This window comes from Lissotriton helveticus, chromosome 5_1 (assembly GCF_964261635.1).
Source record: "Lissotriton helveticus chromosome 5_1, aLisHel1.1, whole genome shotgun sequence".
Classification (NCBI taxonomy): Eukaryota; Metazoa; Chordata; class Amphibia; order Caudata; family Salamandridae; genus Lissotriton; species Lissotriton helveticus.
The window spans coordinates 1,854,707,469-1,854,779,557 of NC_136065.1; positions in this window are offsets into that span (position 1 = coordinate 1,854,707,469).

Sequence of the window (72,089 nt, forward strand, 5' to 3'; positions counted from 1 at the left end):
TTGTGTTGCGGGTCTTGCAGCTGCTGGGATTGCTGATCCCATTGGCTTGGGTCTCACTGCTGACGATGGTGGTGCGCCTGTTGTAGCTGGCCTTGCAGGTGGTGGTACGCCTGCTGGCACTGGTGCTTGGGCAGATGGAGCTGGTTGTGTGGATGTATCTTCCTCACCCTCAGGATCCTCTTGTGTGTCATAAATTTGCAGCCCCTCACTTTCGCTGCTGGTGTTATCAGCGCCACCTGTGATGTAAAGTGGACGTTGATTAATTACATGTATCTTTGACATGTGAGGTTGCTACATGCATGCTGGCTACAATTCCCTGACTGGCTGTTGAGTACATTAGGACATGTCTGGCTGCATGGGAATTTTAGAACATTGTGGTCAGACTACATGTCCCACAATGCTATAGGGATATTCTGGTATGCATGGCTGCATGACTGGGGTTTATTATGAGTAGCTATAGGGTCATGGCCATAGTTAGGGGACAGGGTCGCAGTCGCATGGCACTTACCTTGGCTGTCTTGGGTGGGTCGGGATGAGTCCAGGTGGGTTACCCCCACGCATGCCTCAGGTTGCAATGTGTCCCCAACACGATCCTCCAATGGGGTGTTGGGAGGGACTGTAGGCTCTCCCCCTCCTGTTGCAAGGAGCTCACCCAGCCTCTCAGCCACCCTCTCCTTGGCACGACCTCGGAGGTCGTACCACCTCTTCTTGAGTTCGTCTATTGATCTCTGTGTTACTCCAACATAGTTCACTTTCGCGCGGATGCGCAACCACAGTCGCCGTTTCTCGGCCTCTGGCACCCTCCTGGAGTCCGTGCCGAAAAGTTTATCATGGTCTATACAGACTCCATCGATGAGATATTCCAGCTCCTGTTCGGAGAATTTTGCGCTTTCTCCCTGTGTCACTGGGCCCTGGTGCTTCCTGTGACATAGCTGCAGCCTGCAGGATCCAAATGCAAAAACTGGTGGTGGTTGGAGTGGAGCTCTGAGCTGTGCTGCTTCCAATTCTGCCTCAGTATTCTGAATGAGGGAGGGAACAGCCTGCTTCCTGGTTGTGATGTCATCACAGTGCTCGAAATGCGACTTCCCGTTTTTGCGATCTCGCTATTAGCGAGATCGCAATTTGCGATCTCGGTAATCGCGAGATCGCAATTTCAACACGGAATTTGACCGTTTTTGCGAATGTTCAGCGATTTCTGGATAATCGCTATCGGCTTTTGCGGCCGAATGCGATTCGCTATATTTTATCGCAGATTTACATGAATCCCATTATGCAAATTCTAAATTGCGATTCGGTATTAATCGCAATTTGGAATTCACAGAATAGGGTTTTCATGAATCTGGCAGTTGATCTTCCCAATTTAACTTGGGTCCAGGCACCATCATGCATCAGCTTTGGTAAACACAGGGGTATATTCCAGTTCATCAGTTTTTCCCAAAGTGTCCCTCTATTGATCGTATCAAATGCGGTAGATACATTTATATGTAATACATATATCGCTTTGTTTCTTTATATGAAATAATCTACTTCCACTAACTGATTTAATGCAAAACACCCGTCTACAGTTGAATGCTTATTCATATTTGATAGTAATTAACTGGTTATGCCTGAACACCGAAAAGATGTAAATGTTTTTGCCAGTCTGAGAAGCTACATTCACTGTTATTGAACGGACTATGCTCATACTCGAGTCGGACTGGCCATTCTGCCACTCTAACATGTGCACATCAGTGAGCTTCAGACTATGGGGTGCTGCTTTCAGAGAGGGTGGGTTCCCCATGCCCTCTTCATTAAAACCTCTCTAGCACCATTCAGGTAGCAACTTACAGCAGTGTGGATTTGGTTTGAGCATTTTTTTGCCTGGGCTGATTTTTGTTTCCATTCTGGCCTTGGACATCCACAGTCCTCACCAAGAAGGCTCAGAGTTTAGCAGTCGTTCTTTTAGATGTCAAGTATAACTTATTATCAAATTACACAAAGCACATATCTGTACTATTACGGTATTACTATTAACTACATTGGATAACACACATTCACCGTAAGGCTGTCTTGCACTGTAAGACACACACTGACACACTAGCATTCCAGTTTTCTCCAAGGCAGGTAAACTACCTAGCTCCATGTGTTTTTCCTGTATAGTCTGCCCACTTACATCTACACTGACCTATGCAGACTCCCATCACCTAAACCACCAGTATCATAGCAGCCATAATAGCTTCCTCACAAAAGATCATGGATGGAAAGCTAAAATTAATCGCAGCCAATGGTAATTCGCCTTTGTTGTTCACTAAGAACTGGAAACATGGACTGACCAAGTGAAAACCAGTGTTGGGACAGTTCCAAAAGGGGAGTACAGGCATAACTGCTATGAAAGGCCTTCTTTCTACAAGCCACCTCACACATCGCTTAACTTGGTTGGGTCTCATCAGCAGGATGCAGCTTGTATCCAATGTCACAGTGTGCTGGGCATATCCTTTGCATCACTTAGAACAATACAAAATGGAAGCACAGGAGCTTCATGTTAATCTCGACCACTGACCTTATTTGGAGTGGGCATGATTGCTTTGCTGCATGAAGTTCTACCTAACTCTAGTGGCACAGTGAAAAGTAAAGGCAGGACTGACCTGCAGGTCAGAATAACTACCAATGGCTGATATGAATATAATCATTCAATCAATTTCTCTGACAATAACCGCTTTCTAATTTACTGTGCATAAATGCCAAGGACCGCACGGGGTGAAGGCCTTTCAAGTTCATCTCTCTCGAGTGCCCGAAGGAAGGGGGGCTCTTCACAGTAGCCTGAGTGTCATGCCTTTTAAGGTACACATTAAAGGTGTCAAGTGAATCTTTAGCAGGATATAAATTAGGAGGCGAAGCCACAAAGGGCAAACCACGATGCAGAAGTAGGCACCAAATTCTTCTTGACATCAGTGAAGCAGACAGAGTCTTGTCAAGACATCCAATACAATATCCAAAGGAATTCAGGCTGCATGGAGCAGAAATCAGTGTAAAAACATTTTGAAGCAAGTGGGCGATGAATGCAACAAAAAATAAGGGAATGAAGTGATGTGAAGTGATGTGACACATCACTCGTAAATGCCTCCTTTGTGTATGTGCAAAGAGGAACTGAGAAGAGGCATAGGAAAAGACTAGACTTCATCTTTGATTGGGAGTCTCAGAAAGAAATATCTGGACCTACCATCATATTGGAAAGTGTAACTCATAAGGGTTGACCATGTCTCTCTCTTCTAACACATGGGAAAGACTAGGCACTTGAGAAAGAAACTCAAGCTTGACATCTTTTATTGAATGCATAGCTCACAGTCTCACTGCCAGTCTCCCTGACACACTTCCCGCCCGATGCCTGTCCATCAATTGTTCTTTTTGCATTTGTCACCCCGAGTGGGATGGGTATGCCCAGACTGGAGTGAAGCTATTCTGGCTGATGAGGGCTGAAAGCCCGAAACCGGTCCTAGAATGCTTGTTTCCAGTCCAGGGAGGACCTGGCCTGGCAGTTCGGGTTGGACTGTTCCCATTGGGCGCAGGGTCAAGACTGATTTGCATATGGCTGAGTCCAAACTGGAATGGCATGGTGAGCAAAAAAACGATGGATTTAGGCCCGGATCTCTATACTGGGGTGAATGTATGACATTGTTCTGCATTCTGTCTATCAATTGTTCTTTTTGCATGTTGCAGGTTGCACAGCACCCCTATGGATGATTGGGACGGAAATGCTGGCATGGTCTAGGCTGCAAGTATGCGCAGCCATGCACTGAGCGTGGCATTCTACAACATACTGCCTGAGTGCATAACTGCACCTTCTTCCTCTGAAGGCTCACTGCCTCTGGTAAGCTCTCGCGTGGATGTAGCAATATAACAACATTGCTATGCACTCATACTGCATGTAATGAGACATTTCCACGCCAGTTTCCAAATAGCTGAGATAAATAATGCACTATTAACATGCATGTACTTATTGCAGCCTCTAATTATTATACTAAAGTCATGACTTTGATTTAGGTGTAGAAACTGCAGTAGCTTTAGAACAAGGCATCCAATTTGCCTTGAAACTCAAGTTCAGCCCTAAGGTTGTTCCATTCAAGATTCTGTTACTGAGTTCTGTAGTCACAGCCCTTGGTCAGGCTAACCTCGATGAGCTAAGAGGTTGACCCATACCCTGGCACAGACAATTAACTTAGCCTACTGAGTATTATTTTGTGTATACAAGTAGTGCCCTAACTATATGTAACGCTATCTTCACCACCAATCTATGTTGTACACCTTTAGCTGCCTATGTTGTAACAGACAAAGTTATACTATGTAAGCGTTTCTAGTAGAAATGGTTACTTAAAATGAATACAACTGAATACAAATATGTAATGCATGCTTAACCCCTTCAGCGCTAATGACAAGGGTAACTCGTCATGGACTTTCCATTGATTTCAATGGAAAGTCAATGGAGCTCAACCAACACCCTTAGCAGCCAAGTGGTTAAAGAGGTCCAGCTAGTAGTATCTAAGTAGTACAAAAATACAACAGTGCTGTCACTGCTCACTGATACTCATGTAACCGAATAGTATTTATCAACCTTGGAAGGATAAAAAGCTTTGTCCTCTTGGTCTGTAAACCTGTGACTTTCAGGTTAAACAAAGACCCACTGAGCTTACCCAATCAACCAAGGTGCGGATGCTTTGCTTATCATAACACATGCACAGATAAGGGCAGTTTTGCATCATCAGTGGCAAACAAACCAGTGAAGTCGTGCGCTGATCCTCTTGAGTCGCTATCACAATATAGAACACGACAATGCAAATGATTCCCATTTATAGTCATTGAATGGAAGTGCATCTCAATGTGGATATCCGGAAGCTAGGGCATGGTTTTGGGCATGATCCCTTAAGGTCAACACTGGAGACCCACGTTCAAAACTGAGGATCCTTTACTTAAATCCCTTGTTACCTGGCCTGGCATTTTATTAATAATAATACACTTCAGGATCTTTAGCGAGGTAGACCTCAGAATTACAGGTATTTTGGTGGTTTCAGACATCTGATGTGTGCATTCTCTGACCACTGAACGAGGATAAAATAAAATATCATGACACAAATATAGATATTTATCAGTCAGAGTTTCATGTAAGGAAAACATATTCATCATGCATTTAACCTCATCAAAAGTACAGAAAAATAAATGGATTTGACCTTAACTAAATTCCATGTTGAAATGGTCAGTCCTCTCCCCACGCCAAAGATAGCGTCGGTGACTTCAAATGAAAGGAAGGGGTGGGGGAGAACATTAAAATGGTGGGAAACCGGAGGGAATTGGCAAGAGAAATGAGCAAGGACTGGAGGAAAGGTCACTGCCCAGAGCACCATAATTATTCATAGTACACAACATTCTGATATTTAATTCGTGACACAAAGAACGCATTGAGACAAGAATGTGGAAATATTGTATTCATTTCCTAGACAAAGAAGTATCAATTGTGAGAAAGAGCTTAAATCTAACCACTTGTACTATCCCCCTTCAGATGAGAAAAAGATTGCTGTGACACGGAAGTACAATTTGTCCCCACTCCCATCTTCAATCAAGCGAACTAAGCATCCTTCCTGCAGGAACCAGCAAAGGCACTGGAAGTAGGGGTGCGTGGGGTGCTGCAGCACCCCAAAAATAATGCTGGAATTCAGACGGTTAAGGAGCAATAACGATCCCTGTACATTTAGTTTTTATCTTGTCACATTAGCTGTGACGCTCAAATAGACTAGTGGTCAAATCTCAGACTATGTCTGCTGACAAGCTGCCTGATATAATAGCCTGGAGATTGAGGTTTACTTTTCTTTGATTGTAAAGTGAGAGATTTTTTTTAAGCCAACTTCAAGACTTGTCAATTGTTTTGGAACACACAACACTACTTAAATATTTGTAAATGATCTGTACTAATATTTGAAACTATATCATTAGCTAGTAAACCACAAATGAAGTACATTTTGAATTCTATAGGGAGATGGAAACAAAGATTTTAATAGAATCAAAATAAACCATATCATTTTACTCTGTGATGTGCAAATGATAAATATTGGCTGAAACCTATGTTCCACACATTATCATTTGTGTGCTATTTGGTTTTACCAGTAAATCTGTGTCTGTGAAAATGTAGTGGGCATTACAATTAAATGAAAATTGGATATTTGCAAATGGCAATCTGCTACAACATAGGGGCCTCATTACGATGTCGAACACCTTCTTGGTGTGTGAACTGCCCGACCATAGGTCGACAGTTTCGCACACTGAATTAGGATGTGACTGCACATGGTGTGGTCGTAAACTCCCATTTCTCTATAGGAGTTTGTGTGGTGGGCGGAAACCACCTGCAGCACAAGCCCCCATTGAGAAATGGGAGCTTGGGAAAATCCCTGCACTGTGTGGCAGGCACCTCATGGTGCCTGCCACATGGTACTGGGATTCTCAGGGGGGCACCATAGGTGCCACCCAGGGGCACAACCAGAGGGCCAGGGGAGAAGGGGGCACTGCTAGGGGCCCCCAAAGTCGCTTTCAGACAGCATTTCCATGTCAGAAAGGCCGACATGGAAATGCTGCAGGAAACAGACATCATAATCCCGACAGTGGAAACGCCGTCCTTAGGGGTTATGAGCTTATTCCGACTGGCCGACGGGCTCTTTGAGCTCGTTGGAACCGACTTGGTTTACCCAGCTGGTTTTCACTAAGACTGCCGACATTGCAATTAGGCTGTCGGAGTGTAAACCTAACATGTCAGTTGGAAAGCTCGCGACTGACATCGTAATAAGGCCCATAATGTTTTAGAAATATATTGGGGACACTGATCTCCAAAATGCATCATCTGCTACATACTACACCCTTATTACTGTATTGCTGAATGAGTGAGGCTCCATTGCTACATTTGTCTATGTGTGATGCGCTTGGATTTTTCACAATCCCTATGACTTCAGTGATGTACTATTGATGGCAGCACCCCAACTCTGAAAAATGTTCCTGCACCACTGGGAATAAGGATGCTGTGCGAGGCTTCAGGATTTAACATTGGTAGTGCGAAATTGCAAAACTTGACTGACCTCAAAATTACATATTTTAGCACAATAAAACATCAGGTTTTAAAAAAAAGTGCAATTTTACCTTAGTGTGCCCAGTTCGTCAACTCTGCAGTTGTAAACAAACATACGAACCTCCTATATTTCTCCATTGCAAATGTTGTGCAATTCTATAGAAACGTTTATTAAGGCCACAATATTTCGAGGTTCGCAGTCTGAGATAAGCATATGCTATGTTAGGTAAACAGTTAGTGACAGACTTTACAAAATACAGTCACGAGCTATGTCTAATAGTTCAAAGTGGGGGAAAGCATGCACTTTGTACACTGCACACGTTAATTTACAAAATGGATTTTCACACATACAAAATGCACAGCGTGTGTACAAAGTGCATCACAGACATGCAGCTGACTCCAGCACACACTCTTTTTTCATTGTATTCCACAGTTTGCGCTAGGCGCATATATCAGAGAGATGCAGACATCTGTGTTTTGCACCTCCTCGTTTTGCTCCAGGGCAGTAGAACTGAGCTAGAGCAGAACTACCATCGTGGAGGGCGCAATGTAGGCAGAGGACATAAAAGGCCAATTTCGGGCATTGCATTTCCAATACTCCAATACCCATAAACTTCACGAAATTTGCCAACGGTTGCTTGTGAAAAATTCTGCCTTCCTTTGGTGTTTCCTCAGGCATCAGATTGTTTGACTTTTTTTTCCTGCTGTGGTCTTTAGTATGTTGACCGGGATTCAGTCGCTGCAAGAACTAAAATGTCATTCTCTTCCATATAATTGGAGTCACTGATACCATGGACCTGGAACAATATTGTGACACGTCACTAAGCTGACATTGGGGATGAAAGATATTAATAATAATAATTCCTTTTTGTAAAGCATAAACATATCACCCCTTAAGGTTGCAAGGCACTGTGGGCCGTCTGGGAGATTAAGTGAGCTACTGCCCAGAGTCATATGATGCTGAGCTGAGCTGCCGCTGGAACCGTGAGCCCTGCACTCCAGAGTGCACTCTGGCCACTGTGCAACACCACTCCACTTTATTAACTACAGCATCATAAAATGACTATAGTAGTATTAGCAGTGCATGGCCACCCCAGTCCATTTACATGTGTGTTATGCCATGTAAGAGGTGTGGCGCCGCGGCCAGGGCGACTGACGCTGGAATCTGGGGACCACGGTTCGATCCCCGGCTCCGGCGGCAGATCAGCCCAGCACCATGTGGCTCTGGGCAATAGCTCGCTTAATCTTCCAGACGGCCCCCCAGCGCCTAGAGACCCTTACGGGTGATTGTGCGCTTTAATGTGGACTTTACTTTACTTTTAATTGCGGAGGAGCAGAGTATTCTTTTCCCCACCGTCAAATTTGTTCAGTGGCTTTTTAAAAACCCTCTTAAAAATACCTCCTGTGGTTGGATCTGAGTCTCCTATAGAACAGGACATTAGGCCTTAAATTACTAATTCAAGGTTGGTGGCATCTATAGGCTTAAATAATACATGGGGTACGTATCACAGCGCTAATATGTTAATTGACTGCATTATAAGTATTATTTTATTTTCATAATTTATTTTTTTCTGACAATGGGCCAGAATGCCCAAATCGAACAGGCAATTTCAATTGTCTCATTAATATAACTGTGTCTGGTGGCTAAGTGCACTAATGCGTCCACTGTAGGGGCCTCTGTTCTACCTCATGGTCATAGGTTCAAATTCCAGCAAGTCAACTCAACCCTTTGAGGTCAATACAATGAGTACCATTGGGATGGTAAACAATAAACATCAGTTATTCAGCTCCAAGAAACCCTTGAGTGGACGTGCGCTTTACAAATAGACATGGTATGTTATAAAAGATGTAAAAATGAACAGTGAAAAGGCCACACAGGGCATTTATCTGATTGGGCATATCCCATAGGGCAGGGGCCATTGGAGAGCAGTTTTTGAATGGCCAAAGCCGGCTGCCAATGGCTGTTGTGTTATTCTCCCCAATTCCCTGAGGTTTATTGGGGGTGACACAGAAAGGCACCAGTGGCTTGAGAGAGGCTACTATTGTCGGCACTGATACAACATGCAGCATTTTGGAAAACCTGGGGCCCTTGTGATTGATCAAAATATGGGAGCAGGTGAACCGGTTTTTTATACCAAAGTGGAAGGGGTACATAAAATGAAGTGGCCAAATGGTGACTATATTCAACAAGAGAAGTGGTTTTATTCGACTGATAACTGGTTCGCTTGTTGGATCTTTCCAGGTATTCCAAGCCATGAATGCAACTAATACAACTTTTTGTGATTTAAACTTTGTGTCAATGTATTGAAGTAGAATTCTTAAAAGCGTTTACAACAACGTTTAAAATAAATAAACTTACAATTCCCAAAAATATTTTCACATTTAAGAAGATAAAATGTGAAATTTAATTTTCAAGATACAAAGGTATAAGTGTAACTTTTAAACCTAATAGCCATGTGGTCAGATAGCATAGACCAACCTGGGCAGCAAAAGAACACATATGGTCTGATTTGGAATTTGGTGGCGAGGGTACTCAGTCTCAGTAGTTTCTCTGCCAAACGAAAGCTACACCTGCAGACTTTCAGTTTGTAGATAGTGGAGATTTCTCTGTCTCCACCTCCTACATATCCATCCGACAGCCCGACAGAGTAAGAGCTGTCGGAGGATTGGCCATGTGTCTGCCAGCCCGATTTAATATGGGCAGGCACATGGCCAATTTTTACTTTTACAAACCGTCACCAGTTGCAGCTGGCACAGATCGGTGGTGGTGGAGCGGGGGTGGCGGGTCAGGTGAGGGGGTTTGAGTAGAATAGAAAAAAACCGCTTACTTCTTTGGCCGGTCGCGTCTCTCCTCGGCTTCCCTTCCGATGAGCCGGGAATGGAAGCAGGAATCACACAAGCTTCCCCTAGTCAATCACGATGCTGCTAATAGCAGCGTCGTGATTGCTCTGTGTGCCATAGTTCGGTGCCCAGAATGGGGCAATGAGCCTGTGCATGTTCTTCACTCAGGCTGTAACTTAGCCTGGGCGGAGGAAATGCAAAGTGCCCATGACGGTTTGGCGGCCCAAACTTTCATGCGCACTTAAGTGCTCACCACTCCTCCCCAGTGAGATGAGCAGCCTAGGCCTGCCCCGCCGTGCAAAACTGCCACAGTAGGGACAAAAAAATATTAACAAATGTGTGCTGTTATCATTTAATTTTTCCTTTCTTGCAAGCAGTGAGGCAACGCTCCTCCGCCTTAGCGGAGGAGCCGCCACTGACCGCAGCCCACAACAATGTGGCAGTATGTAAAAGTAAAAACTTTTAAATTACCTTCATGCATTGGAAAAAAACTCCTATGGCGAGGAGGTCATTGCTTTTTTATTTTCAGAAACAAAATCCCAGTTTGGGAAACTAAATTCTCAGGACTTTGAAATTAAAAAAAGAAAATGAAGGTGTGCAATGCAGCGCCATCATGTTGACGCAACAGTGTGCCTTTGTTAAGCTCGCAAGCTTTTTTCTTTGAATGGTCGATGGTCACTGCCAGAGAGGGGTCAGGCTGGGGGGGAAGTGGGCATGGAGTCCATCTGTGCCTTGCCTTGCTGGAGAGACGAGTGTCTGCTCCCCCGTAGTGCTGAAGGGGGAAAGCAGGGGCAGGACTGTTCATCTTGCCATGTTTCTTGCCCTGTCCAGCCATGGTTTTACTGGGTGCTGATCCACACCTGCTACAACCGAGTCCAGTGTTACCAGTCCCAGTAATTTCAGGTCCAGAAACATTGGACCCTTTGTAGTTGTCTTGACAACTTTTTAATGGGGCCCTTAATATTATTTATTCAGAACAATTTACTGCTTTCTTTATAACAGCGAGATAATAGAAACAGAATGTATTTCTCTAGACAGAGATTTCATAATGAAACCTCACAAAATCTTCTTTGTCGCTAGGGTCTGAGCAAATATCCCCATGACAGCCTTATACATGCCAAAAGAACCGATTCAGGCTAGACTCACAATTTCTTTAAGCCAAAATCACTTTATTCTGAGTATCTCCCGCCTAAAATTGCCTCTCCTTCAATGTAAGTCAATGTGGAAAATACACTCCTCCAAGCTTGTTTCCTAAATCTCCCACTTTCCACATTTAATATGTTGGCATGTATGCACTCTAGACTGTCTTGTCTAACATTTGGAGCTGAAGCAAGGGTCCACTTACCCTCTGTCATACACGTGGCACCTTATTCTATTCCAACCATAACTCAGTTAACCCCGTCTTATAACTGTACTATAGTCATACTGACCGTGCCTCTGCCGTAAGATCGAGGTGACGCAACCACTTTGGGCTATCAATATAGGAGCGTTGACCACACCATGAGTAGCTTGGATTCAGACCTGATGGAGGCTTTAAGTAAGAGCTACCCAGGGAAGTTCACAGATGTGGAATCTTCACAGGATTCCTGATGGGACTGAGGAGCCCTGCACCTCCTGCTGGGGTCCAAGTTTAGTTGTTTCTGCAAAGTTACAGTTGCATAGAGAAAGCTTCATTAAACATTGGAATGCAGTATCATAGGAACCTGCCTGGAAATGCCTCCATTTAATATGCCTGGAATAGAAATATTTGGTGGATTGCACATAACTACACCTCCTCCAGGTGCACTGGTAGCCCATTTTTACAAATGTTTTCTCTGCACATTTAGGGGCCGTTACGATGTCGGTTGGAAAGCCTCCGGCCGCTAGTTGGAGGCTTTCTGACCGACACAGTCAGTTTGCGATCCGACCGACCGATTATGATGTGGCTGTTGGAACGTAAACCGGACGGTCATTCCAACTCGGTTCCAACCGGCTCTCGGAGTCTTCCAGCCTGTTGGAACCTTACCGTAATCCCCTATGAACAGCGTTTCCACAGTCGGGATTAAGATGTCAGTTTCCCACAGCCTTTCGGTGCCGGCCTTTATGACACGGTAAGGCTGTCGGTCAGGAACTTTGGGGGTCCCTAGCAGTGCCCCCTTGCCTCTGTGGTCTACGGTTGGTGGTCAAGGGGGTACCTAAGGTACCCCTCTGTGAACCCCTGTACTGTGTGGCAGGCACTATGTGGTGCCTGCCACAGGGTGCAGGGTTTTACACACACAACTGTTTCTCTCTAGCAGCCTGTATTACGGCCAGTTTACGGCAGTGACACAAGCTCCCATAGAGAACAGTGAGAATCTGACCAAACAGTGTTTGGTCGCATTGTAATCAGGAGGTTGGAACTGATGACCTCAGGTTGGTCGGTCCCGAGTCTGAGATGGCGTTGGTAGAAGGCAACTTCAACTACATCGTAATCGGCCCCTCAGTGTTTACTGACTTATTGATTTTCGAGGATCGCCTAAAGACATAGGAAAAATGTAGTGACAGAGACTGTATTGTAAAACCCTAACTTGGTTTGTAGATCTTTCAAGAACAGTTGTATCACCACAGAACCATAGTTTAAAAAACTAACAGGGAGGGTGCTTGAAGAGAATAAATAATTGAATATTTTAGTAAATCAGACGCAATGTACATTTAAGAGCTGCTCAGTGGTGTATTTCACTGCTTGAACTAGCTGTACTGCCCTGTATAGAAATCCGCATCTGGTAAGAACGACCAGGTCCACTTAGTTGGTCCACTTTACTGCCAACATTAGCAATTCAGGCATCAATTTGTTTATGTATTTGCTCTCATATTGTGATCACACCTCTATATTTCACTCCAACCTTTCTTCAATCTTCTCCTGATTCTGATTTAGCACTCCTACTATGAGACATCCACTGCACATGATGCCCTTTGAGTGTAGAACTTATTTATGTAACTACGAACCAACCTGTGGCAAGTTTTATCTCACAACTCCTGGTTCTGGAGGCACAGCTCTTCTACAACAGGTTGCACTCACCCTCGGCATTCATTTCCTTGAGGCACATCCCCTGCCATTTTCAACTGCTCTCTTTTAGCTCGCTGGATAAGACTTATTGCAATAAATATAGTTAAAAATATAGTTTTGCTGTGAAAGTAGGCCCACGGTTTTCAAGTCAAATTGGGTTACCAGCCATCTTTCAAACTTTAGTCCCTCACCATAAACTACAATTTCAAACACAAAATAACTAATTCAAACCACATTCTCTTGACTTCAGTCTCGCCAACTGTGTATTTGTAGTGCCTGTGACAGAATGTTTTGTTATCTGGCAATTGGATTGGCTGATTTTGTGTGGTCAGTTACAAACACTTTGTGATATGCAAATGTAAGTTTAAAAAGAAGTCGGCTCATCTACATAGTAGCCACTGCAAATTGACGTGACTCTTGGTGTTGTCTATTGTGCCTATTTTTTAAATGATTCATAAAGGGGGTGGTGATGGACAGAGCATCTGAATTAAGCAGAACACTCCTACCCAGTCAAGAGATCAGGGCTTGATCCATCACCGTTTTTTAGCTCACTGCACCATCCCAGTTCAGAACCTGGCTACATGCAAATTAGTCTGTCCCTGGCCCAGTGCATCATGGGAACAGGGCAGACCAAACTACCAAGCCAATTCTTTACTGGAAAGGAAACAAGCTTCCGGGGACCGGTTTCTGGCATTACAGCCGTCTTCGGCCCGGCTTGCTTGAATCCTGATGGTGCAGTGAGCAAGGGACTCATGTCTGAGCATACCCTTCCACTCCTATAGTGGCCAAAACGATTCATAAAGGGGGTGGTGATGGACAGAGCATCTGAATTAAGCAGAACACTCCTATCCAGTCAAGAGATCAGGGCTTGATCCATCACCGTTTTTTAGCTCACTGCACCATCCCAGTTCAGAACCTGGCTACATGCAAATTAGTCTGTCCCTGGCCCAGTGCATCATGGGAACAGGGCAGACCAAACTACCAAGCCAATTCTTTACTGGAAAGGAAACAAGCTTCCGGGGACCGGTTTCTGGCATTACAGCAGTCTTCGGCCCGGCTTGCTTGAATCCTGATGGTGCAGTGAGCAAGGGACTCATGTCTGAGCATACCGTTCCACTCCTATAGTGGCCAAAACGATTCATAAAGGGGGTGGTGATGGACAGAGCATCTGAATTAAGCAGAACACTCCTACCCAGTCAAGAGATCAGGGCTTGATCCATCACCGTTTTTTAGCTCACTGCACCATCCCAGTTCAGAACCTGGCTACATGCAAATTAGTCTGTCCCTGGCCCAGTGCATCATGGGAACAGGGCAGACCAAACTACCAAGCCAATTCTTTACTGGAAAGGAAACAAGCTTCCGGGGACCGGTTTCTGGCATTACAGCCGTCTTCGGCCCGGCTTGCTTGAATCCTGATGGTGCAGTGAGCAAGGGACTCATGTCTGAGCATACCCTTCCACTCCTATAGTGGCTAAAACGATTCATAAAGGGGGTGGTGATGGACAGAGCATCTGAATTAAGCAGAACACTCCTACCCAGTCAAGAGATCAGGGCGTGATCCATCACCGTTTTTTAGCTCACTGCACCATCCCAGTTCAGAACCTGGCTACATGCAAATTAGTCTGTCCCTGGCCCAGTGCATCATGGGAACAGGGCAGACCAAACTACCAAGCCAATTCTTTACTGGAAAGGAAACAAGCTTCCGGGGACCGGTTTCTGGCATTACAGCCGTCTTCGGCCCGGCTTGCTTGAATCCTGATGGTGCAGTGAGCAAGGGACTCATGTCTGAGCATACCCTTCCACTCCTATAGTGGCCAAAACGATTCATAAAGGGGGTGGTGATGGACAGAGCATCTGAATTAAGCAGAACACTCCTACCCAGTCAAGAGATCAGGGCATGATCCATCACCGTTTTTTAGCTCACTGCACCATCCCAGTTCAGAACCTGGCTACATGCAAATTAGTCTGTCCCTGGCCCAGTGCATCATGGGAACAGGGCAGACCAAACTACCAAGCCAATTCTTTACTGGAAAGGAAACAAGCTTCCGGGGACCGGTTTCTGGCATTACAGCCGTCTTCGGCCCGGCTTGCTTGAATCCTGATGGTGCAGTGAGCAAGGGACTCATGTCTGAGCATACCCTTCCACTCCTATAGTGGCCAAAACGATTCATAAAGGGGGTGGTGATGGACAGAGCATCTGAATTAAGCAGAACACTCCTACCCAGTCAAGAGATCAGGGCTTGATCCATCACCGTTTTTTAGCTCACTGCACCATCCCAGTTCAGAACCTGGCTACATGCAAATTAGTCTGTCCCTGGCCCAGTGCATCATGGGAACAGGGCAGACCAAACTACCAAGCCAATTCTTTACTGGAAAGGAAACAAGCTTCTGGGGACTGGTTTCTGGCATTACAGCCGTCTTCGGCCCGGCTTGCTTGAATCCTGATGGTGCAGTGAGCAAGGGACTCATGTCTGAGCATACCCTTCCACTCCTATAGTGGCCAAAACGATTCATAAAGGGGGTGGTGATGGACAGAGCATCTGAATTAAGCAGAACACTCCTACCCAGTCAAGAGATCAGAGCTTGATCCATCACCGTTTTTTAGCTCACTGCACCATCCCAGTTCAGAACCTGGCTACATGCAAATTAGTCTGTCCCTGGCCCAGTGCATCATGGAAACAGGGCAGACCAAACTATCAAGCCAATTCTTTACTGGAAAGGAAACAAGCTTCCGGGGACCGGTTTCTGGCATTACAGCCGTCTTCGGCCCGGCTTGCTTGAATCCTGATGGTGCAGTGAGCAAGGGACTCATGTCTGAGCATACCCTTTCACTCCTATAGTGGCCAAAACGATTCATAAAGGGGGTGGTGATGGACAGAGCATCTGAATTAAGCAGAACACTCCTACCCAGTCAAGAGATCAGGGCTTGATCCATCACCGTTTTTTAGCTCACTGCACCATCCCAGTTCAGAACCTGGCTACATGCAAATTAGTCTGTCCCTGGCCCAGTGCATCATGGGAACAGGGCAGACCAAACTACCAAGCCAATTCTTTACTGGAAAGGAAACAAGCTTCCGGGGACCTGTTTCTGGCAATACAGCCGTCTTCGGCCCGGCTTGCTTGAATCCTGATGGTGCAGTGAGCAAGGGACTCATGTCTGAGCATACCCTTCCACTCCTATAGTGGCCAAAACGATTCATAAAGGGGGTAGTGATGGACAGAGCATCTGAATTAAGCAGAACACTCCTACCCAGTCAAGAGATTAGCGTGGAAGGGTATACTCAGATGTGAGTCCCTTGCTCATTGCACCATCAGGATTCAAGCAAGCCGGGCCGACGACGCCTGAAATGGCAGAAACCGGTCCCCGGAAGCTTGTTTCCTTCCCAGTATAAGAATTGGCTTGGTAGTTTGGTTTGCCCTGTTCCCATCATGCACTGGGACAGGAACAGACTAATGTGCATATAGCAAAGTTCTGAGCTGGGATGGTGCAGTGAGCTAAAAAACGGTGATGGATCAAGCCCTGATCTTTGGACTGGGTAAGAGTGGTATGCTTAATTCAGGCACTCTGTTCATCACCACCCCCTTTTCTGAATCATTTTGTCCACCATTAGCGTGGAAGGGTATACTCAGATGTGAGTCCCTTGCTCATTGCACCATCAGGATTCAAGCAAGCCGGGCCGACGACGCCTGAAATGGCAGAAACCGGTCCCCGGAAGCTTGTTTCCTTCCCAGTATAAGAATTGGCTTGGTAGTTTGGTTTGCCCTGTTCCCATCATGCACTGGGACAGGAACAGACTAATTTGCATATAGCCAAGTTCTGAGCTGGGATGGTGCAGTGAGCTAAAAAACGGTGATGGATCAAGCCCTGATCTTTGGACTGGGTAAGAGTGGTCTGCTTAATTCAGGCACTCTGTTCATCACCACCCCCTTTTCTGAATTATTTTGTCCACCATTAGCGTGGAAGGGTATACTCAGATGTGAGTCCCTTGCTCATTGCACCATCAGGATTCAAGCAAGCCGGGCCGACGACGCCTGAAATGGCAGAAACCGGTCCCCGGAAGCTTGTTTCCTTCCCAGTATAAGAATTGGCTTGGTAGTTTGGTTTGCCCTGTTCCCATCATGCACTGGGACAGGAACAGACTAATTTGCATATAGCCAATTTCTGAGCTGGGATGGTGCAGTGAGCTAAAAAAAGGTGATGGATCAAGCCCTGATCTTTGGACTGGGTAAGAGTGGTCTGCTTAATTCAGGCACTCTGTTCATCACCACCCCCTTTTCTGAATCATTTTGTCCACCATTAGCGTGGAAGGGTATACTCAGATGTGAGTCCCTTGCTCATTGCACCATCAGGATTCAAGCAAGCCGGGCCGACGACGCCTGAAATGGCAGAAACCGGTCCCCGGAAGCTTGTTTCCTTCCCAGTATAAGAATTGGCTTGGTAGTTTGGTTTGCCCTGTTCCCATCATGCACTGGGACAGGAACAGACTAATTTGCATATAGCCAAGTTCTGAGCTGGGATGGTGCAGTGAGCTTAAAAACGGTGATGGATCAAGCCCTGATCTTTGGACTGGGTAAGAGTGGTCTGCTTAATTCAGGCACTCTGTTCATCACCACCCCCTTTTCTGAATCATTTTGTCCACCATTAGCGTGGAAGGGTATACTCAGATGTGAGTCCCTTGCTCATTGCACCATCAGGATTCAAGCAAGCCGGGCCGACGACGCCTGAAATGGCAGAAACCGGTCCCCGGAAGCTTGTTTCCTTCCCAGTATAAGAATTGGCTTGGTAGTTTGGTTTGCCCTGTTCCCATCATGCACTGGGACAGGAACAGACTAATTTGCATATAGCCAAGTTCTGAGCTGGGATGGTGCAGTGAGCTAAAAAACGGTGATGGATCAAGCCCTGATCTTTGGACTGGGTAAGAGTGGTCTGCTTAATTCAGGCACTCTGTTCATCACCACCCCCTTTTCTGAATCATTTTGTCCACCATTAGCGTGGAAGGGTATACTCAGATGTGAGTCCCTTGCTCATTGCACCATCAGGATTCAAGCAAGCCGGGCTGACGACGCCTGAAATGGCAGAAACCGGTCCCCGGAAGCTTGTTTCCTTCCCAGTATAAGAATTGGCTTGGTAGTTTGGTTTGCCCTGTTCCCATCATGCACTGGGACAGGAACAGACTAATTTGCATATAGCCAAGTTCTGAGCTGGGATGGTGCAGTGAGCTAAAAAACGGTGATGGATCAAGCCCTGATCTTTGGACTGGGTAAGAGTGGTCTGCTTAATTCAGGCACTCTGTTCATCACCACCCCCTTTTCTGAATCATTTTGTCCACCATTAGCGTGGAAGGGTATACTCAGATGTAAGTCCCTTGCTCATTGCACCATCAGGATTCAAGCAAGCCGGGCCGACGACGCCTGAAATGGCAGAAACCGGTCCCCGGAAGCTTGTTTCCTTCCCAGTATAAGAATTGGCTTGGTAGTTTGGTTTGCCCTGTTCCCATCATGCACTGGGACAGGAACAGACTAATTTGCATATAGCCAAGTTCTGAGCTGGGATGGTGCAGTGAGCTAAAAAACGGTGATGGATCAAGCCCTGATCTTTGGACTGGGTAAGAGTGGTCTGCTTAATTCAGGCACTCTGTTCATCACCACCCCCTTTTCTGAATCATTTTGTCCACCATTAGCGTGGAAGGGTATACTCAGATGTGAGTCCCTTGCTCATTGCACCATCAGGATTCAAGCAAGCCGGGCCGACGACGCCTGAAATGGCAGAAACCGGTCCCCGGAAGCTTGTTTCCTTCCCAGTATAAGAATTGGCTTGGTAGTTTGCTTTGCCCTGTTCCCATCATGCACTGGGACAGGAACAGACTAATTTGCATATAGCCAAGTTCTGAGCTGGGATGGTGCAGTGAGCTAAAAAACGGTGATGGATCAAGCCCTGATCTTTGGACTGGGTAAGAGTGGTCTGCTTAATTCAGGCACTCTGTTCATCACCACCCCCTTTTCTGAATCATTTTGTCCACCATTAGCGTGGAAGGGTATACTCAGATGTGAGTCCCTTGCTCATTGCACCATCAGGATTCAAGCAAGCCGGGCCGACGACGCCTGAAATGGCAGAAACCGGTCCCCGGAAGCTTGTTTCCTTCCCAGTATAAGAATTGGCTTGGTAGTTTGCTTTGCCCTGTTCCCATCATGCACTGGAACAGGAACAGACTAATTTGCATATAGCCAAGTTCTGAGCTGGGATGGTGCAGTGAGCTAAAAAACGGTGATGGATCAAGCCCTGATCTTTGGACTGGGTAAGAGTGGTCTGCTTAATTCAGGCACTCTGTTCATCACCACCCCCTTTTCTGAATCATTTTGTCCACCATTAGCGTGGAAGGGTATACTCAGATGTGAGTCCCTTGCTCATTGCACCATCAGGATTCAAGCAAGCCGGGCCGACGACGCCTGAAATGGCAGAAACCGGTCCCCGGAAGCTTGTTTCCTTCCCAGTATAAGAATTGGCTTGGTAGTTTGGTTTGCCCTGTTCCCATCATGCACTGGGACAGGAACAGACTAATTTGCATATAGCCAAGTTCTGAGCTGGGATGGTGCAGTGAGCTAAAAAACGGTGATGGATCAAGCCCTGATCTTTGGACTGGGTAAGAGTGGTCTGCTTAATTCAGGCACTCTGTTCATCACCACCCCCTTTTCTGAACCATTTTGTCCACCATTAGCGTGGAAGGGTATACTCAGATGTGAGTCCCTTGCTCATTGCACCATCAGGATTCAAGCAAGCCGGGCCGACGACGCCTGAAATGGCAGAACCCGGTCCCCGGAAGCTTGTTTCCTTCCCAGTATAAGAATTGGCTTGGTAGTTTGGTTTGCCCTGTTCCCATCATGCACTGGGACAGGAACAGACTAATTTGCATATAGCCAAGTTCTGAGCTGGGATGGTGCAGTGAGCTAAAAAACGGTGATGGATCAAGCCCTGATCTTTGGACTGGGTAAGAGTGGTCTGCTTAATTCAGGCACTCTGTTCATCACCACCCCCTTTTCTGAATCATTTTGTCCACCATTAGCGTGGAAGGGTATACTCAGATGTGAGTCCCTTGCTCATTGCACCATCAGGATTCAAGCAAGCCGGGCCGACGACGCCTGAAATGGCAGAAACCGGTCCCCGGAAGCTTGTTTCCTTCCCAGTATAAGAATTGGCTTGGTAGTTTGGTTTGCCCTGTTCCCATCATGCACTGGGACAGGAACAGACTAATTTGCATATAGCCAAGTTCTGAGCTGGGATGGTGCAGTGAGCTAAAAAATGGTGATGGATCAAGCCCTGATCTTTGGACTGGGTAAGAGTGGTCTGCTTAATTCAGGCACTCTGTTCATCACCACCCCCTTTTCTGAATCATTTTGTCCACCATTAGCGTGGAAGGGTATACTCAGATGTGAGTCCCTTGCTCATTGCACCATCAGGATTCAAGCAAGCCGGGCCGACGACGCCTGAAATGGCAGAAACCGGTCCCCGGAAGCTTGTTTCCTTCCCAGTATAAGAATTGGCTTGGTAGTTTGGTTTGCCCTGTTCCCATCATGCACTGGGACAGGAACAGACTAATTTGCATATAGCCAAGTTCTGAGCTGGGATGGTGCAGTGAGCTAAAAAACGGTGATGGATCAAGCCCTGATCTTTGGACTGGGTAAGAGTGGTCTGCTTAATTCAGGCACTCTGTTCATCACCACCCCCTTTTCTGAAATATTTTTGAAATGAGTCAAAAAGTACAGGTTACAGATCTAATTGTAGTGAAAATAAGGGATTGTATTCTCTGATATGGATAGCTCTGAAATCTAAACCACTTCACTAATTTTCCAACTGATAGGAATTTTGCACTCATCACAAAATATAATTTATTTTCAAATATGTAGATCAACTGCTTTTCTACCATTCTGGAATTTATTTTAGTTTTTCTGAAGTTACAGTTTTGGATCACCAATGTTCACAACACCATCAAAGACCACTCATGGTTTAGATGGAGAAACTTGCTCTGTACTGACTTTATGTTAATCAACAAACTACTACAAGGTGATGCAATTATGTCAGGTTAATCTGAGAGGAGAGCAAACAAAAGAGTTCTGAGCCTGAACTGAGTCAGGATCAATCTAGAGATCTGGATTCGTTTCAAGAGTCAAAGCAAAAGCCAATTTCTGAATGACTTGCAGTAATCCTCATTACGCGTAATCTTCTCTTCCTCTGAACATCTTGACTGGCCATCCTTCCACCTTGATTGTGACATGCCCTTAGTTTGGATGTTAGAAATTCCCTTGTATTTCCAGGATGTAAAGGGGTGCAATGAGATGGAGCAATGTCTAGGGACGGGAGCCAGAATAACAAAATGGAAGTTAGAAGAAATAGAAGACTTCTAGGTCCAAAACCAGGGCCTTCAAAAGGGCTCTTGGGAGGCAGCATGGCTCACATTCTCACAAATGAACGATGAAGAGGAGTTAATAGTAACTTTAGTTTAATTATGTAATGGAAGCCCTTATAAAATAAAAAATGTGTAAGGAACCAAACAGTAATTGATATAAACGTGTAAACATTAATATATCCAATTGGGCATTCGAATTTGAGCTGGACTTATCACATCACCTCTAGCAGAAAATATTACTCAACTGTGGCTCTTTCTACAGAAAAAGAGTTGAGCCTATCATTTGGCTTCAGCTTTCATTGGCTATCCACCTTAATCACGAGATATGTGTTTTAGTGTCAATTAAGCATAATTGAGGTAAAACATGGGGACAGTTTAGAGTTTAGTGGATAGGATACTCTGTCACCAACGTGAAGGAATACTTTATCCACCAAACCCTCAGTCTGCCTGCCCAACTTTTTTTTTTTTTTTTTGAAAACCTTTATTGACATCAAAAGGAAAGACAAGTCGAGGCCTACAACCAAGCCGGCCGGCCGCAATGTGCAAGATAATCAGGAGTCACCAGGCAAATATTACATAATCAATCAATACAAAGCAGAGGCCGTACAATCGCAGAAGGGGAGAAGAGATACAGAAACCAAAGGGCTAAAGCACAGGAGTAAATAAGGCTTAATTTTATAATATGGGGAGAAGACCTATGACAGGCTCACTTTCAATACGGAGGCATCCGATATCCCAAACCAACCTCAACATTAATAAGGGAGCATGGGGGCAAAATATTGGGGGGACAATACAATGCATTCAAGAAAAGCAGGATACGTGAAACATAATCAGCCCCTGAGCATTATCCTCGTAACATGCCCACCACCCAAGACACTACCAAGCCAGAACAGAGGGATCGGAAAAACAATGCATCAAAACCAGCCCGTCATAGTAACCTCTGGGACACAGGAAGGAAAAAAAAGGGGGGGGGACGAAGTGGGGAAGGGGAAGAGGAAGGGAAAGGAAAATGGAGGGAAGACAAAATAAAACAATAAAAAGAAAATAAGAAAATATGAAGAACGAAAGGAAGAGGACACGCCGACACAGGCCCCCCGTGGCGGGAAGACAGGAGACAAAAGGAGTAGCGGCCCAAGTGGGGGTATGGCGATCGGGGAGAAAGACAGCCGAAACATAGCAGGAGGATTAACGACGCCACACCCCCACCCGAAACACACCATAGGAGGACGGGACAGACGCGGCCTCACGAAAAAGAGATACAAAAGGGCCATAGAACCAGAAGACAAACAAAAAGTAGAGCCCAACCCACCCGTCCCACCCTGCACCCCTGTAGAAGGCTATGGCCCACCCTTCAAACAGCGTGCCTGTCGCCCTAAACCAGAACCCGAAATATATAGCGAGAAGTAAGAAAGAAGAAAGAGACAAAAAGGCAACAAAAGCGGAGAAAAAAAGACAGGAGGGAGGAGCAGAATAAACATAATCCGAACGGGCGGCCGCAGCCCTCCGCCCAACCAGACAAGCACAGTCAAAAACAGACCAGGACGACACCCCATCACGCGCCACAAAACATTAGGAGAAGGGGACCTCCCATCTTTCTACGATTAAAAACAATTATGCTACTAAATCGTATACCGGGAATCAAACGGAAGTCGTACATTTCACCCCCAACCCTTTCGAGCGACAAACCCCACCCACCACATGGCCATGTAAAACCACATACTAAATAATAAATCAGCATATAATCGAGTGGAATGGTGACTAGCATAGTTACGTGGGGGGTAGATAGATCCACAAGGGAGCAATAGTCCAAACAGAAAGTATCGATGCATCAAATATCGCAGCACGAGCAATGAAAAACAGGAGTTCAGTTGCGCCACTGGAGCGGGCGAGGTGGCCCCAATTATAGACACAGGCAAAGTCATCGAAGCAGGCACAGGAGGCAGTCCACCAATAGTTTCAGGCAACAATGTCGAACAGGGTCGCAGTACAGCATCCAAGTCCCCGGGTTCCGAACCTTGAAAAGCAGGGCGCCCCAAAGTCACCGACACACTACACGATCTTCGATCAGTGGCGGAGACACTCAAGTCAATCGAGGGGGGCGAGGCAATGAAGTCTTCGAAACAAGAGGGCGACAAGAAGAAATGGCCACCCAAAATGGTGGCAGATCGTGGCGTACCCACCGAGACGCCCAGGGCCAGGGAAGCGTGTAGGGATCTCAGGGCTTCCAGGATATCTCTGACCGTCGGCTCACATCCACCAGATCCGCTCCCCACACCAATAGGCAACACGGGCCTGCCGCCACAGGGTGATTCTCGTTTCAGAGGGTCGGCCGCCATTTCGTGAATCAGCCCAATCGCCGCTCACCAAGACCCCCGGAAAGAACAGTTCTCAAATGTAGGACTTTACAAGCTCTGGGGGTCCCAGCAAGGGCGGCCTCGATGCCAAAAGGATGTCCGCTCAAGACGGGTCTCCGCCAGCACCAGCACCGGTGCCCCAATCAAGCGGAGTCCGGGCCCCGAGGACCAGGGCCGCCGGACAAAGCAGCGGCGGGTAGAGACCCCTTCACAGACTCAGGTCCCCGGGCCTCTCACCCACGTCGGCCGCGCGGTCACCAGGGCAGGCCCGGGTCAGGATGCCGGGATCTTCGCACATCGGCTCCCAACACTGGTTCTCGCTCTCGGCCGGGGCCGAGAGCCGTCGGATCCCACCGGCCAGGTCCCGGTCCAAGTCTCGCAGAGGCCCCGATCTCTCAGAGGCCACAACTCCGGAGCCACTGCACACCGAGACCCCGGGGTCGGATGGTAAGTACAAACAAGCCGTTATGTTTCCAATGCCCCAAAAATGTGTCGTCCCCGGACAGGATAGAAGACAGGATAGGCAATCAGGACGGAGGGCTGCGGGAGCCAAGCTAAAGGGCGACCATTACGGCCGCGAGCTAGGCTCCTCCCCCCTGCCTGCCCAACTTTAAGTCGAGGGGACCGTCAGTTTTCCAGTGGTTGTGTCCCAATGGGCACTGTTGTAGACAGAGTAGGGGCCATTGGATTAAAGCCATGAGACCTACCACCCTATTTAGGTCTGATCGCATTATGACTCTTTATTCTGTCCATCACTCCCAGGAAAATAAACAAAAATTCCCTCGAGATGGGGGTTATCTGGTTTTACGAAACAAAGTCCCACTTTTAAAATGAAACATTTTATTGACCACCATCAAAACTGTCAGTGGTCGCCCACCAAACTTTTTGTACTTTCAGAGGCACGGAGATATCTGGTGTTCATTAAGTTTAGCAAGTCGTGTTCTATCAGGGTGGAAGACGTAATGTCTTCCGCCATCCTGACTGATGAAAAACCACCCTCAAAACTCTAAATCTGGCCTATGATTTTGTGCAACTTTGTCCTTTTTACAGCCTTAAAGTTCCAAAATCAATGCCACCATACAGCGGAGAGAGGGGTCTTTCTTAAAAGTGATGATATATACAAGGCTATTGTTCAATCTCGGTAAAATGTACCACAGATGACATTACCATAAAGAGCGCCTTGTATGACAGCCCTGTAGAAAAGATCAGAGAAGTCGAAAAGGCATTAAATTAAATATAATTTACAATGGTATTGGCATTAAAATATAAGTAACATTAAGAAATAATGGAGCATGTGTACTTGTAAAGCAAACGTTCACAGTCTAGGGTATCTCGGTACTTATATTTACTGAACCCCCCCCCCATTATACTCATTTTATCAACCTCAGAGTGATGAAACGCTGAGTGGACCAACAGGTATTCCAGTCTGTATCTGTGAGGTCAGAAACGGATACATGTAATGAATGCATTAGTCCATGAACACACCAGACCCGGCCTACACACTGGTTACCTGGGAAGTTCAGTTAAAAATGCATTTTGACCTGTGCTTTTTTTCCAAGTCAAAACATTTTGAGATTGATGTTCTGTTTTGGGAAAAATCACACAGAGAAAGTTCTGTCACCAGCCTTACAAATGAGGCCCTTGGTGGAAAGGTGACTTTTAGATTAATACAGCTTGACCCTGCCTCTGAGTGCCTATCTCCTCTCAGACGCTGGAATGCCTTCCTGGGAACTCCATTGAATAGCTCTGACTGGCAGTGTGATGGCCACCTACTGAGGCCCTCGCCCCCAGGTCCCTGCTGGGATTGCCAAATTCATTGATGGATCCAATTCAGCAAACATGGCAGACGGCATTCACGGCCCGCATTCCCCCGTCTGAAGTGGAGAGCTATTGGTATGCGGCTGAAAAAGAATAACGTTTCCCAAGACAGGTTTCCGTCGTCAATAAGAGAAAATAGAACGAGGTGGTTTGTTAATTAGCAAAACAGCCTAATTCGAGGGACTTAATAGTCAGGTGTTCTGATAAAACTAACGAGGAAGAAGGGGAAAATACCTTCACAGACCCCGGGTTTGTTCGGCAGAGCTACGCTTTTCTACAAACCCCTGCACTACCTCTTATATTTTCTGTGCGATTCTGAAGGTTAATTTATTCTGATTCTGCCCAATGTATGTCCAGAACGTTTAAGAGGAATAGAGAATGATTCGCAGTTAAGTGTATGAGATCATGTTCTATCGTGCAACTGATATACACCATGACATCACCGTTGGATCTCAGTGATGCCCCTGAAATGATTTACAGCATTGGTCCTTATCTTGGGGTCCAAGGATGTCTGGAGGTCCGCAAAGCCTACTTCAGAAGGTTTGCATTTGCCTAGAAAAATGAATAATATGAACAGATTCATAGATTGTAGATAAATAAAGAACAAACATTGAACATTGAAAACTTATGGATATTCTGTAAATGTGAAGGATTTGAAATTATAGACTACAAATTAAGTTAGTATCCTTAGATTGATTAGTGGTAACTGTGCAATTGTTTGAAACAGAATATAGTATGAACGATGAGTGACGTCATTTGAATTTAGAAATACCAATTTTGATTTTTTTAAACATTTGTTTGTGAATTAAATAAAGTATTTGAATTGGTTTTGTACTGTTTTGTGGTTCAAATAATCAAAAATATGGGGCCGAGATCCCTGGCTTCCAGTAATGGATATGTATGGGTCAGCAGATTTCACTAATTAATCAGTGGGGGTGTCCTTGGATTCCAGTAAATGATTAAGTGAGGGAGCAAAGAAGTCAGAAGTTAAGAACCACTGATATAGAGCAAGTTGCAGACAAGGGGTCAGGTTTACTGTACATGTGGGAAACAAAGACTGAGCATGGCGTAGGTTCACTTCTTAAAGCCGTGCAAACAACAGTGCATATTAACCTTTCAGCGCAAAGAAATGTGTGCCAAAAATTAATGGAAGTGCAACACTCAAATCTGTTTGCCTTGTGGAGCGCCTAGCCCTTTGATCTATGCAAATGGATCATGATTGGTTTGAACTGACGCAAACACCCATATGTTGTCATGCAGAGTCAGATTAGTCCATAGAAAAGCCAGGGCTTGAGCCTTCTCCTATACTTCAGATGGTCTGACTTTCCTTTGTGGATATCAGGGAACAAATTCTCCTTTTGAGCTGCAATTACCAAGAAGGCTCTACCACCAACTGTCTTACGTTTCACCTTCAGGACAACCAGGTTAATCATGGAAGCTGATCTCAGTACATGTGTTTGACTGTATTGTTTAGAGCAGGATCTGGGAGGTGGAAGACTTGGGGCCTCATTCTGATGTCGGTCGGAAAGCATTCTGACCGAATTGGTCTTGGAATGGTTTCCGACCAAATCGGATTTCGGGGAATCTTACCGACTGATTACGATGGTTCCGCTTACCATTCGGTTGTACTCCCATTGACTTCAATGGGAGCCTGTGTTCCGACCGAATACACTGGCTCCCATTGAAGATAGGGGTTGGTGGGGAAAATTGTGCACCCTGTGGCAGGCACCCCATGGAGCCTGCCACACTGTGCATGGTTAGAAGGAGGGGACCCATGGGTACCCCCACAGGCCCCATTTGGAAGTCTCATGGTGTAGGGGGGCCTGCCACGGCCCCCTAAAGTCAGATTCTGACAGTCGATCCTTGTCAGAACAACCAAGTCGGAAAGGCGGGCCGAATCCGACATCATAATACGTCGGTCGGAAACATGGTCCATAGACCCGCACGCGTCAGCTCTTAATGAATCGGTTACTCCGAATGCCATTCGAAACGTGTTGGAAAGTCGTAATCGGTTGGCCGGACAGATTTGCTTTCCGAATCAGTCGGAAAGACATGTTGCGAATCGGATTCGGCCGAGTTAAATTACATTTGGAGCCTTTCTAACCGACATTGTATTCGGTATATCACTTCATGTGCTAAGCAGAGGGCTTCAAACAAGACTATCTCCTTTACTGGCTGAAAATGAATTCTAGCAGTGGGGAAATCTGAACGCAACATTGCACTCTAGCAGCCATTCTTGCTACAAAAGTTTGAATTAACTGTCTTTTTTTAGCTGCAAGTAGATAGAATTACCATAATCCAGGCGGGATGACACAAATACATTTGGCATAGTGATAATTTAAGCATGAGTAAACAAACGTCACAATCGTTTAAGTGAGTGCACTAGGAATAGGCAGGTTCTGGTCACTGTAGATCCTTGTTCTTATAGAGTCAGTGTCAAAATCTTTGTTTTGGCCCGTTGAGCTTTAGATGGTGCGAACTCATCCAACTTTGCACTTTCTCTAGACAGAGAAGCAGATAATGATGCTTCAGGATCACCCTTCCTAAAGCTAGCTATTGCCTGCTTGTCATCCACATAAATGAAACACTTTAGACGGAAAGATTCAACTAGCTGGGCTTATGGAGATAGATATAAATTAAAGAGCAACAATGACAAAATGGCGCCCTAGAGGACCCTGCATTTATATTTTCTTAATAAAGATTCGTGGGATGTTAATTTAACATTAGACATTTCTTTATTCTTTGCCATTGTATTCCAATACCGGTTGCTAAATGGTCAAACTAAGTCTTTGGGTTTGATGAGATGACAAGATGGTGAACCCAGAGCTTCTTTTGATTCAATGTGGGTGGTTTTATTTACTTGTACCGCCTGGCTATCACTATGATGCATACACCAAGGACTATTCTGCCTTTCTAAGCCCCGTCCTCCCCTTGGTCTCAATCCCATTAATACCACCTTTGAGTCCACTTGTACTGAAAAGGCCAATATTTTTTTAATTGCAGTCAGTTCTTCTGTCCAACAAATCCATAATTTGGGGCAATCCCACTATACATGGAGTACGATCCATATAAATCCACCTTTCCTCCAACATTTGTCAATGATACAATCACTTTTCTTTTTGCTGAATCTTTCGGACATCATATAGCAATTAACCACTACTTTAAGAAAGGACAGCCTTTATAGGACATATTTATAATTTGAGAATATGTTTCTCCAGAGATACCCCCACTTTGTTTCTGCTATGCCTGCTTCAATCATTTTTCCCATTTCTGGATGTACCTCGATTTTAATAGACTCTTCAGGCTAGATAATAGGGTGTATATTTTAGACACCTCCTCCTTTGTCCAATCCTTTGTCAACTCTAATTGCAGCCAATTTGTTAAGAGTTTGTGTTACCCAGTGTCTCAGCTGCTGATGTCTAAAGCTCCCTCTCTCCGATGGCCCCAGACTCGTGCTTACTGGCTTTAAATGTCTTTAGCTGACCATTGTCATGCATGTCTGCGAGGGTTCTGCACTACCCTTCTCGCCATGTCTCAAAGACAGTTCGCACACTAGAAGGAACAAGTCCTGATTTGTAGTGTAAGAGTGTTAGCAGAGATGAGAGGTAGTGAGATCATGTGATTCATATTATTCCATATTCGCAGTGGTGAGTTTCTGATGTAACTTTAACATGGCCACTTTGGCTGAGTCTCCGTAGGAAGCCCGGTCGACATGGACCCGGGTTTAGCTTGATTCCCTCAGGGACTACTGTCCTGTTATATGAAGTTGGAAAGCTTTATAGCATTTTCCTCCATTTGGGATGCTCATGTCCCTTTTGTTCCTGAAAGGTTTAAGGGTTTTGCCCTATACCTGTTGCAATTTACCCTTCCAGAAAAAGTTGAGCAAGTCTTTTTGTATACAACCCAGAGTCGCTCTGTATGTTTTAATTGTGAGTGCCTGAAAGCCGTAGAAGAACTTCGGTATCGCTACCATCTTAATTGCATTTATCCTTCTCACCCATGGTCAATGCACGTTTTTATCACTAGTGTCAATGGAATGTAATAATGTAAGTTTGGTCTTTAGGAGCATCTTGCATGTGCACCGTGAGGTGTAGCTCAGGCACTTCAAAGATCTCTCGCTAATTTTAAAAGTCACCACCTCCTTAAGTTTGTCTCTTATCCCAGCTGGCATATGGATTAGTGTTAGATTTGGGGGTCTCTAGTTGGCACAGGTAGGTACTTGTGACAAATAGGGACCCTCTCCTCTAGTCAAGACAAGGGGATTACACTCCTAAAATAACCCCTGCTCACCCTCTAGGCTGCGTGGCGCGAGCAGTCAAAGCCTATTTCAGAGGCGATGTAAGTTAAGAAGTTGTGACCACATTCAGTAACCCAGTGACAACACTACAAATGGACACCACACAGGTTTTATATAAAAAATAAGTGAAGCTTCCGCTCGATGCGGCAACTACAGCATCGACATCCAAGATGCGACGGCAGCGGCCCTGACGGTGGCGCGCTTCTCGGGGATGCGAGGTGCTCTTGGTCGATGCGGTGCAATGCGACAGTTCCAGCGGTGACACCCTCCTTATTCGGAGTTGCGACAGCAGCAGCAGCGACGGTGACACGCTTCCTCTTCGTTGCGGCACGCTTCTCTCCAATGTGGTGCAGTGTGACAGTTCCACGGCGACACCCTCCTTCGGAGTTGCGACGGCAGGCACAGCGACACACTTCTTCTCATTGAGTCGCACTTCCAGCTCCTTGCGACACGCAGTTCCTCAGAAGGCCAAAAACAGCAGCAGGCGCTTCCACAAGAACTCTGGGGAGCTGGGGGGTGAAGTCTGTTGTCCCTGAGACTTCAGCAGGTGGCAGCCTTCACAAGTTGAAAGCAAAGTACACAAAGTTCCTTTCTCCTTCCTTTGGCAGTAAGGCAACCACTGCAGGCCAATCCTCGAAGCAGTACTTCAGCTTGGGAATAGTCTCTCCTCAGTTTCTTCAGGTTTATCTCCTCAGTAAAGGTTTCTTCTTGTAGTCCAAAGTGATCTAATTTCATGGGATCAGGGTCCCAATATTTATACCCCAAAACCCTTTGTTCTCTGAGGGGAGAGGGGCCTTTGCCCAGTCCAAACCAGTTCTGAAGCACTCTGTTTACCAAACGTCTCCTTTCCTTTTACAATGCAGGGCATGCACATCAGACGCCCCACAGGACCTGGAGCCAGCATGGTGGAAGGCAAGTACAGTCCTGGAGCACTGTGTTTACAGGACTCCTTCTCTTCTTTCAGTGTGCAGGGCAGAGACATCAGCCGCTCCCCAGGGGGTGGAGCCAGCATTGTGGAAGGCAGGCATAGCCCTATTCAAGGTTCAGGTGCAACTCCTCCCTCCCATCTAGATGCAGATCTCTCTATTCACCACTGGGTGACCCAGCCTGTCTCCTGGAATTCCCTAGCCCTGTCACTCACAAAATCAGACATAGGAATACACAAACTAGCAGAGGCAGGTTTGAATGGATAGACATGCAAATACCTACTTTCTAAAAGTGGTATTTGCAAACACAGAATATTAAAATAAACTTCTCTAAAAGATGTATTTTATTATTCTGAGTTCAGGCATACTAAACTCGAATTTCTACCATGTTCTCTGAGACAGTTAGTCTAGTCTAGTCTGGACATTTGTATTGCGCACATATCACGTCCAAGGGAGTCTCATGGCGCATGCAGACAGTCCTGAAAAAGGAGATGAGCCCTAAAATAGATCTAGCAGAAAAAACAGGTTTTCAATTTTTTTCGAATGTTCATATGTTCTGCAATAGTATGAAGACTCAGAGGTAGTTTTTTCCAAAGAGATGGTGCCAAAAAAGAAAAGGCACGGCCACCATTTCTGGCAGTTTGAACTCTGAGAGGCGTGAGCAGTAATTTAGTGCTCGATCTCAGCTGTCTGCCAGGCATATACCATGTAAGTTTTTGGGTCCAATATTTTGGTCCCCGCCCATACAAGTATTTGTGAACCAGACATAGGATCTTAAAAGTAATCCTTTTTTCATTTACAGGGAGCCAGTGTAAGATTTTCAGACACGGTAATGAAGGAGATGTTCGGGGTAGGCCTAAGACCAGACGAGCAGCCGTATTTTGTAAAACCTGCAGTTTCCTGATATGGCACTCATTTATGGCAAGGAAAAGTGAATTGCCATAGTCTAGTCTATTTACAATCAGGCCCTGAACCAGAATTTTACGTGCTTCAGCTGGTATCCATTTAAAGACCCTGCGTAGACTCCGCATAATTCCGAAGCAGGTGCCCACCGTATGGTTAACTTGGTCCTTCATGGATAACTTGTTATCCATGCGGAAACCTAAATTGCGGACTGATTCCTTTGGGACTGGACACTCCTCCAATTCAGAAGGCCACCAGTCCTGGGTCCAGTACTCACTCGCTCTCCCAAATAGCATGACCTCAGACTTACTGCCATTAAGCTGAAGGTGGTTTTGGCCCATCCAGTTTTTTACCTCTACCATACAGTTTCTAAAACGCCTTTTTGTCTCATTTGCGTCGGGCCAAGTGTGACCAGTATTTGCGTGTCATCCGCGTACGACAGCACGTCAAAACCGCATGCCCTGATCACCTTGGCCAGGGGGGCCATGTAAACATTAAAAAGCGAGGGGCTCAAAATAGAGCCCTGAGGCACACCTCCTATGACGGGCCGAGTACTGGCCAAGGTTTTATCTACTTGTACTGTAGTCGTCCGGTTGGTCAAATAACTGACAAACCATCTCAATACCTGCCCTCTGACACCACACTCCCACAGCCTTCTAATCAAGATCTGGTGGGAGATGGTGTCAAAGGCGGCCGACAGATCTAAAAGGACAAGAATGGAAGATTGACGTTTGTCCAAGGCAAGCCTAATATTGTCAGCAACCTCAATCAGTGCTCTTTCCGTGCTGTGGGCAGCGCGGAAACCTGACTGTGATGGATCAAGTAGGTCATTCGTCTCCAAGTAGTTAACCAATTGTTCATTTACAAATGCTTCCAATACTTTCCCTGCATATGGCAACAAGGAAATGGGACGATAGTTTATAAAATCATTTGCATCAGCGCCAAGTTTTTTTAATATAGGTCTAACTCTTGCCGCCTTCCAGATTTTTGGAACCTCCGCTTCTTTCAAAGATTTATTTAAAAGGCTAGAAAAACAATCCACCAGCGCTGGGGCAAGGATGGCAAATAGTTTAGAGGTTAATTGATCATTGGGAGAGCCTGATTTAATTTTCCGCCCTACTAGCATAGTTTTTTCATTATCGAACAATTCAAAAGTGGCCCACCTCGAGGAAGATTCGTTTATATATGAAGATTCATTTATATATAAGTCCTGATCTAGATACTGAATGGATTCTATGTCCGATCCGAAGGAATTACATATGTTTGTAATTTTATCCTCTAGAAATTTTGAGAGCTCTTCAGTCCATTCTTCAGTATTTGGTGTTAATTGTGGACTTTTAAAGGAAGTAAATTCCTTTAAGATATGGTGAAGCTCCTTAGAAGCGTTCTCAGCTTTGATTATCCGTTCAGCTAAATGCATTCTCTTAACCGTTCTTATTTCCCTCATATATTTAGAGTGTATGGTTTGATAAGTTTTACGGTCATTTAAGTTTTTGCTTTTCCGCCAGGTATTCTCGGCAGTTCTTGTCAAGGTCTTAAGATCTTTTAATTGGTCTGTAAACCAGGGTGAACATTTCTCCCTGCACTTGACCATTCGTAAAGGGACGATCCTGTCCAGTGCCCTGCCGACGGCTGACTCCAGATGATTTGCTGCTAGGTTCACATTTGCCTTCAGGTCTATTTGATCTGTCTGAAAATTATCAGAAAAGGCAGCAAGTGTGATCTTTTTCATGTTTCTGCATGCTTTTTTGTCTTTATTACTAGTCGTTTCCAGTATACAGTTATTTATAGCGAATTTCACCAAGTAGTGGTCAGTCCACAATAATGGGGTAGGGGGGACCGTCCAGATATTAGGAGAATTAGTAAATAGAAGATCCAGCGTGTGGCCAGCTTGGTGGGTGGAACCCGTAATCTTTTGATTCAGATTAAGGGTACTCATAGAAGAGATTAGTTTTTCTGTCTCTACATCTGACTGGTCATCAGCGTGGTAATTAAAATCACCCAGTAACAGAAAACTGTCCGCAGTTAATACATGAGGGGCTATAATTTCTAATAAGGTGTTGGCAAAATCTCCTTTATTCCCCGGGGATCGATATAACAATGCCCCTTTCCACACCTCTTTTCCCAGACCATTCACTCTAAAAACTATGATCTCTGATTCGTTAAACACGATGCTTTCTATAATATGGACATTCATATTCTCCTTTGCTGCTATCAATACTCCTCCACCCCTTCCCCCTATTCTATCAGACCTAACTATAGCATACTGCTGAGGGAAAGCTATATGAAGGTCGGGAATAGCTTGTTCATGCAGCCATGTCTCAGATATGAAGCACAGATCAGGATTTTCGGAGTCAAGAAGGCTCCATATCTCCAGGGCGTACCTTGGAATAGATCTTGCATTAAAGTATACAGCCGTGCATTTCGCCTGTGCTGGGCTAGTGGAAACGGTCTGAGCTTCACTCCTCTCAGTCCGCCTCTCCACTGATGGTTCTATGTTAAAAGCACAAGGGGCCTTCCGAATATCGGCTAATAATGCCTCTGATGCCACAATAAGGGGAGAGTTTAAATCTAAAAGTTCCTTCCGTGCATACCTGATGAGAGGTGATGTAGTAGCAGCCATTTTCGAAGGATAATAATGACCGGGGAAGGAGACCCACCCGAAAACGATATTGGTGCGGCAGCTGGCAGCGTTCTGGCGCGGACAGGCGCAGACGGGCTTGCCTTTGGCGCGCCGCCGGCGCGCCGCTGCGCGCATCCGCGCCTGCCTCCCAGCTAAGTAGGGAAGGGGGCCGGATCAGCTAGAGCGCTGACAGTCTCTTCCGTATTAGGTTCAAGCGGAAGTGAGTATATTGCCTATGCTACCCTCCGCAACAAACGGCATACGCCGTGGCGGACCGGGGTCTAGGCAAGGTAATACACTTGCTAGGTCAGTGGCATGAAGACTATTATAAAATAAAATCACAAAAACATTGCGGCGCAACTAAAAATTGTACGAACATAGGAGTTTTAAAAATTCAGTGCACAATTCAGCTCTGAGCACAGAAGTAGCATAAATTCGAAATCGCCCACTAGGAGATAGTCAGCCTTTCTAAAAACGGCACACCCTCTTAATCAGGGTGCCGCTGCGCGCATCCGCGCCTGCCTCCCAGCTAAGTAGGGAAGGGGGCCGGATCAGCTAGAGCGCTGACAGTCTCTTCCGTATTAGGTTCAAGCGGAAGTGAGTATATTGCCTATGCTACCCTCCGCAACAAACGGCATACGCCGTGGCGGACCGGGGTCTAGGCAAGGTAATACACTTGCTAGGTCAGTGGCATGAAGACTATTATAAAATACAATCACAAAAACATTGCGGCGCAACTAAAAATTGTACGAACATAGGAGTTTTAAAAATTCAGTGCACAATTCAGCTCTGAGCACAGAAGTAGCATAAATTCGAAATCGCCCACTAGGAGATAGTCAGCCTTTCTAAAAACGGCACACCCTCTTAATCAGGGTGCCGCTGCGCGCATCCGCGCCTGCCTCCCAGCTAAGTAGGGAAGGGGGCCGGATCAGCTAGAGCGCTGACAGTCTCTTCCATGTTAGGTTCAAGCGGAAGTGAGTATATTGCCTATGCGACCCTCCGCAACAAACGGCATACGCCGCGGCGGACCGGGGTCTAGGCAAGGTAATACACTTGCTAGGTCAGTGGCATGAAGACTATTATAAAATACAATCACAAAAACATTGCGGCTCAACAAAAAATTGTACGAACATAGGAGTTTTAAAAATTCAGTGCACAATTCAGCTCTGAGCACAGAAGTAGCATAAATTCGAAATCGCCCACTAGGAAATAGTCAGCCTTTCTAAAAACGGCACGCCCTCTTAACCAGGGTGCCGCTGCGCGCGTCCGCGCCTGCCTCCCAGCTAAGTAGGGAAGGGGGCCGGATCAGCTAGAGCGCTGACAGTCTCTTCCGTGTTAGGTTCAAGCGGAAGTGAGTATATTGCCTATGCGACCCTCCGCAACAAACGGCATACGCCGCGGCGGACCGGGGTCTAGGCAAGGTAATACACTTGTTAGGTCAGTGGCATGAAGACTATTATAAAATACAATCACAAAAACATTACGGCGCAACTAAAAATTGAACGAACATAGGGGTTTTAAAAATTCAGTGCACAATTCAGCTCTGAGCACAGAAGTAGCATAAATTCGAAATCGCCCACTAGGAGATAGTCAGCCTTTCTAAAAACGGCACACCCTCTTAATCAGGGTGCCGCTGGTTTTTAAAATGTAATAACTCTAACAGCCATTCTGGCCTATGGAGAACAGGTAGCCTTGCAATAGTGAAAAACAAAAATGGCTGTCATTCACTATTAGGACATGCCACACACATCAGGGCTTATCCTACCATATACTTACAATGCACCCTGCCCCTGGGCATACCATAGGGGTGACTGATATGAAGAAAAGGGAAGGTTAAGGGACTGGGAAGTGGGTGCACTTGCCCAGTCAGCATGACAGTACCAGACTGCACACAGGCTCTGCAATGGCAGACCTTAGACACACTTTACAAGACTGTTTCTCTGGGTGGCACAACCAGTGCTGCAAGCCCATTAGCAGCATTTGAATTTACACGCCCTGGTCACCAGACTAGGGTCTGACAAGTAAACCAAATAGCCAAACATGGAACCACTGATTAATACATCAATTTACAATAGGGAGTACTTGCACTGTGGCACTGAATAGCAGTGGCTCAGTGCCCAAAGCATACAACACCAGCAAAAATACATGAGGCAACAGCAAAAATGGAAGGGAGACCCACGCCAATGGTGCCAGGTCTAACAATTAGCAGCAATACTTATTTCCCAGAAGTGGCTGTGTTTGCTAATACTGCTTTCATTCGTACCATCAGTGTAAAGGCACAGGGATGGTTTCAAATCCAGCAGTTCCTGAATATACAGCAGGACATTGCCCAGAAATTGAGGTATCTTATGTGTCATCTCTCCAGATTTCATAGCTTATATTCGTACCTCCTACTTACTTGCCATCACTAGTGGTTCTAATGCCATTGCAAACAGAAGGGATGACATTAGACACTTCTGTTTGGTGCGCCTCTGGATCTCAGTTGTTCCCAAGAATATTCAGTTCACTCTGATATTCGCTGTCAGTGTTACTAACGGTGCCATGACCATCCTCCTTCAGTCTTCCATCAGATCTAGCCTTGCCACTACGTTCCTCAAGCATTGCCAGCCAAACCTGGTAAACTCTTTCAGCCTGATTCATGTAGGTAAATTGCACTCGCAAAGGGCCAGATTCTGAGAATCTGGCCCTTTGCGAGTGCGATTTTTGCATTTGGTATTCATGATACCAAATGCAAAAATCGCTATGTAAGAATTCGCATATTTGCGTGGAATGGCATTTAAGGAATCTCTAATAGAGATTCCTCAAATGCTATTCATGACACAAAACAAAATAGCGATTTTGGACTTTTAGGGCCGCTATTTACCGACAGGTCAGACCTGTCGGTAAATAGCAAAAACTCAGAAAAATGCTTTTAAAAGCATTTTTCAAAGTTGCATGTAGCACACACACATGTCCTTTGGACATGTGTGTGCGCAACACCTGTCCAAAAGTGCATTTTAGGGGTGCTATAGGGTGTCCTTTGGACACCCCTGGCACCCTTAAAATCGCTATCTCAGTTGCGAGTAGCAATTTGCTACTCGCAAATCCCCATTCATTCCTATGGGCCTCTTGGCCCATAGGAATGAATGGGGAGTATTTGCGAGTAGCAAATTGCTACTCGCAAATAAAGAACATGTAGGAATCGCTATTTAAGTAGCAATTCCTACATGAATGCCGTTTTGCGTGTCCTCAATAGCGAATCGCTATGATTCGCTATTAGGGACACGCAAAACGGCATGTACATGAATCAGGCTGTTTGACTTTAACCAGAGCCAATACTTACAATCCTATTTTTCCAGATTGCTTCTTGAGGTGGGTTGTTCTCATAATATTGTCGGATGTTTGTTCTATATTGTATAAACTCAGATTGGTCCTGCTGTATACGGGTCAAAAGGATTACAGATAAGCGGTGGCCCAAATTTTCACATGTTGTTGATTATCAATGTTCAGTAAGGCTACGGGACTTAAAATTGCTGCATAGTTGGCCATCTTTCCACAGTTTTGTGAGCACCACCGTATCTGCATTGAACATGGAGTGTGCTGCCATTCACCCGTCTGCAATGGTTTGGCCAAGTTTCTTAAACATTGGGGCCAAGTGGTTCATAAATGTTTTTAAGATTCCCCAGAATATGCATCTGGGCCTGGTAACTTGTGGGGGCGTAGCTCTCTAATGACAGTTTGCACCTCTTTTACCATTATTGTGTCTTGCCATGTATCCTTCTGGCCCTCTATAATGCTGGGAAATTGTGAGAATGATTCCTGGTATGTACCAGTCCCCCCTCTATAGTACAGTTGGTTACAGAATTCTCTGAATACTGTCCTGTTGAACCTACTTTTAAACACACACCTTTTTTGTCGTCTTACAGATCCAACATCTATGTTCATAGCTGTTGCACTAAAGGGCGAAGTGGACCTTCTGTGATCTATTGAATGTAGCATATCTAGTTTCCCTCTCGATTTCATCACTTATTTAGGGCTGCTCTGGATCCTTTTGCTCTTTGCATTTCTTATGCCAATTTAAGTTATTCTTTTTGTTGTTCTTGTATCAGGATCCTATTTGTCTTTTTCTGCAGCCCACAAGGCCTTTATTTTCCCTTTTATCATAGCTTTCGTGCCCTTCTTCAATCCCTCTTGAAAAATCAGATATGAGTTGGGGCTTTATACCACATTGAGTTCCTCTGCTCGTACTAGCTCAACCAATACATTATTCCTGAGCAGTAAGTCTATTTTAGAATATGCGCTCTGCCTATCTGACAAGAATGTTAAATACTTTCCTAAGGTGTAACAGATACCAAATGTATACCAATCCCAAATCATCCAAGATATCTATTGTTTGGTATGTAAACAGATATGTGTCTGCGTTTACCCCTTGGCTGAAGTCTCCCCCGATAATGATGCCCTAAAACTGCCGTTTAACATTGTTGCCCCCTGAGCATTCCTTAGAAGCACTGCCACCTCACACGGCTTGTTGGGGGCTGCTGCGTGTACCTTGTCACATGTCCCATGGGGACATTGTCGTCTTACCTAAGTTAGCATAAGTTCTCTGCAGACTATTCCCTGCTTTGCACACGTTACTACAGGAGTTAATTTTTGCAAATGCCTCTTTTGATATTTTCGCATGAGAAACTACTGCTGTGTCCATGCTTTGTGGGTTCCTGGGATTTAGTCTGAGCATTGTGAACAAGGTCAAACAACAATGCCCCTTATTATTCTGTTCTGGTCAGGCCCTAACACGTAGACAAAACATACAGATGCATCTGTTGTTTGAGAGTACGTACTGTGGTCTTATTGAACTACATGAATAGGTAGCGAACACTTGGAGAGGGACCTTTCCGAGGAGAAGAGCATGACAGCACCAATGATGTAGATATACCATCTATAGGCTAAGGTATGGGGTCTGCAGATAGCGCTCAGAGATTGTCTAATAAATAATCTTCCTGATTCTATTCAAGGGGAGGAAGGTTAGACTACACTGTATTTCACTATGACAGCTCCTTTTATGATTTATGGACTAATTGCTATGCTGACCATATTACTGTTATGCATTTTTCTGCCTATTGTGGCACGTATACTGCATATAAGAGCACATTAGATAAAATACATATTTTAAACTTGTTCGTGTCTCTGTCAGATGTTATTGTGAACAAATACAAGAGAGTGTGCAAACACGTGTGTCTTGGAACCGCGATTCCTGAAAGAGACTGTTGTGTTCTGGGGTGTCTAATCACTTGTTCCACTGTGAGTGAGTAGGAGGGCAAGTGAGACACTATAGCTAGTCGGTCCTGGGGTCATGGGCACTAAGGTAGTATGATGACTCAGTCCCTATATACTAAGCTCCCATAATCCCACACATAGGGGCACATTATGATGGAGGATGTTCCGCATCCTCCGGGCCGGCGGAAGCCACCGCCGGCCCGGCGGATGCGGCAAATCCTCTTCGGACCCACCAAAGACCCACCGCCACATTAGGATGGCTGGTGGGTCCTGGTTTCAGTCCGCTGCTTTTCCGCCGCGGTTGGCTTACAACCGCGGCGGAAAAGCTCTAATATGGTGGCGGTGTCTCTCAGACACCGCCAGACAATATTGTAAATATTTTTGTCCACCCTAAGCGTGGAAGGGCATACTCAGACATGAGTCCCTTGCTCATTGCACCATCAGGATTCAAGCAAGCCGGGCCGAAGACGGCTGTAATGCCAGAAACCGGTCCCCGGAAGCTTGTTTCCTTCCCAGTGTAAGAATTGGCTTTTGTAGTCTGGTCTGCCCTGTTCCCATGATGCACTGGGCCAGGGACAGACTAATTTGCATAAAGCCAGGTTCTGAAACTGGGATGGTGCAATGAGCTAAAAAACGGTGTTGGATCTAGCCCTGATCTCTTGACTGGGTGAGAGTATTCTGCTTAATTCAGAGACTCTGTCCCTCACCACCCCTTGTTGTAAATATTTTTGTCCACCCTAAGCGTGGAAGGGCATACTCAGACATGAGTCCCTTGCTCATTGCACCATCAGGATTCAAGCAAGCCGGGCCGAAGACGGCTGTAATGCCAGAAACCGGTCCCCGGTAGCTTGTTTCCTTCCCAGTGTAAGAATTGGCTTTTGTAGTCTGGTCTGCCCTGTTCCCATGATGCACTGGGCCAGGGACAGACTAATTTGCATACAGCCAGGTTCTGAAACTGGGATGGTGCAATGAGCTAAAAAACGGTGTTGGATCTAGCCCTGATCTCTTGACTGGGTGAGAGTATTCTGCTTAATTCAGAGACTCTGTCCCTCACCACCCCTTGTTGTAAATATTTATGTCCACCCTAAGCGTGGAAGGGCATACTCAGACATGAGTCCCTTGCTCATTGCACCATCAGGATTCAAGCAAGCCGGGCCGAAGACGGCTGTAATGCCAGAAACCGGTCCCCGGAAGCTTGTTTCCTTCCCAGTGTAAGAATTGGCTTTTGTAGTCTGGTCTGCCCTGTTCCCATGATGCACTGGGCCAGGGACAGACTAATTTGCATACAGCCAGGTTCTGAAACTGGGATGGTGCAATGAGCTAAAAAACGGTGTTGGATCTAGCCCTGATCTCTTGACTGGGTGAGAGTATTCTGCTTAATTCAGAGACTCTGTCCCTCACCACCCCTTGTTGTAAATATTTTTGTCCACCCTAAGCGTGGAAGGGCATACTCAGACATGAGTCCCTTGCTCATTGCACCATCAGGATTCAAGCAAGCCGGGCCGAAGACGGCTGTAATGCCAGAAACCGGTCCCCGGAAGCTTGTTTCCTTCCCAGTGTAAGAATTGGCTTTTGTAGTCTGGTCTGCCCTGTTCCCATGATGCACTGGGCCAGGGACAGACTAATTTGCATACAGCCAGGTTCTGAAACTGGGATGGTGCAATGAGCTAAAAAACGGTGTTGGATCTAGCCCTGATCTCTTGACTGGGTGAGAGTATTCTGCTTAATTCAGAGACTCTGTCCCTCACCACCCCTTGTTGTAAATATAGACATATTAGGATGGCGTAGAAGAGATGCTTTTCCGTGGCGGGTTCTCCGCCGTGGAAAAGCATACGGATCTTCACTCTGGGGACCCGTTGCGGGCCCCCTGGGTGAAGGGAGGTGGGGGGGTGCACATGGGGGGTACCTATGGTACCCCCCTGCATTTACATGCAGAAAGCGCCAGGCACCGCGCGGTGCCTGCCGCTATGTGCATGTAAATGCACTGCATGTGTTTTTAACATTGCGGCAGGTGCAGCTTGAAGCCGCACCCGCCGCAATGTTAAATATAGAGGATGTGACCGCCAGGGTGGCGGTCACATCCTAATTGCACAGGAGGGAACGCCGCAGCCCATGCGGACGTTCCCTCCTACACAGGGCGTCCGTCCACGATCGTAATGGGCCCCATAGTTCGGTGTTTGCGCAGAATCTCTTCAATAACCTGAGTGAAATGATTGCATGTCTTAAACTGGAAACATCGGCTACATCGCGGTGTTCACACCGCAATACCTTTACAACGAGGGCATTACAATGCAAGTCATTACAATGACGTGCGCTGAATGGTTCTCTAAGCCAAGGAATAGTATGATTTACTATTCCAACACCTTCCTTACTGTAACATAGGCTGGAGTTGGAATAGTAAATCATACAATCCTAAGTCCAGCGCCCTCCAGCGCAAGTCATTGTAATGACTTGCGTTGTAATGCCTGCGTTGTAAAGGTATCGCCGTGTGAACACCGCGATGTAACATCATATATTCGTTATACAGCTCCCTGTCTCTCATTTTAGAGGGGTCTCATGTAGAGGCAATATCTGCTGAATTACTTCAGCTTGTAATATACTTGCATTCTTTATGGGGGAACCTAACTCCTCTTATTACAGGTGAGGGTCTTGAGTAATGCTTTGTGTGTCTGAATCATTCAATTCTTTAGCCCTCTTTAATGGTTTTCCTTTAGTTATCTCCAACCAGATTCTACCATTCTCTTCAGCTCCCCCTTTGCCTGACTTACAACTAGAAACATGGTAAACTATCAGGCGCTGCCAAGCAAAGTCAAGAATAAAGTAAACTGTAAGAAAACACATAGAATTATGTTATGTTTATGTTAATGTTATGTTAAACAATTTATATAGCGCAACAGCTACCCCAGCAAGGGGGTGTCCCGGCGCTGACCAAGAGAGTATAAAGGACTGCTACCACAATGACCAGCTCACCACCTAATCCCTAGGAAAAAGGTAGGTCTTAATCGCCTTCCTAAAAGGTAAGTAGCTGCTAATACCGCGGATATTAGCTGGCAATGAGTTCCACAATTTAGCTGGCTTCAGTCTAAAGGCTCTACCTCCAGTCCTGATTTTCTTTATCCGAGGAACCGACAGAAAATTTTGGCCAGAGGATCGAAGCTGGCGCGTGGGCTCATAGGGTGTGACTAGATCTTTCAAAATCTCAGGTGAAGCCAGCCTCCATGCTTTAAAAACCAAACAGAGGGCCTTAAACTCAATGCGCCTCTGCATGGGAAGCCAATGTAAATGCCGCAAGGCACTCCTGGCTGAACTGGACCTCTGTAATCTCAGGAGTGTTTTAGCAGCCAGGTTCTGAACCCTCTGGAGCCGATTGATCTCTGACTTATTGGCTCCCAGGTACAGAACCGAGCCATAATCCAGGTGTGACAAGATTGTCACCTGAACAATAGTTTGACGCGTAGAAGCATCAGAAAATCTAAAAATAGGCTTTATCTACCCTCTAGGAGCCTATTTCCCAAGGTACTATCCATTGGCTTTCTACATCCAGAGATATTAGCCCCAATTACCCATTTTTCTAAGACCTCAATGAACTTGATCTTATCTCGTTAGGTATGCAGTTCTGCCTGAGGTCGTATAGAGGGCCACAGGAACTATACAGTTCTGTGGCCTTTGTCTTTTTCTGCATCATCATGGATTTGCCACATTTGCCACATAATCCATTATCCACTGCATAATCTGCCAATTTTAACAGATCAAAAGTTACTAACATTTCAGCAACCAATTTTGTTGTGCAATGGAAGGCCTATGCAGATGTTGACAGGTCATCTTTGACTTTATTATTACTGTATTTGGATATAAAACTGATACTAATGAGGTGAAACCTTCGCCCAGACAATGTTAGCATGTGAAAAATTACAAAATTATGACGTAATACTGTCACAAAATGTGCCGCATTAAGTTACATAAATAGGTGTCACTGTCTCCAGGTTATCCTCAGGATCGGGGTGAAGCTCTAAAGGGTCCGCCTCTCGACAGCCCCAAGTCTGGATGTAATAAATCCTCTCGGACTAGTGGGATGGTCAAGCGAGGGAAGGAAAGGATAGGAACAGCAGGGAGGGAGACATGTAAATAAAATAATGATGGCCTTAAATAGGGTGAGATATGAGGGTGAGCCCAAGGTACCAGCAAGTTCCTTCAGAAGGACCTTGCTTGTCCCTACCAAACTCTGATAGTTCAGCCCTGGACACCCCCAACTGATCTCCCCTGTAAATGAAGGATGATACAGAGTCCAAGATCGAATGTTTAGCAAGCATCAGTTTATCTTTACGAAGATACTACAACTGTACATCCAGAAGGTCATAGAATAGTTCTCTTCCGTAACCCATAAGACCGGTAAAAGCACACTCTCCAAAACAATATCCTCTAAGCGCTCAACAGAGTTAAAGTAGAAGTATAAAACACTTTCACCAGTTATGGGAATACAAGATAGCCACACAGGTATCACTCTCGCTATTGCCTCATAACGAGAGTAATTATGGCTCCAGAGAATGTGCCTTAGGAAAGCGGCAACAACATTTCCTCCCGTATGAGACCATCAGGAAATGTGCATCTCGCCAACGGGAGGAACCAAGAAACGTGATCCGGATACACCAGGGTACAATGACACCCTGGTGTATCAAGACACCCGAATGAATCTCCCTTGAAGTGAAGGAGTCAATTCCCTGCATCTGCAGGCACTGCAACAAAGCTGACCGGTCTGCGGGTTCTGAGCACCTACGTTGGTGGCAGCGGTACATGTTTTACCTGTGGAGTTCCCCAGGGTTCAATATTCAGCCATACACTGTTTAATGTGTATATCTCTGGCAAGACTGATACAGAGCTTTGACCTTTCCCTTATCGGATAACACGGAAGGTGTAGTCGCCATAATCAATGGGACAGAAGGGGCAAATAATAGAACATTTTCCTGTTTCCTTCCCTGTGCATCCTGCCTAGTTTCTTCTATAGTTCTGCTTTCAAAGCCTAAGGCACTGGGTTTTCATAGGTGTAATCTGGTTTTGTGCATAAAACCTTTAAGCAAACCAAGCTCGTTCCTAAATACTTCTGGATTTCATTCTTTCCACCAATCAAATGCCTTTACACCTGTTTCACCTCACATACTCAGCACCTGGTCACTAGGATTGGGGTTAAGCATTATCCCAACTAAAGCAGCTGTGGCCACTGCAGTAAACAGCCTCCATTTTTAAATATGTACATTATGGTGCAAGTATTGTGACCTTTGATTTCAATCATGGTATTATAACACTCCCGATTTGAATTTCTTCCTTCTGTGTGCCATTAACCTGATGTCAGATGATAACACGCTCTCATCTTGATACACATGCCCCATGTCCTCTTTAGAGTGTACCTTGCTACTGAGTCAGCCATCACCCTCACAACCTTTTTGTTAATTGTAATGTTGCATAAAGGAACATAATGGTCTTCTTCTAACCCACACACTTGTAAGATAAACACCACCTCCCCACTATTTACTGTCTCTGATTCACTACCACACGCTGCAACAGAATTAACATTCCTAGCATAAGTATGCCACTGTAATGAGATGTATAGGTCATCAAACTGGGTTTTAGGTAGCCAGGGCCGCGATGCACCATGGTGCTGGAGGCCAGCATGCTAGTAACTGACACCGCTGTAACCAATCCGGTCAAAAGAGATGGCAAAGTTTCTCATGGCGACAGAGACCCAAAAGAAGGAGATGAGCAAGAGGAATACAAAGAAGGAGAATGGAGGACAGAGGTGAAGAGAGTCAGCGAGAGAGGGAAGGTAGCCACGAAGGACCACTACGGGACCAATTAGCCCTGTCAAGACGCGTGGCTGATGAAGGGAGCAGAAGGAAGTATCCCACAGCCAGAGGGAAGACGAGGCCACGAGAAGATGTCCGAATCTGAGAAAGAGGCAGATCCTGGTTTCCATCAGAAAGCGGTTTGACTGACTCAGTGAGAGATGTGAAGGACAGCCCTAGAGCCCTAGGTCAGCCAGGGCCGTGGCCTCAGGCAAAGGGATCCAGACCTATAAGATGGTGGGCGACAATACAGGAGCGAATGGTTGAGGGGTGGCCTTGGTTTCAAGTCTTGAAGAGACTTTGTTTTTTTTTTCATTCTGTGGGTCCTGTCTTAACCCATCTCTTCTCCCCATCCCCACAAAATTCTCTACACGCTTCACGGGCAACGCGACTATAAAAACCATTGTACATTTGGTGATTATGAGTACAGGACTGTGAGGATGGCCCTTTCCTTCTTGGTGTTAACCACAATGGTCACGTTGTGGTGTGTGGTTTAGGTCTGAAACCGGACACAAGAGTCTAAATACTAAGGTCTATGTCTTCCTATTCTGAAGGTATACACAGCTGACTCCGCCCGAGGAAGACCCAAGACAGATAAGAGGAGGAAGACAAAAGAGACCCCTGCAGATCATAGTTAGACCTTATTGGAACTATACAAAACGGTTTCTAAATAAAAGTCACACTACCCACAAACACTGTGCCGTCAAGTCCCTTCCGTCTTCCTGTCACAGTGGTGTTAAAAGTGGGATCCTAGATCCTGTCCAACAGGAAATTAATGCCCCACCACCGATTACCATGGAGGACGTGGTGAAACAATTGCCAGAAGGACAGCACCATTTTCAGCTAGTACTCGAAAAACAGACCTAGGCAGCCCAGTAAGAGAGAGTGGAGTTACACACGGTTCTGAAGATCAAGGTGTCTGTAATTGCTAGCAATCAACAGGTACAAGACACAGCCATCCAACGTCTCGCTGACACCATTGCCCACACTAATGTTCATCCAAATGTTCCAAGTTCAATTCTACAGAAATACCAGCCTAGTGATGACCCAGATTACTACTTTACACACTTTCAAAGAGCCACTTCTGCAACATGGTCTGCGCAACGATGGAGCCAGTATATTGCTCCACTGCTTTCTGGAGAACAACAGAATGTCTATCAAGCGGTCAACCGTTCGGGACTATACCATACCCAGAAGTCAAGAAAGCCATTCTAGAGCGGTTAGGGTTTGATACAAAATACTACTGAGTGAGATATCGGAAGGAAAAATGGAACCCCCAAAGCAACCTAAGGGCCCTCTTCTACAGGATCCAGGACCTGGGAAACCGGTGGCTGAAACTCAAAGGAACTTAACAGCGCCATCCAGGAATTCACCAAACCCCTTAGCGAAACCACAGACATCACCCCCTCCCAGGACCTCTGCAACAAGCTCGGCTCCTACTTCCACCTAAAAATCAAGTCCCTCTACGACAACTTCAACGAACAGACACCGAACTCTGAAACCACTTCCTCCTCCAGCATCGCCAGCCAGCCAGCCATCTCCTCTTGGAACCGAGTCACCACTGAAGACACCGCATCAACCATGAAAGGCATTCACTCAGGAGCCCCCTCCCACCCCTGCCCTCGCCACATCTTCCACAGAGCCACCGCCCATTGCACCAGAACTACGACGCACCATTCGCAGCCAAAGTCACCGAGAAGGCCAACAACACCCAACTAATGAAATTCCTCAAAGAGAACTCCATCCATGACCCCTCCCAATCCGGATTCCACAGCAACTACAGACCTGAGACTCCTCTGCTCGCTGCTACAGACGACATCCTCACCCTTCTCGACCAAGGCCACACCGCGGCCCTGATCCTACTTGACCTCTCCGCAGCCTTCAACACCATCTCCCACCGCACACTCAACTCCAGACTCCAAGATGCCGGCATACAGGGAACCGTCCTTCACTGGCTCTGCTCCTTCCTCACTGGCAGAACCCAAAGAATCAGACTTCCACCCTTCCTCTTTGAACCCACAGAGATCAACTGCGGAGCACCCCAAGGATCATCGCTGAGCCTATGCTCTTCAACATCTACATGGCTCCCTTCGCCGCCATCGTCAGACAGCACAGACTCAGCATGGTATCCTATGCCAATGACACCCAGCTCATCCTCTCCTACACCAAGGATCACATCACCACTAGACTCAGCTTCCAGGAAGGAATGAAGGACGTTGTATCCTGGATGAGCAGCAGCTGCCTGAAGCTCAACTCGGAGAAGACAGAGGTCCTCATCCTTGGACCCTCCTCCTCTGCATGGGACAACACCTTGTGGCCCACCGTCCTCGGCAGCCCTCCCACCCCCACGGACCACACCCAGAACCTCTGTATCATACTCAGCTCCTCCCTCTCTATGACCTAACTGATCAACGCTGTCGCCTCCACCTGTTTAAACACCCTCTGTATCCTTCAGAAGACCTTCAAATGGATCGCGCCCGAATAAGAAAGACTGTCACCCACGCACCCATAAAAAGCAAAGTGGACTACAGAAATGCACTCTACGCCGGGATCAACAAGTTTCTGCTCCGCAAACTCCAGATCATAAAGAACACCAGAGCCAGACTCGTCCTCTGCAACCCCGACACAAAATCAGCACCAAACACCGGCAAAACCTCCACTGGCTCCCCATCGAGAAGAGTGTAACTTTCAAGATACTCACCCACACCTACAAATGCCTCCACAACACTGGACCCCAGTATCTCAATGAAAGAATCTCCTTCCACGAACCAAGAGAAACCTCTGTTCCGCTGACCTTGCCCTCTCCAAACACCTGCGGATCCGCAGAGGAAGAATGGGTGGAAGTACCTTCTCCTACTTTGCGGCTAAGACCTGGAACAAGCTCCCAATCGAGATCAGATGCACCCCAACTCTGCCCATCTTCAGGAAGACCCTCATACCTGGCTCTTTGACTGACCGGAACTGCTCTCCCCAGCGCCTTGAGACCCTCACGGGTGAGTAGCGCACTTCAAAATTCCCTGGTTTCTTGAATGATTAAAGCCCTAGGAGCCTACCTTGCGGATGTGTTGGAAAAATCCTCCTGGAACAATATGTGCTCTTCCTGGGTCTATAAGGGCCTGGATTAAACAACAGCCTAACGTGGCTGTTAGCTAATGAGCTTACGTGTGCCTTCCATAGATCTACAATTGCCCCAGAAACAAACACCAGCAGAGCCCAAGGAAGTAGGGTATTCCAGGGGGTGTTAAAAATTGGATTTTTGGTAGGCTAGGGCATGTGCCAAAACCAGGCAGAAACCACCAGTCTAGTCGGAATAAGGGAGTTACACTCCTAAGATAACCCCAGCTCACCCCCTTGGTAGCTTGCCACAAGCAGTCAGGCTTATCTTAGAGGAAGTGTGTAAAGCATTTGCACAGAGCCAACAGTAATACAGTGCAAGCACTACAAAAGGACACCACACCACTTTAGAAAAATATCCAATATTTTTACATACTAAAGACAAGACCAAAAACTATATAAATCCACAATACAGTACTTCAATATCTTCACTTATGAAAATATGGTTAAAAAAATTGTTCCTTGATATTGAAAGCTCCATCCGGGCCTATCACGGCGTAGTAAGCAAACACATCCAGACAGTTCTGGCTGACCGCGGCGTCGCGGGCCAGCTATGGTATCGGGAAGACCCGCACACAGTACCTATTAAAAATGCAAGGCATCAGCGACCTCTCGTTGGGCTTCCGTAAACATGGCGTCCGCTGGCGTCGGTTTTGGAGGTCAGTGCAGGAGTTGTTGGGGCCCTCGAAGTCACACGCGTTGCAGGTCGATCTCCTCTCTGTTGGAGTCAGGAGTGCTGGCGTCGGAAGGCGTTGTGTGCTGCAGTGCGAAGTGTAGCGGTGCAGCATGCAGTGCCCTCAGATGGCGGTGCGAGCAACGGCTCGGTGGCAGCATCAGATGGCGGCATCGGTGAGACCAGGGTCTTGGTGCGAGATAAAGGCGGTGCTCGTCACGGTGTTGGCAGGTCACGGTGCAAGCAGCGACGTCACCATTGCTGAAGCGCTGTCATCGGCTGACGAACTGAAGTCAATGGCGCCGGCAGGCCAAGGCTGTGGTGCGGGATGGGGACGGTGTGTCGTGTAACTTTACCTGCATTGCCCTCGAACCACGGTGCAAGCAGCGGCATCGATTTTGGCATGGAGCGGCGTCGTCAGGGAGGCCAAGGTGTCATTGTGAAGGGAGGCAGTGCGGAGCCCACAGGTCGTGGTGTGAGCAGCTGCTAGGTGGCGGCATCAGCAGGCGTCATCAGTGAGACCAGGGTCACGTTGCGGCGTTCCCAAGGCGTTGTCGTGAAGCGAGGAGGAGCGGAGTGCGGTACCCACAGGTCGCGGTGCAAGCAGCTGCTCGGTGGTGGCATCAGCAGGCATCGTTGGTGAGACCAGTGTCACGGTGCGGCGTTGCGGCGGTCCCCTCTGTGGTGCCGTCAGGACACAGGGTCTGCAGGGGCGTCGTAGATGTTGTCGAGTTGCTTTTCCTCTGTAGCACAAAACACACAGTCCCCAGTGCTTCTGGCAGAAGAGCTTGAAGTCTTTGTTGTTCCTGAGACTTCTTGAACAGGGGGCAAGCTCTACCTCAAGCCCTTGGAGGAACTCACAAAAGTAGATTGCAGGAAGTTCATTCCAGTCCTATCACTGTCCAAGACAGAAACAGCCACTGCAGGCCAACACCGCAAAGCACACAGCAAAGTGGTAATTCCTCCTCACAGCTTCTTCAGCTCTTCTTCTTGTCAGTCTTCTTGATCCAAAAGAGTTCTAAAGTTCAGTGGGTCTGAGCCCCAGTATTTGTATCCAAAAATCCTTTGATCCTCTAGGCAGAGGGTGTCTGTGCCCAGCCAGAACCAGTTCTGCTTTCTCTTGTGTGATTTCCCAGCAGTGGGCGGAGACGTCATTGTCAGAAGCAGACCAGGCCCTTTGAGGTGCAAGGAAATCTCCTCCCTCTACCCCCTTTCGCAACCCAGGTCTATTCACCCTTTCCTGACCTACCTAAACTATCGGGAGCCACCCTTGCTTCCTAGCAATCTGTCGTCCAAAACCCAGACAGGCAATCCACATTACAGCAGAGGCACACGGGATGACTGAGCAAGAAAATACCTACTACCTAAAAGTCGTATTTTCAAACACAGAATGTAAAAAATCACCTTTACTAAAAGATGCATCGTTAGATTCTGAGTTCAGGCATACTAAATATTATTTTCCACCTAGTTCCCAGGGCCAGTTATGCTTATAAGATGTTATAAACAAACTTCCCATTCTGTTCTATGGGGAACAGGTAGCCTTGCAATAGAGAAAAATGAAATGGGTTGTAATTCACTATCAGGACATGCCACACACACCAGGGCATGTCCTACCTTTCACATACACTGTTCCCTGCCCACAGGGGTACCTTCGGCCTATCATAGGGATGCCAGACATGTAAGAAAAGGGAAGGTTAGGGACTGGCAAGTGTGTGCACTGGCCAAGTCGACATGGCAGTTACAAACTGCGCGCAGACTCTGCAATGGCAGGTCTGAGTTACCTTTTCTGGGCTACTCACGTGGGTTGCACACTCAGTGCTGCAGGCCCACTAGTAGCATTTGATTTACAGGCCCTGGCACACTCAGTGCACTTTACTAGGGACTGTGCTCCACTGCAAACCAAGCACTAGGGAACCAATGGCAGAGGGAGGCCCCTTTTTGCGATGAGGCCATTGAAGGGGGTAAGACCCGTAATAAGCTGACTCATAGAGAGAGACGTAATTTGAACAGACATCATGTGTTGGCCGGAGTTGTTAATGCCTCCCCTGTTTCTTCTTCCAGAGCTCACAATGGGGGAACTATGCCCAGTTTCAGAGCCGCACTAAGGGAAAAATCCAAATCTTACCCAGGCTTCAGGACAGGCAATCTCGGACCTTACTGGCCAGGTAGGCCCCTACTTCTATGTCTCTAAAGGATTGTTATACTGTAGGGTATAAATAATGACAAAGGTATAAACCAGATAGACAACAGGTCCTACATTTAGATCAAAGTCAAGCACGGAGGGGTAAATTAGGTCATGACAAAACCGTAGAATATTTGTTACGGAGGTTTTACAGGCCAGGTTTTTTTCCAAACATGCAAAAGTTTTGTGCTGCCTGCAAAAGATATCAGCTTACCAACCCTCCAATACGCCCATTGCCTATCATTGAAGTCCCTTTTTCTAGGGTTAGCATGGATATGGTTGGTCCACTCAGCTCGAGGTTACCAGTATATCTTGGTCTTAGTAGACTATGTGATCAAGTATGACCACAACCACAGTAGCAAATGACATGGTAGAGTTCTTTTCAAGAGTAGGTTTCCCCAAGGAATTATTCACAGACCAAGGGACGCCTTTCTTTTCCAAGCTCGTGTCTCAGGTCTCTAAGATCCTAGGAATCACTCAAATAAGAACCTCCGTATAGCACCCACAGACCGATGGTCATGTGGAACGCTACAACCAAGCAATCAAAACTATTTTGAGGAAACTGATTTCTGAGACAGGTAAGGATTATGTTTGGAAGCTCCCTCTATTTTTATATGCCATCCGTATCAATCATACACAGGACATAGCCCTTTTGAGTAGGTATTTGGGCGGCAACCCCGCACACTCCTTGACATGGCAGCGGAACACTAGGAGGAAGAGGAAGATGAAGATGAAGAGGAAGAGGAGTAGGAGGAGGGTTTGGGGCTTTAAGAGTATGCTACTAAACTCAAAGAAAAGGTACAAAGCCTTTGGGAGAATGCCAGGACTCACATGGATGAAGCGCAGGAGAAACAGAAAAATGGCATACGATAAAAAACAGTCAAGTAAAAACCATTGCTGTAGGAAAGAAAGTCCTAGTTCTTCTATCCACCTCAGATAATCAACTACTAACCCAGTGGCAAGGACCTTAAAGAGTAGTCTCACAGATCTCTCCGGTAACCTATAAATGAGCAATACCCAACGGGAAACATCCTTTACAACGCAACTTTTACCACGCAGTGCTTTTACATCGCAACGTTTACAACGCAAACCATTACAACGCATTGCGCTGGGGGGCGCTCCAGGATAGGAAATAGATTTAATTTACTATCCAACACCTTCCCTACTATCCACGGGGACTGGAGTTGGAATAGTAAATTAAACTATTCACTATCCAGCACCCCAAAGCGCTATGCGTTGTAATGGTATGCGTTGTAAAAACTGCGATGTAAAAGCATGCGATGTAAAAGCATGCGTTGTAATGTCATACATAATAATAAAGAAGTTTATAGAGCGCTATGGCTGCGCCATCCCGGTGTGTCCCCGCGCTCTAGAACTGTGGAACCCAAAAAGACCTGAGAGCTCAACCAGCAGCAGATACCAGAACCCCTCTAGCATGTAAACAAGTGAGTTTTTAACAGACAGCGAAACTACCTTTCTGTTTGCTCAAGACGCAGGTTAAGTGGAAGTTTATTCCAACTTATGGCAGCTATCACTCTAAAAGATCGACCTCCCATTTTTGCCCTCTTAAATCGATGGGTCACCAAAGTGCCCATTCCACAGGACCGAAGTGCTCGCACTGGCTCATATCTGGTGATCAAGTCAGCCAGATATGGGGGAGCCTTCTGCCACAAGATCCGATGACAAGTCAAGAGGGCTTTAAACAGTATTCTGTTTTTTAACAGGCAGCCAGTGGAGGGCCGCCAGAGCTGCACTGGATGCCGCTCTTCTGGAGAGTCTGAGCACAAGCCGCGCTGCCGCATTTTGTAGTACCTGAAGCCGACCTATGCTTTTACAGGATGCTCCCAGAAAAAGGACATTCCCGTAATCAATCCGGGATGTGATCAAGGCCTGGGTCATCGTGCGTCTTGCCTCCAGAGGGAGCAGAACCAGGGTTTTATTTAAGATCTTGAGTACCCCGAAACACTTTCCGACCACCCGCCTAATATGCGACTCATAGGAAAGTGTAGGGTCTACCCAGATCACTAGATTCTTGGCTTCGACGCACGGAAAAGGTGCTGCCCCCAGACACTTAGGCCACCAGTCACCAGCCCATTTCCGTTTATCACCACCTACCACCAGTACCTCCGTTTTTGAACCATTCAGCTTCAGGCAATGATTGTCCATCCATACAGCCAGTGCCTGCATACAAGCTCTAAAGTTGTCTGCTCCACCTGACGGTACTTGGGAACCGACACTTTATCATATGAACCTAGAGTAGGCACCTAGACACCTATCAATTCAGGAGTAGGGACTTGAAATGAAATGAAGTATTTATATAGCGCTACTTGTACCTGGGGGTGTCCTGACGCTGCTTCGGACTAGTGGATTTCAAACATTACGATGGAAGCCAGGTTTTCAGTCCTTTGCTAAACTTAGGCAGATTTGTTTCTTTTTTCAAAGCTATAGGTAAAGAGTTCTAGAGCTTGGTGGTGGTATCGGTAAACTGGACACCTAGCTTGCCACTTGCTTATGGCATCCAGTTCCTGCTTGTTCCAGACCAATCCAGTGACACGGAAGCTGCCGGGATTTTCCCACTGGGGTTTTCCAGACCGGGTTTCCCCACTTCCGTTCTTCCCGCCAACAGAAGCCTCGCCCACACCAGGACCTATGTAATGCAGGCCGCAGCGGGACCGCACAGTGGATGTATGTAGCAGGCGTGCCTTTGGCGCATAAAACGCAGACTATCTGTGCCTGTCCATGCCTAGACCACACCCAGTGCCACGACCCGGACCCTTTCACACTCTCAAAGATACACCATCACCGAACTCTACACCCTTGACCCCGGATGCCGCAACAAACATTACAACCGCGCGGACCTATGCTCCACTGTAGGACCTTGCACCTAAACCAACTGCCACTTCACCTGCCACTGTACACACACCAGCCCACTGAGCAGCTCCACCCCAAACACACCACAGACACTACCTGAAAAAAAAACACCAACTTGCATGCGCCCTTTTCAACACACGCTCACTATGCAAGAATTCCACCGAATTATGGACCTAATCACCACCCTTACACCCAACATCGTCTTCCTCACTGAGACCTGGCTCAATCCACTTCTGCCCCAGACATTGACACAGCGAGCCCTGACCGGTATAAAATCACTCACCAGGACCACACAAACAAGCCGGGAGGGGGATCAGCCATCATCCACAAAGAGACCATACAGTATACCACCACCACTAACAACACCACCACCCCTGTGTAAGATCTCAACTTCAAGCTCCAAATGGATGACAAGACAACTATCAGAGGCACCCTCACATACCGACCCTCAGGCCCGTGCTCCAGCTTCTGCAACACGATCGCAGACTCCATTGCGCCCCTAGCCTTAGACTCCAAGGACTCCATTTTCCTCAGTGACCTAAGTTTCCACATCGACAACCCCAACGCCAAAACACTGTACATCTCCTCGACAGTATGAGCAGCCTTGGTTTGTCCCAGATCATCCACAACCATACACACACCGCAGGACACAGGCTGGACCCAATTTTCACCTCTAGCAACCGTGTCAAATACAGTATTGTCACAGAACTCACATGGATCGATTAGTCCATCGTCCACTTCAGTATCTACAGCCCCAGCACCACCACCTCCAAAATGACCAAGGCCCCCTCCCCCATCAGAGGTGGAACAAAATCTTAGACACCAGCTGGGCAAACGCCCTCAACACCTCCAACCCTGCTCCTGCCACCAACCTCGAACAGGGAGTGAAAAATTACAATTGTGCAGACAGCATCGTCCCCATCAAGAGCAACATCCGAGGAAAATCCAAAAAGGCCAGCTGGTACATCCTAGAACTCAGAACAGCGAAACGGTACAGCAAACAGTTGGAGATGAGATGGCATGCCAACAAGGACACCTCAGACAGGGCAGCCTTCAACACCTCCCTAAACCTCTACCATCGCCTGCTAAGGGCAACAAACAAGACAGCCCTTGCTGCACGCATCAAAACCAGTGTCAACACCACCAAGGAACTTCTCAACATCATTGAGGAATTCTCTAACCCAGCTGCCACCTTAAACAACATCATACCCTCACAGGAGCTGTGCGACAACAACCTCAACCACTTCTTCCACAACAAGATTGAGGCCATATACAGAATCTTCGAACCCCAACCCACACCTACGAACTTCCGTGACAGATATGCCACCACTGTAACCGACACAAACCACACACTGACCACATCGGGGTTACGCAGCCGCTTACATGCATGATGTGGTAATATATAGCCCTAACCGGGAACAATATCTCACACAGGTGAGTGCTGTGTTTCAGGCCCTGATGGAAGCAGGACAAACTGTGAGCCCCGAAAAATGTCTGTTGGCCACCACTTCTATTTGATACCTTGTGTATCATATTCTGAACGGACAAGCTAGCCTCCAGGTAGACAAAGTACAGGCTATTTGTGATTTGGACAAACCAAAAGACAAGAAAGGTGTGCACTCTTTTTTAGGCCTGGTGGGATACTACTGCAGGTTTATTCCTCATTTTGCTGAAAAAGCTGCCCCCTCAACTGATAAATTGGTCAAATCCCACCATACCAAATACTTACCTGGACTTATGAACAAGAACAGAGCTTTGAATTCTTCAGAACACCCTTGTGCGATGACCCTCTCCTGCGCTGCCCCAACTTCAACCGGCCATTTGTCCTCCAGACTGATGCCTCTGACAGGGAGTTTGGGGCTTTTCAGTCCCAGCCTGATACTGATGACTGTTTGAGACCCATTCGTTTCACTAACAGAAAGCTGCTTTCTCGTGAGCACCACTACTCTATGTTTGAAAAAGAGCGTTTGACTAAAAAATGGGCTATAGAGGATCTATAATATGACCTGTTAGGTAGGTCATTCTTGTTGCTCACAGACTATGCCCCTCTGATCTGGCTTGTGGTTTTTAGCCCCATAACCATTTTTGTTTCAGGTCCGTCATCTTCCTGGTCGGCTACGGACACGGATGACTTTCTCTCTCCGACTGCTGGATCCTCAGGGCCCGAATGGCCATGCCTCGTTGGGAGATACTGTGACGAGATGCACAAGTCATCGAGCAGGGTATGAGTAGCTGACACGACTATAACCAATCTGGTCAAAAGAGGCAGATAAGTTTCTCATGGCAACAGAGACCCAGAAGAAGGAGACGAGTGAAAGGTATACAAAGGAGGAGAACGAAGGACGGGGGTAAAGAGAGTCGGTGAGAGGGGGCAGGAGGCCCCAAAGGATCACTGTGGGACAAGCTCACCCTGAAAGACCTGTGGCAGATGGAGGGAGTAGAAGAAAGTACTTGACAGCCAGAGGGAAGACAAGGTCAGGCAATGGTGTCAGAACCCTAGAAGAACACGGATCCTGGTTTCCACGAGGAGATGGTGGATTCGGCTGACTCAGGGAGAGGCGTGAAGGATGAGGCTGCTATGACCTCAGGCAAGTGCTGGCAAAAGGGTCCAGGCCTATAAGGTGGTGAGCGGCAATACAGGAATAGATGGTTGAGGGGTGGCCTTGATTTCATGCTACGCGGATCGCAGTTAGACCTTATTGGAACTATACAAAATGGTTTCTGAATAAATCTCACGCTGCCCACAAAGTCTGTGTCTGGAAGTTCCTTCCATCTTGCTGTCACAGCCAACTTGCATCTCCTTTACACATGTGAGCGTAATGCCCGTTTTGTCTGTACCTTCTGCAAATTTAATTGACAGCAGGACAGATCTTGTCAGCTGCCATATGTCCTTTAATGCCGCAATGGAAACATACATCTTCTCTCACCACAAGATCCCTGTTCTTGTACTCTTTATTTCTTAACTCCACCTGTGAACTCCCTGCTTGTCCCTTGCTCACCTTCCCTTTTAGCACTTGGACATTTCCAACCCCCATTGAGCTAGTCTCTAGTTGTTTAATGTCCTGAAACATACTCACATAGTTGTCCCTTGTTATTTTGTTCTGGTCAGGCACTCGCACCAAGACACAACACAGAGATACAGCTGTTGTTTATGAACATGTGAACCTGTCTTATAGGTATGTGCAGCAAGATAGCACACAGAGAGAGACATATATTTTCTGAGAGAAGATCACAACTGTATCTGAGATGTAGAATGTTCATCTGTGTATGCGACGGTACGGGCTCCGCTGCTAAACTTAGAGATCCTTGCTGTATAATCAGTTTGCCTCTGTAGAAGGAGAGGGGGGTTAGCCGCTTCGCCTCGGCGGACATTCCGTCGCGGTGCGGGCAAATTTGACAGGTGCGCAGATCGGACAGCCCCCGGCCGTCCGACGCACACACCCACCGTGATGCATGAAAGTGATTAGGCTATTCTGTCTTATAATATGACATGGTTTTTCATAATATATGGTTTATTGACAATGCTGATGGTATTTTTGCTAGACAGTTGTTTACTGATTGTGGCACGTATACTGCATTTAAGAGCACAATAGTTTAAATAAACATTTTATACTTCCTTCTTGTCTGTTTTATATCTTATTGTGGATGAGTACAAGTGTGCGAGCAAAAGGAAGTGCACCGCAATCCTTGAGAGGGTCGGCAGTGTTGTGTTCTGGGGTGTCAATTCATTTGTTCCTCTGGTTATAAGTAGGAGGGCAAGTGAGGCACTATAGCTAGTCGGACTCTGGCTCATGGTCCTGTGGTGGTATGGTGACTCTGTGGTAGCAAGCCTCAGCCAGGCCTACTAGTGCAAGGTATTCTCCCTTCTCTGCTTAGAGTCCTTAGACCAATAATAAGAAGCTGGTACAGAAACTGGTATAGAAAAGACAGAGTTTATTAAACCTTATGAGGTGGAACTACATTCACACAATACCCTTCGGTAGAGTATGAGGTAGCACACTGACATTGGAGGAGCTTGGTCCTTTTATACCCACACAGGGGCTGAAATGAAGGTGGTACAAGGCACAGAGTGTTGGTTTCAAATACATAAAAGGTCATACAGAGAGTGTGCTAGCAGCAAGTGGGAAGGTCTGACAGCTAATTCTGGTGGACACATATTGACAGTTACAAGTTGGAGACAGCTGCATGCTCAAGTGAGCATGTGCAAAGCAGAAGAGGATAAATATATCTTGTCTCTAGGCAGATTTCAAGAGCAGTTAACAGGAAGGTAGGACAGAGCACATGGCAAACAAAATGGCTGACAGAAATACGAAATGGATTCCGTGAAAAAGGACAAGATAGTCTCTAAATACAAGATGTATTCTGCTAATGCTTAACCTAATCATTGCTAAATTACCACAGATGACCCTTTCAGGATTTGCTGAAGACATTTGTCTATCTGGGGTAATCTAAATCTGCATCCTGTATGTTAATGTTCATCATTTCAGTAACTTCACTATTTAACATTTGTTGTTCTTTTGCAATATTTCTTTTGGCCGGTGTACAAGCAGTGAGGCACATGGAACAAATCATGGGACCACATTGTACACAAGTACAGCATGTAAATAGTATCACCAGTAGTATACATAGAATAGTCAGTAGCTTCCAGCCCCAAGTAACAAAAAGTGTCCATATCCAGTTTGAAAATGTCCATGTACAAGTCTCTGGGTGAATGTCTGCAGCAATCTTATGCAGCTTAGAGATTGCGTCATAAACTGAAGGTGAGTGGTCAGGTATAAAGAAGGTGCAACTGCTACCGATGATGCAGCATGCACCACCTCGATCAGCCAAAATCACATCGAGCACCATTCTATTTTGGAGTGCTACAATTCTTGCAATTTGCAGTTCTTCTGTAATGTTCCCAAGTGCCACGGCTGTCTGATTGGTGACAGCTTCTACAACACGAGTCAATCGTCTGATTTTTCTGCTATTCAATGCAGCACCCACAAAGAAGAACAAACCTAAATTTAAATCGACATATTGTTGCAAAGTGGTATCTGTCTGGTCGATCTCATCTGTACTTATTGTTCGTTTGTATCTATTCTTAGAAATATCATTGTACAACTTCAGGTCAAGATGATATGATGCAGGTGCTAAAAACACAGGGGGTAACAAAAATGATATGTAGCATACCCCGGACCACCCAACAGGTAATTGATAGTATCCTTTAATATCACACAGGTGTTGTGCGATGATGTAAAACTACTATTATTCATGCCCTCAATGTTCAGTACAGAAATACATTCACTTTGTCCTACGGGAATTCTCCCAACACTGCCAATACATAAATCTGCTTTTGCTCTGGTTACAGAAATCACAAAGGGTCCAATGTTCTTCATATTCCTCACATTTGTGAAGACATATGGTGTTGAAATATTGTCCGGTTGGTATTCATCCCATTCCCATTTAGTCCCTCTAGCATGAGGATAGCCATCTTCATCTTGGTAACATTCTTAATTTAATTAAAAAATGATTCCACCTACTGAATGCTTTCCATAAGCAAACAAAAGGGCCTACCAAGCTTGACATGAACCATTATGGGAAAACGGTAGAGGAATAACAGGTGTTCCTCCTTTCTTCTGTTGTGCAGGTATCATCCCACATACCCAACAATTGGTAGTATTTGTAGCATTATGGGTATGATGCAACATCTGGATGAATGTGTTATTCAGATAGGATTGTCGATGTTTCTGCTCATGATAAGGAAGAGTATAGTAACGATGCTCCAGTGGAGCTGGAGTAGTTGCAATAAAAAGCTGTCGAGCAGGAACTGCTTTCTCAATTAACTAAGTGGTTATTACCAAAACCACCAGGGCAACAACAAACCCTACAGCACAAATGATTCTCTTATTATTCATTTCACTGTCAGCGATGATCAATCTTTCTAAGAACCTGTTGAAAACAATCGTTGGAGCTCTTCTCCCTTGGGTAGCCGTTGATTTCTCCACCACGGGCCAAGACGGGTGTCACTACAAAAATGCAAGGCTGATCCCCCCTTGCCTCATTGGCTCTCCGTTTCACAAACCTATAGCTCAACCAGTCTCATTCAAAACTGCGAATTCTTTTCTCGGTCTCAAATTGTATCGCGATGCTCCAGGAATCGTGTGGTCCAGGAGGATTCCGTAGACTCGTCAGATGAGATAGCTTGACCTTTCTCCATCTCCAGAATTTCTCGATGGTCGGTCAGCGCAGCAGGTTCCACCAAGGCGGGCGATACACGCTTGCAATGCGTGGTATGGAGCCAATTCTTTTTGTTCATCACTCGTACTGCTGTCCTTGTAGCCAACAGCACCTGCTCCGGGCCTCGCCACTTCGGTTCCAAGATGTTCGATCTGTCGAAGACCTTGACCATCACATGGTCACCGGGACGGAGATCATGGGCCTCACCTGTAGATCTATCAGGAACAGCTTCTCAAACCTGTTGATGAATAGAGGTCAAACTGTCAGTTAACTGTGCCAAATAATCATTCAACAGAACACAAGGTACATCATGTATGGGGCGTGGCTTAGGAACTCCCCAAATATTCATTGGTCTAAGACCTGATCGTGAGTGTGGTACCTATCTTATGGATAGCAGTGCCACAGGCAGTGCATCTGGCCACTTTAGGGACGTGGAAGTCAGTATTTTTACCAGTTTCAATTTTAAAGTAGCGTTATACCTTTCCACCAATCCTGCTGATTGTGGGTGGAAGACTGTATGGAATTTCTGTTTGATCCCTAACCCTTTCAGGACATACTCAACAATTTGCCCAATAAAATGAGGTCCGTTGTCGCTCCACAAAATTTTACAAACACCACAAGACCAGTATTTTCCTTTGTAGGATATGCCTCTATCCGTTTACTGAAGGCACATACCACCACTAGGACGTATTTTAGATTATTGCAGCGTTCAAGTTGGATGTAATCCATCTGCAAAACTTCAAAAGGTGCGGTTGGTGTAGCAAACCCTCCTGTAGGAGTTCGTGTCCCATTTCCAGGATTGTACTGCCAACAGATCAAACAGGACTGTACTATTCTTTTAGCTGTGCTAGCAATTTCAGGATGCTTCCAGACTTGTGTAAGTAATTTAGTTATTGCTAGAGCTCCAACATGTGCCAGCCCATGTGCCATTTGAACCATAGGTTGTAAATAGGCTGCAGGCAATTTCCATTTATTCATTTCTTTGTTACGCCAACAACCCTCTTCATCTAACATTCTTCTTTGGACCACTGCTCAAGTTTTTCCACAGAGGCAGATCTCTGTATATCCAATACTTCCTCTCTAGCATCATGCCAACGCTCAGGTTGTGATTTTACCACGTACATAGATGTAGTGCTTCGCTGTATTGCAGTTTCACAAGCTACATGATCTGCAAAGGCATTTCCTTGTCCTATTTTGTCAGTGATCTTCTTGTGTGCGCTACACTTCATAATGGCAACTTTCTTTGGATATGTAAGTGCAGTCAAAAGATTATGTACTAATTCTCCGTGCATTATCTGCATCCCGTGGGATGTAAGAAAGCCTCTTTCCTTCCAGAGTAGGCCAAAATCATGAACCACTCCAAAAGCATAGCGGCTATCCGTGTAAATGTTCACACATAAATCAGTACTAAGCTAACACGCTTGTGTCAAAGCTATTAGTTCAGCTGCTTGAGCCGACTTCTGTGGTATGCGAGCTGTTTCCACTACTGTCTCAAGTGTGGTGATTGCATATGCGGCTGAGGTTGTGCCATCTGGTAACTTCAAACAGGACCCATCAACCCACAGCTCCCCATCGACATCTGGAAGGGGCGTATCTTGCAAATCGATGCGACCCTTTGTCTGTTCCTCAGTAAGGAATATACAATCGTGAGGCTCCTTTGATTGAGACTGAGTCGCAGGATATGGCAACAAAGTGGCTGGGTTTAGTGTTGCACACCTCTTCAATGTAATATGAGGTGCTAACAATGTCAATTCGTATCCGAGCAAGCGAGCTCTAGTTAAGTGTTGAGTCTTGGTCTGATTCAAAAGGGCATCTACTGCATGGGGTACTAGCACCAATAGTTTGTGTGACAAAACTATCCCTTCACTCTGACGTACGGACACAGCTGTTGCTGCAACTGAACGAAAACAGCCAGGCAACGCACAAGCAACAGGATCAAGAGCTGAAGAAAAATATGCACAGGGTCGCTGCTTGTCACCGTGTGTCTGTACTAAAACTGACAATGCACATCCATCTTTCTCGTGTACATAGAGTGGAAAGGCCTTCGTATAATCTGGTGTGCCTAACACTGGTGCAGAGCAAAAAGCTTGTTTCAACTGGTGAAAGGCATTTTGACATTCATCTGTCTAAGGAAGAGGAATCGGAGTGTTCTTAGTCAAAAGTGCTAGCAAAGGTTTAACAATGTGTGGAAAACCCAATATCCATTGCCTACAAAATGAAGTTAAACCAATGAATGCACGGACATCTTTCTGTGTGGAAGGCACTGGAGTGTCTAGAATTGCTTGCGATCTGATGTCAGTGCACAGCCCTCCTTAGACAGAAGGTGTTCTAAATAGGTCACCTTCGGTCTACAATATTGCAATTTCTTCCGTGATACTTTATGGTGATGTGTCACAAGAAAAGAAAGTAAGGACAAAGTACATTTTTCACACTGCTCAGGTGTATCAGCTGCCAACAAGATGTCATCAACATATTGTATGAGAGCCACTCCTTCAGGCAAAATAAAGGAATCGAGTTGTCTTTTTAAGGCTTGACTATAAATACTCGGACTCTCAGTGTACCCTTGAGGAATTCTACAAAATCTGTATGATCTGTTATTCAAAGTGAAACCAAACAAATATCGGCTATCAGGATGAATAGGAATCGAGAAGAAAGCGTTCTTCAAATCCACTACTGAAAATGTAGTTGCTGTTGGAGGGACCAGAGTAAGCAATGTCGTTATGTCAGACACTACAGGGTACTGTGGTACTACGATCTTGTTGACTTCTCTCAAATCAATGATAAATCTATAAATCTTAGTGTCAGTATCTTTTTTCAAAATGGGAAGAATTGGACTATTGCAGACATTATAAGGAACTTCTTCCACCACCCCCACTTCAATCAGGTCTTGTACAATACGTGTAAGTGCTTCTTCTCCTTCTCGAGAAATTTTATACTGGGGCAATCTCGGCATTATAGCACCCTCCTTGACACTAATATGTACTGGTGGAATAACCATTTGTCCTACATCGGTATCTGAAGTAGCCCACAAAGTACTAGGGAGTGAAGCTAGGGCAATGTCCTCTTTAACAATACAAGATCTCTCAATCATGGGGTGATTGTCATTTAAAATAACCCGTACTCCTTCCGGAGAACATCGTATCGTGGCCCTGAAATATTTGAGCATGTCAAGACCCACAATACTGTCTGGTGTATTTGGGGAAAGCAAAAACGGACATGGAGCAGTAAACTTATCAACATGAAGTGCAAGTGGCTGTGACAATGGGCTAAGGGAAGATGTTCCATCGAAACCTATTGATGTAATAGTTAAGTCAGACAGGGGAGCCCTTGGAATCAAGTGTTTAGACAAGGCGCTATGAGTAGCTCCAGTATCAACCAGAAACTGATAAGTAGAACCCAAAACATGTGCTGTAACATAGGGACCCCTCTGATCTACTGGAACTTGAACTGATTCCTTACCCCATCCTAGGCAATCCTATGCATTAGCAGAATCTTGCAAATCAGACGGCTCATAGTCGGACATTCGATATTGGTTCCGTCAGTCAAAAGTATTAGACCTCTCTTGTCCACGTGTATTAACATCAAACCTAGCACGATCATTTGTGTTTCCTCTAGGCCCTGAATATCCTGAACGATTTCTCATTTGTCCCCGACCACGTGAACCCTGCTGAGCACGCAGTACTGGACAGTTAGAAAACCAATGTCCAAATTTCTTGCAATACGCACACTGATCAACAGACAAATTCGGACGAGTATAGGGAGGAAAGAACGAACCATGAGATCCACGTCCACCTCTATTATTACCTCTAAAGGGTGAGCCATAAGCCTGAGCCATCATAACCTTTGTTTTTAACTCTTTCGATTTTTTATCCTCCTTAATTTTAGCTTCTAATTCTTGTCGTTCATAATACTGAGCCATAGTTAAGAGAGAAACCAGAGAGGAGGTAGTCCATGAACTTTCACTCGCCTTTAGGCGACTAGCTATTTCTGGCAAAAGGTTTGTGACATATTTATCGACAAATAGATGCCTACCCGTGTCATCTGTCAATGACTGACCACTAAAATCGTTGAATGCTTCTTCAAAGCGTGTGAAAAAGTCTGAAACTGATTCATCTATCTTTTGCTTACAAGACGCTAACATAGTCCAATCTATCTTTTTAGGGGGAATAATCGTCTTTAATTTAACAAAGATAGCTGCTGGAAGATCTAAAATTAGCTGACACGGTTTCTGTGGAGGTTCTCTATCTTTATCTAATTGTTCTATATCTGTCCACAATGCCCCAAATACCACACAATCATCAACTTTACGCACAGTTCTCCACATATCAGGCGGTAATATTAAACCTAAAAACAAATCAATGTCAGACAAGGTCATAGTACAAGAATTAATGGCACCCTCAATATCTTCATAAAAGGCTGTTGGATTCTTTCGTGGATCGGGCAATGATTTTTAAGAGCCATAACATCTGCTCTATTCCAAGGAGTGTACACCCAATTATAAATAAAGTACCCTTTCGCGTCGACAGAAGTCTTATCATCACTTGTACCGGTTCCTTTAGGAGGAACATATAAAGTCGCGGCTTTCCGCATGGGTTTCACATTTACAACATTCTTATCTGTTTCGAGCGTCGGAGCTCGTTCCATGTTGATTCGAGATGTTTGTGCACTTGCGTCTGCTGCCTTTCTCTCCTCCCGCAAATGGACTGCTTCATCACGTAGTTTAATCAAGCGTCTGATCGTGTCAGCCACCTGGGAGACGACAAAAGAACCTTCACATAATTGCTTACAATCAGCTGCTATATCATCTGGCTCTACCTCCACCGAATATTTCCTAAATCGCTCAAGAACCTCTGCAGCAAATATCTTGGTGAAATATTTTTGTTCCCTTTCCGACCAATTCTTAATAGTATCTAGAATTTCGGAAGCAGTATTAGTACTACGATTGGCTTTACGCGCCGCAGATCTAATCTGAGTGGAACGTTCGGTATTTAACATTGAGTGAGTGTCTCGGGCTTTATCCTGCTCCGTAGGAGAGTCTTCATCTGACTCATCAGGAGCAGAGGTAAAAGTATACGGAGGTGGACAATGATCTAATAAGAGAGAATCATCTTGGTGTTTATTAAGAATATGATAAAGAGGCCTACGAATAGCCTATTGGCCATTTACCTGTAACTGACGCTCCCTATCTTCCCTTTCTTTGATTTCTTTAATCTCTTTATTTTTCATTTCTAATGCTTTCGCATGCACACTTTTACGCTATTCCTTTTCAATCAAGGCCTGTTCACGCTTCATTCGCTCACGCACTTTTTTCTCCCACATTCGCACACAGTCAAACATGTCTTGCCTAGCCTTTTGCTTGAACATCCGTTGCTCCACATACTGAATCTTTCGCAAATCAAATGACCAATGCATAGGCCAATGCAACTCAGGATCCTTACGGGTGTATTTGTACCACAATGTGCTGTACATTATGGACGAAATACCATACTTAATATACATGTCCTTATTAGGCGTCCCCTCCGGGGGATGGGGGCGGTTGTGCTTTATCGATGTGCTGGAGACAGGCATGCCAAAAATATTGCAAAATATGCAGTATAATAATAAAAAGTAGCGCTTAAGGTAATCTTCGTACGCTGTGCCTGTCAATTAATCTTAAATAGAGAAAAATCTCCTCATTACCTGCCTATATGTGTTGCAGCACACATATATATACATATATAGAACACAATTCACTATTTGGCCAATTTCATAAACAAATGCCACAGTGTTTCTAAACTACTTTTTTTTTTTTTTTTTTTTACATCTCTGTAGTGGTTACACCCTATAGTGCACCGCAGTAAGGCCCACTGGGACCGTAGAGGCCGTGTTTCTGGTCTGACTTTTTTTTTATTTATTTTTATTTTTTATTTTTATTTTCAGCAGTAAAAGAAAAAGACAACAACAGGTACATCCGCAGCATTAAGAGAGCACATACATGACCGGAATAACATCGCAGAATTACCTACAGCAACAATCTGTCAGTCCTAAAAAAAACTTCCCATGTGAGTGCAATACATATCAGCAATATACAAACAATCCAGAGCAAATGCAAAACAGCGGATGTCAGCCCCATAACAAAGAATAATAAAGAAAAACCTCCAATGCAACAGAAAAGGGAGGAAATGATAACTTAAATTATAATGAAAAAACATCCTCAATCACAATGCTTTGTCATGCACAGAGCGCAACCACAGTGCCAGTTGGTATACCCCGTGTTCTTGCGGCTATCACGCCGCCCCCCTCAAAGGACCCCCCAGTCACTACGTCTCTCGCCAGTGTTTCAGCCTATGCCCTCATCTGCATGTGCTAGCAGATACAGCCTCAGAGGTTCCCATATATCCCTCGGCCTCGACGACAGGGGCAGCTCCTCCGCGTAAACGATGAGGCTATCCTGACAATACACTAAATCGAGAAGCCAAGCCTTTAGGATAGGCCGTTTACCCCGCCCCCACGTGATTGCCACCCTCCGAGCAGCCATAAGTAGCGCCAGGCGCACAAACATGCCATTCGCCCCCTTAACATGTGGCACACAGCAGAGAAGACATACCAGCGACGTACAGGGTAGATCCGCAGCGACCATCTCACGCAAGCTACTCATCAGAGCAGTCCAAAAAGCAGCCACCTTCCGGCAGTTCCATGCTAAGTGCAGAAAATCTGCATTGTCTTGGCCGCACCTGTCACACCACGCCGTGTCTCGCAACCCATACCTATACAATCGTGCTGGGGTGTAGTACACCTGATGCACATATTTAAAATGGATGATCTTGAGATTGCCATTCATACATAACCTGCCAGTCAGCCCACAGATAAGCTTCCAGTTATCTTCAGAAATGTCAAGAGTCAAACATGCATTCCACTTGGCCCAGCTCTTATCCTCGCCCAGCACTGTTTCATCTTTAATAAGTTTATAGAGTTTGGAGATTAATCTTCTGTTATTAGGTACAGTGAGGACAGTTTGTAATGACACCAGGATAGGGGGCTCATCAGGAAAGGCAGTGTAATGTTCACGGGCCGCGCTCCGTAGTCGATGTATCGCGAATTGAAAGAGCAGCGACTGATTCACAATATGACTCAGGTCATCCTGTCTGAAAAAAGTGCCATTGGGGTACACGTCCCGCATATGGGAAATGCCTGCCTCCCTCATCACCCTCAGGGACGGGGCCTCATGCGTGACTGACAAGTGTACATGATACTCTAGACGCAAGTCCGGCGCATATAACGGTAACTTTTTTGCCAGTTTCCCTATTCGCTGCCAGGCCGACACCGTAACGTCCACCGCATTTATCTCTGATTTTGGGGTACCCCTCGAGTGATGAGTGACCACACTGTGCAGAGGAATCGGAGCCGCGTCGCCCTCTTCCACCGCGACGTGCGGCGTGAAAGCATGCTGTCTATATCGATAGTACAGGTATTGAGCCTGTGCGCTTAAGTAATACACATAAAAATCCGGCGCCGCAAAACCTCCCTGCTCATATCCCCTTGTAAGCACCGACCACTGCACCCTTGCTGCCTTTCCCCCCCACACCAGTCGAAGTAAATGGCCTCGGAGCATTTTAAAGAAAGACAGATTGAGCACTATGGGCACATTTACGAACATATAAAGGAAACGGGGTAAGACGATCCGCCAGCGACAGGGGTAGCTGCAACCAGTTGTTGACCACACTTTCTAATTTTGAACACGCCCTGCCATAATTTTCGCGGATCACCACCGCCGGATCCCTATGCACCCACACTCCCAGATATTTCACTGGGTCCACCGACCAGACCAGCGGAAACTCCAGATCCGGACACGTAGTCCCAGCCGTCAGCGGTATTATGAACGACTTCTCCCAATTGATATTCAGCCCAGAAATGCGGCCAAATCGCACATACTCCCGCAATAATTGCGTTAGATATCGCGACGGTTCACGCACAAACAATACCATGTCATCCGCGTAAAGTGAAATGGAGACCGGCCGATGGTTAAAATTCAAGGCCGTCTCTCTGTGTCGCTGCCGAATGACGCAGGCCGGTGCTTCAAGAATTATCGCGAATAACAGAGGCGATAGGGGGCATCCCTGCCGAGTTCCACGTTCTATGCTCAACGCGGCAGACGTCAACCCTCCAACTCACACCCGTGCCGTTGGTGCCGTATACAGTACAGCTATCCACTGAAGAATCTGAAGAGGAAACCCCATACGCCGCAAGACCCCATGCATGTACTGCCACTCAACAGCATCAAACGCTTTGGCAGCATCCAATAACACTGCCGCCGCCTCCAACTCTGGCTCTAGCACATGGAACATAGAGAATAATGTGCGCAGGTTATGTGAAGTGGATCGTTCTGGCACAAATCCGGATTGATCCGGTAGAATCAGACCATGCATCAGGGGCTGTAGCTTAGTCGCTATAATTTTCGCTAGGATCTTAGCGTCAATATTAATCAGTGATAAGGGACGGTAGGAATCGCAGCACTCCGGGGGCTTATCTTTCTTGAGTAAAGTAACTATGTGTGCCTCTCTCATGGATGGGGGGAGCATCCCTGTGTCATACGCCTCAGCGTACACCTCCAGCAAGTGCGGTGCAATAAGATCAGCGTATTTCTTATAAAATTGCACCGGTAGCCCATCAGGGCCCGGCGTCTTGCCATTAGCCAACGCCGCGATAGCCATCTTGACGTCCTGTTTGTCAATTGGAAATCAGAGATACCGACGCTGCGCATCTGACAACCAAGCACACGCTATATCTTCCAGATATGCATCAAATTCTTCCGTCGGCAGCTGCCCTCTCGTACTGTACAAATCCTGGTAAAAAATACGAAATTGTTCCGTTATGCCCTCCGGAGTGCAATGCTCACCACCGTCAGCATCCACTATTCTATCCACGCGTGTGTGCTCCGACCTCGCCTTTATCTTGAACGCCAACGTCCGACCCGGCCTGCCTGCCTCCCCGTATCTCCTAGCTGCAGGTCTGCGAGATATATATTTTATCTCTGCTTCCGCCTACGAGTCATATTCCATCAGTAATTCCTGTATTCTACCCAACGTGGATAAATCGGGGCGGTTAGTGTAATCCCTCTCCAGATCTTGCAGTTCCGCCTCACGTCTCTGCAAACACGCCCGTATGTCACGAAGGATGCACGCAGCTGTCCCAATACATACTCCTCGAATGGTGACCTTGAAGGCCTCCCACAGTGTGGCAGCTTGATCAACCGTGCCCTTATTAAGTGTGAAATATTGTTCGATGGCGTCATGTATAGTTTTATCATACACAGGATCTAATAGTGCCTCAGTGCGCAGTCTCCACGTAAATGGACGTCGGGCTCTTGTCGGAAGTTTCAACAACAGCCGCACCGGGTTATGATCCGAAAGTGTGCGAGCAAGAGGCGCCACCTCAACAACCCATTCCAGAATCTCCTCTCCATTCAACCAGTAATCCAGTCGTGACCAGCTCCCGTGCATGGGCGTAGCATGCGTACCCTCTTTTCTTCCTGGATTACAAAGTCGCCATACATCAGACCCAAATTCCTCCATAACTCGCAGCACATTTGCGGCTACTCTTGGGGTGCGGTGTGTTTCAGGGTTCGATTTATCCAACTGTACATTCAGGTATGTATTCAGATCACCCCACCAATTGACAGGGGCATCAGGCCAGTCCCTCAGTCGCTCACAAACACGCGCCACACATGCCGGATCATCCACTATGGGACCATACATATTGACAATGATAACCAATTTCCCACACAGCTTCCCGCATACCATAGCGCATCTCCCCTCATCATCTGCATATGTATGCAACGCCTGGAACTCCACTCTGCGCTTGATCAATATCAGCACACCCCGTGCATAGGAGGAATACGAAGCAGCCACACGGTAGCCCGCCCACCTTTCGAGCGCCACACATGACGCATTTGGAGCAAGATGCATCTCTTGCAACAGCGCAACCTGTATTCCATGTCTGTTTAAATATGCAAGTACATGGCGCCCTTTCTTGGGAGAATTGAGGCCCCTAACATTCCAGGTCAATAGGGCACATTCAGTAGCCATTTGACAGTCAATATGGTAAACATAACAGCTCGTGAGTGGCAATCCCCCCGGGAGGCATGTAATTCACCGCAGAACACCTTCAATATGAAGCGCATCAAACATCTCGGGCTGCGTCTGTGATTGACCTTCACACATAAAAAACTGCAAACAAACAAAACACACAACATCCCTGCCACCCTCCACCCCCCACCCACTCCAACCTCCCAATTAGGTCGAGACCATCTGCCCCTCACCACCCGCCTTACTCCAACCATACGGGTAATACCCTCTGGGGGATGAAGCACAGCAGTGTATACACACACCGAAGTGTGGCCGCCTGAACTATTTCCATCTTGCTGACGCTGAGTCGAAATTAAACAAACAATGCAGATTCCTCACATCGCACCATCAGGAGCCCCAAGGAGCGCAGTTATAACCTCAACAATTCACACCCATCCTTACTCCATACACCATACGAGCTCACAGTGCTCCGCACTCTACAAAAATAGGCATAACAGTGCAGTAGTGTCCGAGAGCAAAACAGAGCAACAGTCAGTCTGTCAGTCCGTGACATCCAGCCCCGATTCCGCTTGTTAAACATCTGCACACTTCTGCCGAGGCTTTACTTTACATATATGTTTTGTGAACTTTAATGCAGATTTAGCATCCGTGAAAAAATGAGACTGTTCTTCATGCGTAATTTTTAACTTGGCAGGGTATAGCATAGCATAGGGCACCGTAGTTTCTCGCAGCAACTTCTTTACCGGGACAAATTCCCGACGCGCAGCTTGGACTGTCGGGGTGTAGTCCGGAAAGAAAGAGAGGGTGTCGCCCTTGTACACCACCGGTTCTTTTGTCCTTGCTTCCCGGAGAATAGAATCCCTATCAGCATAGTTAAGCAGTCTGGCAATGATCGGTCGTGGTGGCGCTCCCGGTTTAGGCCTAGGCCCCAGCGACCTGTGTGCCCTCTCCACTATCATCACACTGGACAGAGCAGTCCCAAAAAGTTCGCGCAGCATGCAGTCAATGAACGGTTCCATCCGGGATATAGGCGACGTCTCCGATAGGCCACAAATGCGCACATTGTTGCGCCGAGAGCGCGCTTCTAAGTCTTCGTTTTTCGCGCTAATGACTTCCAAGAGTTTTTCCATTTGAAGAAGCTGCGTGCGATTCTCGGCCTGCGCATCTTGTCCATCAGACACTCGATTTTCCAACACATCCAGCCTGCGTTCATGTTTCTCCACCTTTTTCTTCACAACATCGAGACCAGTCGCCAGGGCGTCTATTTTGCTATCAATAGACTTTATTCCCACGCGTAGCTCAAGGAGAATGATGCGATTGTCATCTTCAGTATCCTCAGGCATGGAGGATGGCCTTCTAGTCTCGCTCTGGGCTCTCGAGCTCTCTCCCGCCCGTGACTGTCGCTGAGCCGCAAAGGCCAGTTTGACCTGTTTGGGTTCGGACTTGCCCATGTTATTGCTCCGCAACTCTCCAGTGCTGTCAGACCAGGAAGCAGCAGGCAGCGACGGCGTCTCACTCTGGTATTCTCAAGAGTCCCACTGCGGCGTCACTCACACAGTTGTCGTCTGCAACACCTAGCGCTGTGGTTAGCGCCGCCTGCACCACT